Raw genomic sequence first — 72,089 nt, 5'->3', positions numbered from 1 at the left:
TCTTCCGGAATTCTTTTAACGAGTTTCAAAAGTGGACAAAAAAATGCATTCTCCATTTCTTCATGAGACGCGCCTAGCGAAGAGCAATATGACTCGAGAAAGCGCGTGTGAAGTCAAAGTGCCGTCATCTCGCACTTTGATCTTGCTGAAAACTGGAGTGTCGTGATTCAGCGCGTGGTGCAAGGACATCACTGAAAGAGCGAGATGGTTTCCATTTTTACCTGCGTGGCTACGACCAAACAGGGAACTTTAAGCTTCGGCGGAGTGAGCGACGACATCGTCCATGACTCGTCCCACGCTCTGTTTGCGCTCAATGTCGTCGAAGGGCGGATGGAGGAAGTATTGCCTATTTCCACGCAACATATTCATCTTTCAAACCGTGTACCAAGCCACTTCAAACCAGGCACCAGGTGTACGAATTCAAGAAAAAGAATGTTGTCACCAAGTGGATATTCTCCGCATCAGGGCACGGGAAACGCTCTTGTGATGGAGTGGGCGGCGTCCTCAAGCACCAGGCATCCATGTATAACTTGTCAACCACAAAATTGTACTCTATAATAAACACGCAAAGCTTCGTTGAGGCTCTCAGACCGAAAGCCAAAGGGATCCTGTACCCTCAACTGCCAAAGAGAAGCTCACGCATTTCCGGAAGCTCAAGAAAAAAGAGCTGGACAAGGTAAACCCACCAAGGGGCATCCGATCCTCACACGTGTGCAGGAGGACACTGGAGCAAGGCGCCTTGAACGTTACCTTAGAGAAGATTTGCGAATACACAGAGTAACTGCATACACGTGGTCAAGGCATGGGCGTACCGTACCGCATTGCGTCCCGAAATTTAGAAGATCATCAATGAGTGCGTGCCACCATGTTCAAACCGGCAACAGTGGACTGCGTGGCTCCTACACAGTACAAAAACTTATTCACAGTTACCTCGAACTCGTAAACAAATTTATATACTTCGGAAAAGGCGCCATTAATGTTTTTTGTGCTTTTTGCTGGTTCGGCGCGCGCGTTTCTACACTACTGAGGTGCACGAACTGAGCAGTCAACCGTCCACGATCAGCACGATGTGAGGATACAAAAAAACGCCGAAGACTGGCGTTCATTCGTGTCCCGAAGCTCAAGGACACTTGGCCCATTTGAAGAAGGGACTAGTGCCCACTTCTCCCCAACGGAGAAACTTCGCCCACTGTAGGATGTGTACACGCTGGATCCTCACTCAAAGGAGGCAACAAAATGCAGTACCCGCACTGAAGCTCATATGGTGCTCCTGTAGTTTGGTCTTTACCCGAAGAACCACCTGCTAAAGGGCAACGCAAAGGTGACGTTTTTGCGTTGCCTTTCGTCATAAAACTCAGAATATGCAGATCTTCAAAGACTCGAAGATAGTTGGAGAAACCTTAGTAATTCCCCCAACGTATTATATAAAATATAAAAAAAACAAGAAGTGTTGGGAATTAATCTAAGAACATGGTACTTGAAGTATTACTGGTTAGAAAAAATTGTAGTTTACTTGAACTACATTCTCTGAGCACGTGCTTGTACTGTATTGAAGTATTTTTTTCTGGTACTTTCCGAAGAAATGAAAACTCCCGACTTCAATTAACATTGCCAGAATTCGAAAAAAAAACAAGCAAAAATGGCGTATCGTCGTGGGAAAACGCGCTCTTTCGAGACGTCATCTGGTCATTTCTCTGAGTGAAGTAATGGCAGCTATAAGACCGACACAAATAGTGCTTAAGTTGATTGTGTCAAATAGCTCGTCAGCGAGATTAACTACTCTGTGGCAATGTGACTTTATACAATATTTGCTGCCATTTCCGTAAAAGACTGATGCACCTCCGATTACCCCATGAGCAATGCATACCAGTTAAAAAAACACTTTATAGTGAATGAAAAGGCACCATGAAAGATTGTGTTGAAAGTAGTTGCACTTTACCTTGAAATATATTGTATTCAGTGTACGTTACCTCAAGGGCATTCCGAGTGGTGTACTTACTACTTTACTGGAAGCACATAAACTCTCATTAATTTGTACTTCACGTACTTTTTAGATGTAATTAACGCAACACTGTAAAAAAGCGAACGCTGTCTAAATTATCAAGCTCAGGCACTGATAAACCTCAAATTTACCGAAAAAACAAACAAAAAATACAAAAAAATTAGACAAGCAGAAGTAGTGCCAGCTATTAAACCATATCTGCTAAGAAACAAGGCAATTCATATTTCGCTAGCAAAATTTTGCTAACGAATCAAAACCTATGTACTTTGTTGTTACCATGAAAAAACACATAAAAGTAACTTCAAATGTAATTCGCTACTTTTGTACAGTAATTAGAAATATTCTAAATTAATTTCCATTTGAGTGACTTCTACTTCACTCAAATTACTTTCGAGGTCAATACTCGGTATCTTAACTCAATTTTAAACGAGTAGATGCAGATCCTGTGTGCAGTCCTTGAGTTATTTGAATAATTCAGACAATCGCGTTTTCAAAAAACAAATTGAGTATTTATATTAGTCAGACCGCCTTTCAGTCCTGCCACTATTCTTGACATAAAATTCATCGTAGCCTCTTAGTTTTCTAGATTTCGAAAATCAATGTGTATAAGATGAACCTTGTAGCCCACAGAATGTGCGTAGAGGCATCATAACTAATTGTGAAAGAATCAAAATATCGCTAGCACATTTGCTTTCTTTACTGCAGATTTTGTCACCCTTCAGATATGCGAACTCATGTCGCACATTACGATATATGACGCGGATTGGTCACCCTCATTCGCCAGGCATCATGAAGAACGAAATTTTTATCGGAATATTCCAGGGATAAGCATTTAAGTTGCTATCTTACCTTGTTGTTCGATGTTGAAATTAATATTGCAGGTCCCCAAATTTGAGTGCACTACCAAAGCCTGTGATACTTTCTCTCCATCTGCGTTGATGTAAGTACTTTCTTACGCTAACCTCGCATGCTTACTTTTCGGGTTTTCAAAAGCCTAAAATATGGGCCTTCCATGTCTGAATTTAGTGAATATTTCAATTAGGTAGAGTGTCAGTGCATATACATGATAGAGAGTTGAACATATATAAATTGGTTATACTATTTGCAAACATTCTCTCAAGCTTATGCTTGTTAAGCTACCATAGTAGCCGTTAAACAGTTCAAGCGTTTTTTTAGTTTTTTTTTTCTTTTAATCGGCGGTTATAAATTCTTCTCATTTCTTCTTCTTTTCCTCCTGCAAGCGTGTGTTGTCAGGGCCTATGAAATATTTTAAACCTCATTTCTTACTTTCATCTAGAAATTACAGCAGCACCACAGAGATTCGCCTTCCTTGGTCCCAGTTTGAAAATTTTAGGAGCCCTAATTTTGGACTAAGGAGTTTATACTCGAAGGCGTCAGCGACTCTCAAAGTTTCCATTCCTATGATTTTTTTTTCTGGTTCTTCACATAATTCCCTTAGCGGTAAACATGAACCCACATTACCACGTATCAACCAAACATCCAGCAGTGAAGCCTATTTATAAGACTTGTGGGGAAATGTAGGCCTCGAATGCCCGGCACAACCGATCAACCTCTAGTGAAATCTTATTCTGGCATTTTCTTGTGACTGAGGCCAAAATAAACCAAATGACAACCGATTCTTCAAGCAATGAAACATAAACCTTTCACAATTAAGCGTCCTAGCATTCGGCGCTTTCCGAGATTATTTCTAGTGAAATTCGGGTAGTGTTTTTTTGCTATTTATTCTAAGCTAATATAAAAACTCAAAACTAAAACAGTGGTTTTCGTTGAAGCCCACAATTACAATGGCAGGTTGTCCTGAACAAAACTTGATGAGATAAACGGTGAGCCCCATTCTGTCAGAAATCCGAGATTTTAACGGAAACTGGAGAGTCCTTTCCTCAGAAATACTTACCCTGTGCGGATCAGGATTATACATAGAATACATCATTTTCCATTTTTTTCTTTTTTGGACATCGTGGCATTGATAAGTATAGATTCCCAGACATGTCCAAATTGACGAGAACGTTACCCGCGGCCTTTTTCGGATTTTATGCGATTTGTCTTAAAACCCGGAGCCGTAGCTTCTGCACTGGAATTTTGTCGCTTTAGAAGACACTACATTTTCAGACAAAAAATATTTTTGGCCACAAGGCTGTGCTACTTGCGAACGTTGAAGAGTGCACGATCACAATATTTTAGCAATCGCACGCTCAAAATTGCAAAGTTAGATGAAAAAATGCTATCACATACTGGTATTATTATATATCCCTGTGAGTCCCTCGGAGTTTTCAACTTTTGTGGTTGAAACGAGGATGCAATTGCTTCAATGCTGTTTCAAATGCTCCTATTTCCATTCATAAACCAGCTTCCTTATAATTTTATTTAAACAGTTCAATGCCCAGCTCACAAGGGAGAGCAAATTTAGAAATTTTAGGCGTACTTTTGTTGTGTGCATGTATGCGTACTGCCGGAAGTTAGCTCCAACAAGAGTTTAGTGTCTCATTTGTAGTAGAGCAATTGAGCAATTGTAGTATAATCATTAGTTTAGGGTCTTTAACGCGCATCACACCGTAGAGATACACGACCGCACGCCTGTAGAATGCTCATTAATATTGAAACGGGTAGGGCTGGGTATTGAAACCAGGACCCCTCGGTTCTGCAGCTAGAGATTTCGCTCCACGTGCCCCGAGAGGGAGTGGGAAGATCAAAATAGGGGGCACCTCGAGGGGGGGGGGGGGGCGGGGGGTATTGACAAGGGGCGGCGGAGGCGGGTGCAGTATTATATATAATATCTTATTTCTTCAGTGGCTTTCAGATACTGCTATAAAATTACATGCCTGAACACATTACTATAAAGTACGTGGTATCTATTTCTTTCTATGTATTGGGTTGTACTTTGCATTTTGTGAAGCCAAGTGCGAGAATATAAAGGGATGAGCGTACTGGAGTGTCATGTGGAGGTGGCTATCAACTATTTTTTTCTGCTTTGGTATATCATTTGTTTAAGCTATTTTCCTATTTTGGTTATATTACAACATCTTATTTAAGAAGACGTCACAGATTCGGAGTCACTTTTTCATCGATCTTATGGAAACAAGGTCTTACTAATTTCTGATATGAAAGCTTCAATTTTGCTGTTGCCTTCGTCATTATAATGGCATAACTTGTGGGAACACATAATGCATTGTGTAAAGCTTCGCGATAATGTTGCATAAAGTAACTTTTGAAGATACTTTATGCTTTGAGAGCAATATTGTTGTTAAATAATTTCACAAAGGTTCAAAGAAAATTATCAGAACCAGTAGCTCAGCAAAAAATAAAAAAAAAACATTCAAGGTACTCACACAACAAGAGGATCGTTGATTTGGTATGTAAAGTTGACACTTATGGACTCGTGCTGCTTTCTTTGCTGATGTTTATTACGTAAGTGCACACAATTACAGACGCGTGAAAGCCCGTGTGCAATATTGTGCATTTTATCTGTGCACTGCATTGTCTAGAAATATAATACCAATAGTTACCCCACCCATACTGGTAAAATGCATTTGCTGATTCTACGCTTTAGAGAAATATGTATGCTCACAATTTTGTATGTCAACAAATATTTTAGTGCGGATACCTTAAATGCTAAGTGGCCTCTCGGGTTAGTGCAGTCGTTTGTTTCTAGAGCCTAAAGAAAGAGGAGCAAATAATGATGGCTGTAACAACCATAAGTAATTCCATATATTAAAATTTTCGCATAATGAGACCGAGACGATTTTCTATGCTTTAGCACCTTTCAAAGCTAGAGCTTTACAAGAGCTCTGCTGGATGGCGTCTGAACAGTCAATGCCTCTCCAATATACATATATTCCTGCACGAGCAGAATAAGAATGGGTTGTAGGCAAAGAAATACCATTTGTTGCTTTTCATGCATTTTTTTTTTTCTAAAAGTTAGGTTTGCTTTTTAGCTTGATGGGATCTACTTCAATAAAAAGCTAAATTTCCTCCCACGTGCGGCCATGAATTAGAGCTGAAGGACGAGACATAAATAGCTGTAATTATATTGGCAACGAATGCTATTCCACAAAAGATATTGTGCAGCTGTGTATTTTTCAGCAATACAAAAAGCATAAAATGTGCTCCTCTTCAAATTTGAAAAAAAAAAAAAAAACATGTTTTGAAGCGGGATGAAGGCTCTCGAGCCCACATGTGTAAGGTAAATCAAAAGCGAAGGTAAAGGTTTTAACTGTTTTATTACACAGGGAAAAGCTGGCAGAAATTTGCATGAATGTTCCCGGTAGATATATGATTAAGTTATTAAAGAATCGTTTTGTAAACCTTAATAAACTGGACGTAGATAGAAATGAGTGCGCCATTCGTTGAAGATTTAAGCTTGGAAATATATTATAGGTGCCTGTATTGTTCGAAAACTAACTCAATAATTCATAGAGTATGGCAATGATCTACTTTAATTCGATAGAGTTAAAAACGTTAGTACACATACGAAGCAATAGCTATTTACCTATTGTAATAGGCGAGTTTGAACCGTCAAAACACTTGTCCGATAAGAACCAAAGTCGACAGTGTTTATAACCGAAGTTCCTTAAATATTATATTGTGTAATAATTCTACCGATGATCAGACTGGTCTCAAATATTGCAAAAATGAAGATTCAGCGTTTGAAGTAAAAAGGCCTGTAATCTCAATACAACACTTTGTGTGATCAAATGAACGCTTCGTGCGAAAAAAAAAAATGAACGTCCTCGACGTGCAGTGAGGGATATCAGCTGCAGGAGCGGCAGCGGATAACCTTCCCTACACGTGGAGGTCGTTCAATTTGTTTTAATGATTGAACCTTGTAAAGGAAAGTTAATGCCTTTTTTAAGTTGTTGGGCTGAAAAATGGGCATAAAAAGGAAAAAAAAAAGCTATCGCTTGGGTTCTAGCGCGGGTTTAATTCGCGCGTGCCGGGTATAGAGTTCGCTGTACATTTTTAAGAGGATCATAATTAGGCAGATGCTACTGTAGCGCTGTCACATCTTAGCAGTGCATTAACAACGAATATGCTGTTTATTTAGTTTTTAAATGGCTACTGTTTTATGGCGGGCTGGAAGTGCTCGTCTCCAATTCTGCTTGTCCTGTCAAACATAGGAGCGAGATCCCCTGTGTTCAGCTTAACAGCAAATATTTGAGTGCAACTTTGGTTATTATTTACAAAAAATCTTTGAATAAATTAATAATGCACCACGGATGCATATTGAGGGACAGAAAATTCCAATTATAACGTGCGTAATACACTGAAAGTTCCAACCTAGGATTCATTTTTCCGCCGCATTTTTGTTTTCTGAGTAGTCGCCTAATCGTTTTTGGAGTATCGCACTATTTTACCGCAATTCTCTAGATTAGTTAAATAAATATTTACTATTTACTGAATCAATCAGAGGCAAATATTCAATTTGCCTCTGAATGACTGCTCTTGCCTCTTATCTCAAGACACCAATTGTTCTAGTTCTGATATACTTGTTGATATGGCATTTAGCTGCAACCAACAACAAGTTGTTACAGAGTTTACACGCGTGCAGGAAAGTGCATCATTCCTGCTTGACATTATTTTTCTTTCCGAGCCGATTGCATCCTTCAAATACGACGTCCGTGTACTCAAAAGTTTTTCGGACCACCTAATTGTTGTCTTTCAAAGCATCTGGCCTAAGAAGAGAACCGCACCTGCGCCTCCTCGGGTGCATTATGTTTACAACTTTTCGAAAGCGACTGAGGAATCTGTCCTTGATGTTCTTGAACTGGCCTTTGACTCTTTCAAAATATGTGTTTTACGAATAACTATAATATTGATATATTGTTGCCCTTCGTCAAGGGCACTAGCCATCACTATCTGCATACATTTGTGCCGACTCGTAGGGTTGTGTCCGGAAAACGCAAACCGTCAATTAATCGCGAAATTTTTCACTGGACTAGACAAATTAAGCGATTTAAAAAGAAGTCGGCGCCTGTTGCGGACTTGAATGACAGACTGAAATTCATGATATCAAGCGAAAAAGAAAAATTTTTTAGCGTTACTTTGCACAACTTCCTCAAGTCATCACCAGCAAATTTCGGATATACTTATCACCAAAGAAACACTCTGTCAGCTCTTTTTCCATATCTCATAGTACAGCCAATGATCCCGGCGTAATCGCGGAATGTTTTAATGATTACTTCTAGACAGTTTTTACCATTGACAATGGTGACTCGCCCTGTATGACTGATAACATCAGCTTTGACCCCCTGCCAGATATTCAAATTTTTTACGAAGGCGTCTTATCTTATCTTATCTTATCCTATTGTCTAAACCTTGATACTAAAAAAGGTCCTGGGGTCGACAGCCTTCCCAATGAATTTTTTTGTGTCCGCTATGCTGAGTGGTGTGCAAAGGTATTTCATAAAATTTTTGAAGAATCTATGTCCTCAAGAAAGTTGCCACATGACTGGAAGTCAGCCAAGGTCATTCCCATTCATAAAGATGGACCCCGCCATCTGGTTACCATTTAGAACTCAGTTTCTATTTTATATTCGTGTTCGGACCTCGAAGCTAAGAGAACACATTATTTTTAAACACATCATAAGCCACTTGGAGCTCAACCGGTTTTTTTTTTTGTCCCAACCAACATGGCTTTCGTAAAGGTTTGTCCACCGCGACCCAGCTTAGTGGGACGATTCATGAAATTAGTGCCTCTCTTAATCGTACCGGGCAAATTGATGTAATGTTTTTTGATCTATCTAAAGCATTTGACAAGCTGTCTCGCATTAAGTTGTTTGTAAAACTACAGTCCATCTTGCGAAATGATCATATAATTAACTGGCTACGAGGCTACCTAGAATCACGATAGAATCACAATCCCAGTTTGTTGAAATTGGTGGTTCTCGATCTTCATATGCTTCGGTAATATGGGGCTCGGTAATAAAAAAAGGGGCTCAAACTTCTTAAACTTATTGCCTTGTTTGCCTGTTTTTGTCTCCAACTAAAGGGAAGTTTTGTTCCAAATGTAAAAAAGAGTAATTATAAAGTTGCACTAAATAGAATTTTAATTTCAAAAATGTATTGAAATATAATATCGTGCGTACTGAAATCGTTTTCACTATTTTTACACACACACGCACATATACATATATATATATATGTGTGTGTGTGTGTGTGTGTGTCTTTGTGTGTGTGTGTGTGTGTGTGTGTGCGTGTTAAATCAAGCTGCATTTTTGTCGTCCGAATCATCGTTCTAAGTCTACAGACTTTTTAAAAACAAGTTATGTTTTACATCGGAGATAACAAATTTTTGCTCAGTATGAGCGGTGCCATGTAAAACAAAAGTAGAACTAATAAAAAAAAAACACACAGTCGGGCTCGCGCGGGATTCGGGCCTGGTTCGGGTATGGTTCGGGTCAGGGATGGGCAAAATACGTGCAAATATATATCGAAATACAAAATACAAAATACTTCGTCAAAAATGTATTTAATTACAAATCCAATTACATTTCCAAAAAAGCTTTTAAGTACAAGATACAAATATAACCAAATGTATTTGGTCTCCTCCAAATAATTTTCCAAATACATTCCTCAAAATTTGCGTCGGCGACTTCAGGGCACCTGCAACGAATTTCTGGGTATCTCAGTTTAATTTTGCATTGCACACTCGGGAGTTAGTGTGCGAGGCTCTAGTAACGTAATAGAAATATAATCACAAAAAATGTACTCAGCTGGGACGTAATAGGTGAAGAAAGTACAGAGCTTGAAGCAACTTTTTTTGTCGATTACATGTTGGTATAAACCAACAAAGAACCGAGACGACCAAGACGCGCAGCACTAGCTAGAGAATTTTTTATTGTTGCAACTCGCACCAGTTACGAAAATCTGGACGACCCGCGCATTTAGAATATTCCAGGAAAACATATGGATGGAAATCAGGCTGGAAAGCATCACAAGTTGTCACAGGCGCTTATTTAGCCATTCTGCCCGTGAACGTCGATTTCGTCACTATTCTTGCCCTGGACTAGCACTGTAATCACAAAGTGACTAAACACTTGTACTTGATTGAGAGACACTGCATTCGGTGCAGAACGTAGTTTTCTTCCTGCTCTGGAGAGTGGCAATAAATTTGAGAGATGTATTTTCGCCCACAAAATTGTATTTATTGACAATTCTATTTGAAATACCCAAGTTTTAGTATTTAAATACACACGTCAAATACATTACCCAATTTGTAATTAAATACAAATGCAAAATGCACAAAGTGTTCGAAATACGTATTTCAATTACTTGTATTTGAAATACTGCCCATCCCTGGTTCGGGTAAACTCCCATGCCGCTCTTTTTTTCCGCTCCCATTTCACAATGTTTTTTTTTCCCTGCCTTATAGATGAGAAAGCAGTCCGCATATATGAAGGACAAGCACTGTTTTATTTTTGTACTTGACCTTTTAGTTATTAAAAGAAATTATAAAATACTATATTTTAATCATGCGACCATAACTCCCAATCGTAGGTACTGGAAGTTATGACTGACCTGAAAACGCGTGGACAGTTCAATGAACTGAGACGAGAAGGTGACAATCATTATGACGTGATGCGAGAGAGGTCCCGAAAGTTGAGAACTGTATTTTGAGGATTCGAAAGTCCAACTCTCTTCTGCCATCTGAACCTTGAGCCAAGAGTAAGTCACAGCTGATCTTTCTCACCCCGTTACATGTATTTTAAGTGTTGCTCGGTTCAGCTAGGGATAACATACGCAGATACGAGGTCGCCTGTCACCTCTTGCCTATCTAGTTACGCTGTCCCAACTCGCTTATCCTTCCTGGCAAGGGTGTGAGTCAAGCATGGGAAGCACGCCAGAAAACAAAAATGCTTCACTTGTAGCACTGATTAACAAGTGAAAGGGGAACTTATAGGAAATTGTAGAGCCCACCTACTTTACGTGAAGATGGAGGACCAGCGAACCTGGCATCTTTACAGCTATACGGCATCTATACGATTTACATATAATTCCAATGAAGACACGTACACGACATTGTTGTTTAATTGTCTTTATTTAATTCTTAGTGACTAAAGTGATCATTGTCTTATGGTCTCTGATGGGCAAGTTCTAAACTCAATTTTTCGAGGCACACCTGAGGGATAGTTTTTTTTTTTCTAATTGAGCCTAAGTCTCTTTATCAACATCGCGGATGCGAAAGAGAAGAAGGTTACTTGTGCGCGTTTTGCACTCAGCTTTGTTATACCGCACTCTTAGCTGAGATACGTCGGTGACTGTAGATGATAACAAGGGATCAGGAGCTCACAGTCTAACAATGCCAAGGAAGGAAGGCTGACTCACGAGGGTTGTCCCCTCTTTTTGTTTATACTTGCCAGTACCGATCGGAAAGAAGTAGAGCCGTTTAAACGGGAGTTTTGTGCTACCCTCTATGGACGCATTTTTACCCCAGATCCTAGCACATAAAAGCTTCGATGAAATATTTATCCTCACGACGATATTTATTAGAGCATAACCTATAAGAGGTCAACTACCCAAAACACAATTTGAGACTCAAATTTATTTTATTTTCATCCGGGGTGGACCCAGTTTCGAAATCACGGGGCTCATTCAGCGCGTGAGCGGTTAGTCGCTTTCTATGACTTTACCTCTTATTACCGTCTCGCGCGCCGCCTTTACCCTCCTGCGACTCAAACCCTTTCCCGTAAACAGAGTGTTATGTGGCGCCAGCTACATACACACTCCTTCCCCAGCCCCCACGTCCTCTCCCATATCTACCCATCCCTCTACAATCCTACCTGCATTTTCTGCAGTGCCAGGGCTACCCTCTCCCATATATCAAGGGCTTGCCCTTCTTTCCCTCCTTCTCTCTTCCCCTCGAAGGAGCGGTGGGACGCTGCGCTACGCAGCTCAGACGCGACCACCCAATGGACCTTTTCCGAGAAGCGTTCTGCGCCACGCACAAGCGCCCAATGCCAAGCGGCGGAAGTCGGTACGGAAGGAGGCTGTGGATCAGCGAGTAGAACACGTAATTGCAGCATATACGTATATAATTGTATTACACAAAAAAAGAAGGTGGACGATAAGAAAGTGGACGACGGTATGTGGAAAAGATCCATTACAGGTCGTCCGTCGTGCTGCCGAGGTAGCCGAGGCCCATGGTCTTCCGGCCACCAGGGGTGGCTAACTGCCGAAGGAGCGCGGGCATAACCGCCTCCACCTCTATAAATAAATAAAGTTATTTCCATCTATCCATTTCCATTCTACAAAAGCCGGTCGACAATTCGCCGGTTTCAGTCGCAACCACTTTGGTTTTCATAGTCACGTGGCGCTAAAACTATGTGTACCAAATATATTCAAGTTCCTTTGGTCATCTAAGGCTCACATTTAATATTAAAATAGGAAAGAACACGAACCCTATTTATGTGGCCTGCGAAAAGCTGCCAATACGTTCATCTAAAAAATAAAGTTGCACATACCACTGGAAGTACATGTACACTGCATTCTCAATATGGCGACATACCGCGAGGTGTACGACGCGATGGCGGTGTTCGACGGATTGAGGTTGCGACGGAAGTGAGCTTGCTACTAAGGAACTGTTGTTCGTGGTACCGGCCAATCGATCTTCTAGAGCAGAACATCGAGCGGAAGGGATATAATTGCGAAACAATCGCACGACAAACGGTGCATGCAACTTGGTCGTCGTCGTCAGCTTCACATGCCGAAGAAGCAGAAGAAGAATACAACGCGGTCGGGTGTAGCCATGCAGTGCTGGGCAGGAAATGCCAATACTGAGCTACTTGTGTTTTAATGCCCAAAATACAGATGCTGAAATACGTTTGTCTTTTATGCTGCGGGATATCTCTGAAATACTTCTGCAAAGAAGGCGCAAAAGTATTCCGGAATACAGATACCGACACTTATAGAGACACATTTTTTTCCCGAACGGTGCTAGGCGGTGAACGTTTAGTTCGTGGAAAATATGAATGGTAATTTATGATTTCAGCTTCTGTTTTATGTCATTTAATGCTGTTCCCCTACCTCGAACTCTTTATTTATTCATATTACCGCTAAGCAAAAACATGTCACCCCCTCTGAACCTCATAGTTACAGAACGATTAAGACTGCGTAGCATACATGACAAAAGTCGTGTGCCCGAAATGAATCCTGTTTTGCCGTGAAGGCGCATCTCAAACTGCCAGACAAGAGGACCGTACGTTTTATGCACTCAACTTCTTTACAGCGATCTCTCTGCTTAATAGCAAAGAGTGGAGGGCTTTGTGAGACGAGCTCATTTTGTTATTCTCGCCCGTATCATTTTTAAACCCCAGTTGTTTTTTAATGTCGGTGACTGAGATAGATCATGTTATAGGACTGGTTCATATTATAAATTACAAAGCAACCTGCACCAAATTGATGCTCTTAACTTCTTAAATTTATCTTAAAAAGGACAACAAATATAACGAGATGCATAAGACTGCTAAAGCATCAAGATACAAGTGACACATCTTAAATGCATTTCACTACTAAGATACAAATATATTTTTCGAATGTATCTCGACAGAGAGATACAGATACTCGAAAGTATCCCTAACATACTATTGCGATACACTTGTATCGCGATACTGCCCAGCCCCGTAGCCAGGTGGCTTCTGGTGATGTTTTCCTCCTCTATATTTCTCCCTCCTCCTCGATACACGTGATCCACGTGTCTTCGCAATGAGCTTCCGCGCTCATGTTACTTTTTCGGTTTCGGGCAGTTGCGTTTCGGGCTTTATTTAGAATATTACTGACTGTAGAAAATTTTGATTGAACGGTCAGCTAACACCTTATTAAATTGCATAACAAAATTTAAAAAAAAAAACAAAAAAAAAACATTGGGGTGTTATTTGCAATCGGCGTCATCAAAATTGTCGTGAGTGCGCAGATGCTGCTTTCCATTGTTTCTACTTCGACAGCGAATAACAAAACGATCAAAAGACACCATTAAACAGTCGAAACCCGTCACAACTAGACGTATGACAAGGCTTTTCTTCTTTCTTTTAAGTGTCCTGTCTTGCCGACATGTTCACATAGCACTCAAAAATCCTCGAGACCCATCGCCTTATACATTTTGCGAGAAAATACGCGCGCCCCCTCGCTAAATGGAGGCCGTACGCCGTTCATTCATAATAAAAGTGATTAAAATGCAGCTACGTGATGAGTTTGCCTAGTTGGTATGCATTGAACTTAGTGATAAAGTCTGGAGACGTAACTGCTTTCAATTTTTTTAAATGACCACGTGTGCGACAAACCCATCAACTTTTCTATTTCTTCTTAATCGTACGGTAACAGTTACGCACTGAAATTACGCAGAAACCCAGCGGACATTAAATAAGCATTTATGTCCAATAATCAGTGTTGAACTTCACGAAACTGTCTCTGTTCTAAACTTGTCCTTTATTGACTACAGACCGAAGGGTATACAATGCAGGACTATCTATTTAGTCTTGCCTATGAACGAGACACTGGATCTCATGAAAATGGACTTGCCACAAACAAGAAATACTTCGTCACGACTGGCGGGTTACACGCGTATAACTTGTCCATGGGCATAATACTATCTCACGACGAAAGGAGCAACCTGCTTGACTGTCCCAGGTCACGTTGGCCGACAAAAGAAAGGATGGCGAAAACAGCCTTAGAAGCAACCTGTCTTCTTGCCACTTCGATTTCGCTGGTGACCTTGTTTATGGGCTTGATCTTGTTATGTACTCTACTTGTTAAGGCTTTCTGTCAGCTATTTTCTAAATACTGAGGACTATTTCCCCTTACTCCCGGATCTCTCCACTGACCTATTGATAGAGCCCGTCTCGGGCTCTCAGGATTCACGACGTCACAGGCGTAAAATGAAGGTGCCCGTAACGCGTGTTTACCGAATATAAAAAGGTGGCTCCTCGATTTCCACCTGACGACGTTATACACCTTTCCAAAAAACGCTCCTAGGCCGCCACCATGTTGCTGATGCTGATGCGGCTGGTGCGACTCTCGCGCCCTCTATCAGCTAGAAATTTTCTGCCACTCTCTGGGACTGTGAAGACCTGGTCAGTCCGGTTCTCTACCTACTTTTTTGCGGTTTTGCATTCGACGTTCTCTCGCCCCTCTTGAAAGTTTCCACTTAATTTTTTTTATGCGTGCTGTGTACCCTTTTTGTGTTATCTTCCATTGTGAGACATAAGGCTGGTAAGTGCCTACCATTCAAGTTTTCTGCTCGACATTCACTGGAAACGAAGAAGGTGAAGGACGTCGTACGACCCTCGACGCGACTTTTGCGAACATTGTTCTCCCCCCTCCCAGAGATAATCCGCGTAGAATCCTCAGTCGTCTCCAAAAATAGTTGTCCGGATTGGGGTGATAAACGGGTCAGTCGCGTTTGTTTATTTGCCTTGTGCGGTTGTGAAAAAAGGAAGCTCTCCCCAAAAAGCGCCCCAAAACGAAGTCATCTCGGATTCCTTCCGATCGTCAAGGTGTGACTGTCGTCGACTGTGACTGTGTTATTTGAGATCTTTCTCAAATAAATTCTTTTCGGATAACGCTGCATCGTGTGGTACGTACGATATATTGTTCGAATGTTAACACTTCCTCAATTGTATGTCCGTGTCCTGTACATCGGTAAACACGTTATTTGTGAGCGTGCAAAATGCATGCCTTTCGGCCCTGTTCTGTTGCAATTTATTTTTGACAGCAAAGCTCTTTGTCGTTTCACATATGCGGCGAATCCCGCGGCGCCGTCAAAACTTATCGTAAAAAAAAAATAACTAGAACTATACATAGTCGCATTCGTTCTGTCGCGCGCGTATCCAACAAAAATAGTTTACAGTTTTTTGTTTTTTTTTTGCTTTTTTTGTTTGTTTAAATGTGGCACAATGCTTTCTCAATGTCCTCGGAAAAATGCATGTACCATGAAACGCAAAATATAGCGGGAAAAGACGAGAATTTAGCCGTCAGCAGCGTTTGAAACTGCGCCTACGCGGGCTGCGCCTATTGAAATCACAGTCCACTCGGTTAGGGTTAGGAGGGACGCCGGTGAGAGTCTAGCCTCAAACTCAGTGACTGGGCTCACAAACGGTTTGTTGCCCCTGGGGTCGAGTGTTTTTTGGAAAGGTGCATAGGAGTGTCATGTTTTCGTCGGCCGCTGTCCTAGCGGTGTTTCCGAATCAGCGGTAGTTTATGGGGTGGAGAGTTCGCAGAAGCTTTGGCAGTCTGGAGTTGCGAAGCCGCGACGACATTGACACTTGCCCTTTGTCGTCCTTTCTTTCCATAATTTCTACGTTCAACCACCATAATCGCAAATTTTTGACAGCATAACACTCCAGATTTTGCGACGTCATTGTTTGACAAGTCGGAACCAATTTGCATTCGTAAACGAAATGGGAACCTAAACACATCAAAAGGAGGGCGTTCGAGGCACTGAAGTAAAACGTCGAACGTCGGCCGATACAAGCGTTACATATCTCGCTTTACTTGCTTCTGACTGACCAACACCAGTTGCCAGAGTCTTTCCCGCTACACCGGAAACTAGTGTACGTAAAAAAAAACAAAAAAAAAGAAACTTGATTTTACTTTAGTAGAAAAGAGGAAAAAGGGGAAAGAGCTCCCTAGGTGTCTTGGAACCGCGACATAGCTACGATGCCTTAACGGCCAGACCAGCTCTGATGTTGACTTCATTAAAGAAACTAATAAACCATTAAAATTCCTTCAAAGCAATATATACAAAGTTTTCGCGAAAAACGTTTTAGATATATATACCTTTTTTTTTTCATAGCAAAATAAAATAGCCCAATCAGGGATACGAGGGATTTAAAGAAGTCTATTTTTGTTCAGTATTGAAGAAGCGGAAGATAAGCTCCCGTCTTGTCTTAGAAACATATATAGGCTATCTATAGCCCCATAACGGCCAGTTCTTCTTTCGTAGAAACTCTTCTAAAAGCTAATTCCACCGAAACCATTGTTTTTTTATTCCTAAAAAAGTGTTTCGAGGAATGTATTTTATTAATTATTAAGAAAGTAAAAAAAGGCTGTTTAGGAGTCTTTGGTTTAAAGTAAGATATATACGAAAATACTGGTATGTTTGACACGTAGTGTTCAGTATATAGAACAAAGTTTTATAAAAAATTAAAATTGGGAGCCAATATGTTTATTCTTTTTTTCAGAAGATGGACTTTACGTCAGGCATATTTCGTTGTAGACCTCGTATATTTCTCCTTCGCATAACGTCTTGTAAGTACCAAGGCACTCTTGGATAACATCATTCGTAGGGTTTTCGTACGTCCACAGCTGGCATTCTGAAAACCAGAACGGCAGACATCATATGGAGTAAATTTAATGGCAAACTCTAAAGGGGATCTTAGAAAAGTACCCTTTTCACAACACCCTCGACTAAGTGCTCCATCACCCTTAAGACGGAAAGCTCGGCCCCTTGATATTTTATAGGAGAACATTCCTAAATAGTGACTTTTCTAAAAGTTGCTTGTGGTTTTTATGTGTCCACCGGCCATTATATGGCATATTTTTAAATTGTAAAGCCGGCCTAACAGACTCACATCTTTGGCTTAAATCGTACGCAATAAAATGAGAGGTATATGTGTACATAAATTAGGTTTTAATTTGTAAACATTTACGACCAAGTTAGGTAGGTTAATCACAGAAACATCTATGAACACCACAATATCAGTGTTGAACGCTTATTTTATCTGCTGTTTAGAATATAGACATTATCATGATCTGATCAGGTATTTTGTTCATTTTTGTCTTTGTATCATCTTCCGGATTAGTGTGCAGTCAGCAGAAATATGTTTCTTATAGGTAACAGCTGTATCGTATATTTATATAGGCACTTTTGCTACCACAAACTTTTTCAAAGAAAATAATAGCATAGAAGCAGCAGATATCTTAAACTGAACATTGTAATGACAACTGGTTTACTTTATTTGCCCTATTTATATTATTGTGCCAAAAATGAATGCAGTAATAATATTTCATTGATAATCTTTAAAGTGTGAATATTTTTGCAAAGAAATACAACTTATCGTATGAAAGAACTAATAGAGGCACTGAGTTTTCCTCGTAAGGTATATAATACACATATTAATAAAAATCGTGTGACCCATTTAGATATTATTCCACAATTCAACAGCAAAAAACCATGCTGATATCATATATACATTTTTGTCACTGAAGGCGACACAGATCTGTATAATGTGTGGAGATACCTTTCTTCATACTTTGCCTGGCAGATGTCACATAGTCAGCATTCTTTGCTTGAGAAAGTAAACTTAGAGCGGGTTGGTAAAGATGATTTAGAAAACACGAAAGAATAAAGCGACAGATGTCGGTTGTCAGCTGAATTCAACGTGCTGTCTGTCTTCGTCCCTACATTTTTTTATTATTTCGCGTATTTCAAATCTTCATTGCTTCTTTTTGTTTTGTTTTATTATTTATGCAAATGTAATAACGAATATAACACGACATGGCGGACTTCAGGTGTCCAAAATCTTCCTCTATGGTTTTTATATTACCTGAATAAGATATGGTGATTGTTTAGAAGGCCTTTTAGAGGCACTAATTGCCACTCTGCAATAATCTATTCATGGTTGTAACTCAATCTATGGGTTCTAATCTTCCTAACAAACCAAACATTACATTCACGCATGGCCGATTTTTCTATTAAAATTGATATGAAAGGTCGATTACCTAGGAACTATCGCTGACACGAGATGGCGCCGCTGCGCGAAGAAGGGCTGGGCCCAGCTCTTCTGCTCCGATAGTGCCATCTGGTGTCAATCTCCTTAAACCGTTTACAACAGAAACATCGCCCACACATGAATGTAATGTTTGTTTTTAGGTTGCTTAGAGCACGTAGATTGAGTTATGCCCCTAAATAAACAATTGCGGGAAAGGCTCAGTGCCCCTTTATAATTGTAAATTTCAGAGATGAAGGCAAGACCTTTCCAGTTTCTTTGTCCTATGCCACTTCACAGTAATGTTTTGCAACACGTGTTTTTAAGGGCTTGCTTACTTCTTTTAATATATCTACCTAGGGTCAAGTAATTAGGAAGAATCAGAATACTGCAAAAGCAACAAGCTATGTTACTTTGCTTTGGTTATTGAGTAAATGCCCAAAGTTGTCATTTCCTGTTTTCATTTGGGTCAGGAAACTCGTGTCGGATTTATTATTTGACACTGATTTATTGCCCTCCTTTGAACTGCGGTATGTTAAGATATTAAAGGAAATTATTATTGGAGTTGAATCAGCCTCTCAGCCTCTTAGCCGCTCAGCTGGTTTCTTACCTTGTTGCTCTATATTAAAGAACATGGTACAGGTGTCACAATTTGAGTACAAAATCACGGCCTGTGATACCTTCTCACCCGAGGTGATGTAAAGGTTTTGTTAAAACACCAAAAACTAGGCATGATTCAATTTAAAGTTTTCGCGAGCCTCATGTAGGGGGTGTTTGATTTAAATTCGAACGCATTGATTACAAAACATCTTTAAAATATACACAAGAGATATTGGTGCAGGTGGGTTATACGACCAGGAGGACATTCTGGAGGGAGACATTGTAGAATTAATATCTTAATTATTGCGAATCAGGATACGGTTTTACTCACAAACGTGCTGAGCATCATCGAAAACTACTAAATCCGTCTATATTAGAACAAATTCAAGGACGTGAATAAAGCAGGGGTGCACCAAAGTTACTACCCGTGCAGCAGGCGGAAAGCTAGCCGTAGGGAAACGCGGATGATTGAATTGTCATCCGCGTTTCCCCAGCAATAGATTTACTGCGACACAAGTAGTAAATTAAGTTTAGTGGTTTTCCATGATGCTCAGCAGCTTCTAATTGGAACTATAAGTTATTCAATATACACAAAACGAGAAGGAGCCCGCCACCGCCGACCGTTACCGCCGACTCGATTATTATCGAATTCCTCGCGCTTTTGCGTCTTCTTTGTTCGTTGCTATGAGTGCCCCCCTCCTAGAGAAGCGGACGGCAGAGGGGCGTAGCACAGGTGACGCGTCGACAGCCACGTGTCCTGATGGCAGCTACCATTGCACAGGTTTGAGTCGGTCAAAAGACACAGTGAGTTGTAGTTTTGGCTGCACTGGGCGTACTCTGCGCAAGGCAGCTTTTAGTTTATTGTAGTAGGTTACAGGGTCCGGTTCAGCTTGCGGATCACTTGGCGGGGGGGGGGGGGGGGGGGGAATCACCTGGAAGACGTGAAGTGCTGCCATACGCGAGTTCTTCAGGGCTGCAGTTGAGCTCTTACTTGACTGCAGATCAGAGGCCAAGTAGAATGAGTGGTAGATGTCTGCACCAATAAGTGGAATCTTCTTGTGCCTTGGGTGAGGACTTGAGTGAGCGATGGAATCTTTCTACCATACTGTTGGCGATAGGATGATACGCGGTTGTGCGTATACAGTATTACCGAGCAGATGCATGAAGGAGCGAAATAAAGCTGACTCTAACTGCCGTCCGCGGTCTGTTATGCTGGATGGCACACCAAACCTTGCAACCCATTCACTCAAGAAAACCCGCGCGATGGTAGGCTTTCGTTAGCGTGTGAATCTATCGATGCACGTAAGTATCTATGTGTTCCCATCTGATGGAGGTAAAGGACCGATAATGTCAATATGGATGTTATCAAGTCGTGTGGTGGTCACGGGGAATTGTTGAAAGTCTGGGAGTTGTGGCGATGAATTTTTGATTTTTGGCAACCGATACAAGCGCGTGTCCATTCTCTCCCATCCTTATTTACGCTGTGCAAAATAAAACATTGTGTTATCAAACGCTGCCTTGCGCGTATCCGAGTGTGCGAGAGACCATGAAGCGAGTCAAAAACCTGACTGCGAAACAGTACAGGGACAACAGGTCGCAGCACTCCAGTTGAAACATCGCAGGGAGAGCGTGATCACAGTGCGGAATCGTAATCTTTAAGAGCTTCAGTTGGTTGGATAGCTGTGTGAGCAGGAGGATGTCCTTGTCACCTTGTTGCGCGGCCGCCATATCTGCGAAGTCGATGGTAGGTGATATAGCATTGCAGTCGAAGGTCGGTGATATGCGCGACAGGGCGTCCGCTGCTGGGTTGTGAGACCCCTTAACATGTCGGATGTCTGTCGTGAAATCGGCGATGTAAGATAGGTGCCGTGTTTCTCGTGGAGAGAACTTATCGCTTGATGATTTCAAAACATAAGTGAGAGGTTATTGTCCATGAGAAAAGAACTGCCGACCATCTAAAAATTGTTTGAAGTGCCTGATGGTTAAGTATACTGCCAGGAGTTCACGGCCGAAAGTGCTGTAGCTGCACTCTGCAGGATCCAATTTTTTCAAAGAAAAATGCAATCGGGTGCCAGACTGCTCCGATGTATTATTGCACAATTGCCCCAGCAGCAGTGTTGGAAGCCTCAACCATGATGTTCAGTGGGGTGATTCCACGAGAGATCGAACCTGCAGGTCCACTCAACATTTTTATTTTTTGTGGTTTTTTTATATGTAATGTACACACAAATGAATCGTACGAAACTGAACTTTTTTTTTCGAAAACGCGTTTTCACTATGAGAAAAAAAATGTTTCAAGATTGCGCGACGGCCCTGCTCCCACCGTGGACTGCATTAATTGGCAACTTTGCGGTTCTGTGGACGGCAGGCAAAGGGCGGTCGGCCAAAAATGTTTCCTGTTTCAGGTAGTACGCCAAAGTTGAAGTCAACTGCATGCAAATATTATGTCCTTTATGGATTAAAGAAAATATAAAAAATTCATAACTTTTGACCAGGCGCAACAAATACACTAAATTTCAGGCCTTCTACCTCACTATGTACGTATGGCATTAGCGACTTCGAACACTATACACAATATAGGCCAGGGCATCTAAATTATACCTGCAAAATATGAACTTCAAATAAAAATAAAAGCATAGAAAACAAATTTTGAAAAAAAAAACAAATTTTTCAAAAAATACCCATATTGAAAAAAACAAAATGAAAAAAAAACCTGTCTCGATTTAATTAAAACTCTGGGGTACAACTCTTCTTAAGCCAGGCAAAAAGAATGTTTAAAAACATGTTGCATCATTTGCTTTGTACAAAAGTTCTAAGCTGTCAAAGTGGCAGTTGCGAGGCGTCTTGTCTCCGGCGTTTTTTGCTTCACCCCGCTAAGTTTTTTCTTTTTTTTTCTTTTTTTTTTAGGAGAAGTAATTTTTTTTTTGTCACAAATAATAAATTTAGGTCTTGTAGCTTGCTGTAATAAAAACATATTTCCAGATTTTTTTTTCGTGTGGTTGTTTATGAACGTTTACGCTCCTTTATCGCGCTTCGACTTCGCATGTCTCGTTTATTAAAATTGCAGGGAATAAAAGAACGACGCCTCGGGTACAATGCTAAAGGGCGCTAATGTTATGGCGAAGCCAAGGAGGAGGTTCACTTACGTTGGCCACGCGGTATACGTGATTCGCGGTCGATGGCGGAGTCAGGAGCTAGTAAGATATTTGAGCTCACGTTTGCCGCGGGGCAAACATACACCCCCCCCCCCCCCCCCCTCCGCCCCCTTGGCTCCGCCGTAACACAAGCGCCCTGCACCCTTGTACCAGAGGCGTCGTGCCTCTATTCTCTACAGTTCTAATAAACGAAACTCGAGTAGACTTCAGCCTAACAGTTTCATGCGCTTCTTTCCTTACGTCTCAAAACGTAACAACGACCTGAAATAGAACGGCTTGTCAACGCCTCCCCTTGAAGAATATTTGGAGAATCCACAACTCTAAGTCCATGAAGGTGGATTACTGCGACAGTTCAGCTAGACTCTTTTCAAATGCACGGTGGCAGAGTTGGTGTCGACGCGTCAGTGATGTCATCTGGGCGTTTGTGTGTTTGTGCGTGTATGCCCATGGGAAGGGCACAGATGCAGAGGTTCACTGCACGTGAACTTTGACTCTGCCTGGTTCGTGGCCACTGGCGTTGGTCGTCAGCGGGGGATCTCCTCGGTTGCAACAGCATTGCGAAACCTCAGGGCTTCAGTTGGTTTGGCGGCGCAGACGAAGCAACGGTAGAGGCGACAGACGTCGCCGTTGTGCCCTCAATGCACGCAGCACATAGCTCCGACTTTTTTGCGCCGATTACCTCCGCGTTCGCAAGAAGAAGATACCTTCCAACAGAAATGTTCACAGTGTCAAGTGTTTAGATGTTAAATTACTGCGGACGCTGCATGATACAAAAATCTGGTAATTTGCAGGATTTGCAGGTCTGCCGCCACTGCTTCGGGCGCCTGAAGGTGCTCGTATACTCATCTGCCGGCACACTGGACAAAACTGACGAGACATTTTTTCAGGATGAAAAACAGTGAATGACCTCACCAGGTATGTCCAACTTTCCAATGTTTCTCCGTTGAAGCCAGCATCTTCCATTCGGAAGCGGCTCAGAAAATCTAATCGGTAGAGAAAGCAGGCAGAGATTGAACAGGAAGTGTTGACAAAAATACGCTCATGTTTAAGTACATAGGTGATACTTCAGCTTGCGCGTATTTTTGTCAACACTTTATTTTCAATCTTGGCCCCCTTTTTCTCCCTATTAGATTTTCTGAGGGGCTCCCGAATGGAATATGCTGGCTTCAACGGAAAAACTTCGTAAACAAAAATTCAGGTTATTGACTGCTTCTCCTTCCTGAAGAAATGTCTCGTAGGTTTCTTAAGGTGAGCCGGCAGAAAAGGATATTAGCTCTTTTTCTTCCCGAAGAAATGTCTCGTTGGTTTCATCAGGTTTGCCGGTCGAGAAGGATATGAGCACCTTCAGGCGCCCCAAAGCGGTGCTGTCAGACCTGCTGTTCTGTATCCTGCAAATTACCAGATTTTTGTAGCATGCAGCGTCCGCAGTAACATAACATCTAAACGCTTGACACTGTGAAAATTTATGTTGCAATGTATCTTCTTGTTGTGAACGCGGAGGTAATCGGCGCAAAAACCTCTGAGCTATGTGCTGCGTGCATTAAGTGCGCAACGGCGACGTCTGTCGCCTCTCCCGTTGCTTCGTCAGCGCCGCCAAACCAACTGAAGCCATAAGGTTTCGCAATGCTGTTGCGACCGAGGAGATCCTCCGCTGACGACCAACTCCAGTTGCCACGAACCAGGCAGAGTCAAAGTTCACGTGCAGTGAACCTCTGCATCTGTGCCATTCCCATGGGCATACGCGCACAAAACACTCAAACGTCCAGGCGACATCCCTGACGCGTCGACACCAACTCTGCCACCGCGCATTCAAAAAGAGTCTAGCTGAACCGCCGCAGTAATCCACCTTCATGCGCCCAGAGTTGTGGATTCTCCAAATATTCTTCAAGGGGAGGAGTTGACGAGTCGTCATATTTAGGTCGTTGTTACGTTTTTAAACGTAAGGAAAGAAGCGCATGAACAACTGTTCGTGCCGGAGTTAGGCTGAAGTATACCCGAGTTTCGTTTATTCGTTTATTCGAATTGTAGAGAACAGAGGCACGACGCCTCGGGTACAAGGGTACGGGGCGCTTATGTTACTGGCGGAGCCAAGGGGGTTGTGTACGTTTGCCCCGCGGCAAACGTGAGCACAAATATATCTTACTAGCTCCTGACTGCGACAGCGACTGCGAATCACGAATACCGCGTGGCGAACGTAAATGAACCTCCTCCTTGGTTTCGCCGTAACATAAGCGCCCTTTAGCATTGTACCCGAGGCGTCGTTCTTTTATTCCCTGCAGTTTTAATAAACGAGACATGCGAAGTCCAAGCGCGATGAAGGAGCGTAAACTTTCATTAGTAAACAACCACAAAAAAAAAATTAAAAAGAAAAACTGGAAATATGTTTTTATTACAGCAAGCTACAACACAATTTTTTTTTATTTGTGGAAAAAATACTTAAAAAAAAAAAAAAGAAAGACTTACCGGGGTGAAGCGAAAAACGCCGGAGTCAAGACGCCTCGCAACCGCCACTTTGACAGCTCAGAACTTTTGTACCAAGCAAATGATGCAACATGTTTTTGTACATTCTTTTTGTCTAGCCGAAGGAGAGTTGTACCCCAGAGTTTTAATACAATTGAGACCGGGTTTTTTTTATTTTGTTTTTTTCAATATGGGGGCATTTTTCTGAAAATGTGTTCTTTCAAAATATTATTTCTTTGTTTCTATTTTTATTGGAAGTTCATAATTTGCACGTATAATTTCAATTTTCTTGCCTATAATATGCATAGTTTTCAAAGTCGCTAATGCCATACATATTGAGGTAGAAGGCCTAAAAGTTAGTGTATTTGTTGCGCCTGTTCTAAAGTTATGAATTTTTTATGTATTTTTTTAATTCATAAAGGACATAATAATTGCATGCAGTTGACTTAAACTTTGGCGTACTATATGAAACAGGAACCATTTTTGGCCTTCCACCCTTTGCCTTCCTTCCACAGGACCGCAAAGGTGGCAACTAATTCAGTCCACGGTAGGAGCGGGGCCGTCGCGCAATCTCGAAACATTTTTTTTTCCTCAGAGTGACAACGCGTTTTTGAAAAAAAAACAGTTCAGTTTCGTACGATTCATTTCTGTTTAAATCACATATAAAAAACCAGAAAAAATAAAAATGTTGAGTTGACCTGCAGGTTCGATCTCTCGTGGAATCACCCAGTGGAACATTTGGTCTGGGATGGAATAGCAGGGTGGCGTCAGCTAGTGCTTGTTTGGCATAGTGAAATTCCGCTGTGGTTTGGGAGGGCCACTGCAGTGCCGTGGAAGGTGCTCGCGCACCTCTGAGAAGGTCAGTTAGCAGTTTTACTATCTCAGCGTAGTTAGGAATGAAACGCCTGTAGAAATTTATTAAACCAAGAAATTCTCGAAGTTTACGAATGGAGCTTGGCTTGGGAAAATTTTGAATGGCGTTGACTTTCATTTCGAGGAGTCGAAGTCCGTGCTGGTCTAGGCAGAGACCGAAAAAACTGATTTCGGTCACAGCGAATTCGCACTTGTTCTGACTGATTATGAGTCTATATTCATCGAGGCGGTGGAACAGAAGTTTAAGATGTTTCAGGTTTTCTTGTTGGTCTATGCTGAAAATGAGAAGGTAATCGAGGTACGCGTAACAAAAATGAAGATCTCAAGTCACTTGATCTACAAAGCATTGAAACGTGTGGGCTGGGTTACGCCAGCCGAATGGCATTCTCACATATTCGAAAAGACTGAACGGAGTAGCAATAGTTCTCTTGGGGATGTCAGGAGGGGGTGTGTCGGTATCTGGTGATATGCTTTAACTATATAAGTTTTGGAGAAGATTTTGGAGCCTGAAGAGACGAGGTCAAATCGTCGATGCAAGTAAGCGGGTAACAATCCGGTACCCTTGCTTGGGAGAAGAGTGTGTTGGTTCAAGGATGAATGAAGAACGAATAAACAATTAACACTGGGACAACACAACCAGATCTTTTGAAAGAGCTGGTTGTGTTGTCCCAGTGTTAATTGTTTATTCTTTCTTCATTCATCATAATCTGGTACTGTGAGTACCAGATTGTGTCGCCAGTCTCCGGTTTTCTTCTTTCGGACCATGTGTAGGGACGAGGCCCAAGAACTTGACGATGGACGTACGATTTTCATTTCAAGCATATGTGCCGATTATTGTTCTGCAACCTTCATGCGGTCGGGGTTCATGCAACGTGGGCGGGCAGAAACAGGTTGTCTGGTTGTTACGATGCGATGGATTACATCATGTTTGATTGGATGTTGGGAATTGTGCAGCCATATCAACGCCGGAAAATCTTGAAGTAATGTTTCGTATACAGACTGCACGTAGGCACTCTCTAGGGAGCGCGTCGAATGCTGTGAGAGCGATGCCTTGGACCATGATGTCCGTTGTAGAGTCTACTAGACGTTTGGTTAGCATGTCAACGAGCAGGTTGAAATGCCGAGGAAAGTCAACGCCCAATATTGGTATGTAACATCAGCAACTAGGAACATCCAAACGAACATCCCTCGTAGTCCGATGTTGATGGTCAACACTCGCTCACCGTAAGTCGCGATGGGTGTTTTATTTGCAGCTTGTAGCGACAAATCTGGTTGCTTGGGCCGGAGTGGAAATGCAGATACTGGCAAAACGCTGATTTCAGCCCCGGTGTCTACTAAAAAACGCTTACCGGGATCCCGATTTGTGACAAAAAATAAGCGGCCCGCATTCGTTCCAACACTACTTGCGGCTTCTAGTGGTGGCGGTTGGAATTTTCCGCCGCGGCGCTGGGTAGAGAGAAGTTTCGGCTTGATTGGCGAATGTTCGGCGGTACCAGCACACTCTAGGATGCGGTGAATATGATCGTTGACGAAGATTGGTGCTGTGAATGCGTCTTCGCGACGGCGAGCAAGAGCGCAGCGAGATTGCTGATATATCGTTTCTCAGGTCCACCACCTGTCTACAGAATATGTCTCGAAGTTCGTTGAGCTCCGAGGAGTGACTGGAAGCTGCTGACTCCATAACCGGTATTCAGGGTTCTTCCGTCTTGGAGCTGTGCTACCGTTGGTGTAGACCACACCCACGACGGAATCGAGCCAGAGACTGCACTCTACCCTGACGTTCCCAAGTCCAATATCTTGGAAGACGCAGGTACACCGTTGAGAGATCGGCTGAGGCGGAGATTCCGTAGTTGGCCATGATGGTCGGTTGAAGGTGAAACGATTCTACTGGGGTCACCACATATAAGTTATTTAATACACACAAAACGGGAAGGAGCCCGCCACCGTCGACCGTTAGCACCGACCCGATTAGCATCGAATTCCTTGCGCTTTTTTGTCTTTGTTGGTTGCTATAAAACCATATATGTTTATTTTCACTAACTAAAAAGGTGATTAATAATGTGTAGTTATTTATTCCACTTATCGCCAGGATTATCACCCCCCCCCTTTTTTTTTCTGACCGTATAACGCACCTGAAAGACTGCATTAGGGCATATTTTACGGAATTTCGTAATAAATCTTCACGAATTAAAATCGAACAACCTGTATATTCCTGCCAAGTTGAAATTCTAAAACTTCACTTATCGATTTGAATTTCCTATGGCGTATACACCCACCAATGCAAATTCCGTAATTGGTGACGCAAATGTCCCAGAACGTTTTACCCTCACTGTTTGCGAACATTACAACAACCGAGGCAGCACGCCGACACTTGGCCAGCGTCGGGGGAATATTGCGCACAATATTGGCCCCGTTTCATGTTTCGCATCACGGTCCAGTATTTGGCCAACATCGGTTAATGATCGTTCTTAAATGGGCCAGAATCGGCGATATCATTCGATCAAAATAATCCCTGGAGAAGGGCAACAAGAGGGACAAGGGACAAACATAAATCTCCAAACACAGCTAGGTGACTGGTGTGCGACCGAAAAAATCCGCCTGGTCCGGGATCGAACCCGGGACCTCTCCATTACAAGTGGAGCGCTCTACCAACTGAGCTAACCAGGGGTTAGACGTCAGTAGAGCAAACGGGTTTTATCAGCTGCCACTAGTCTAACACCAACAAGGGTGAAGCTTGCAATTTAATGTTATAATTATAATGCAATTAAATGCAAAGGGGCAAGCGAGCTGGACAATAATGATGAAAATAATCCCTGGAGAAGGGGAACAAGAGGGACAAGGGACAAACATAAATCTCCAAACACAACTAGGTGACTAGTCCCTCTTGTTCCCCTTCTCCAGGGATTATTTTCATCATTTTTGTCCAGCTCGCTTGCCCCTTTGCATGTAATTGCATTATAATCATTCGATCTCTGGGCAGAGATGGGTGAACATCGGTGAACATGGCCGCGGCCGCTGCGGTTTCAGCGCTCAGCGGACTTGGGCCAAGCCAACGTTACAATAGAATTAACCGATCAGTTGGAAAACTGCCATAGAGCCTGTTCTGAAAAAGTGACACCGATCCGCACTTGTGAACCGAAAACATAGCGATCTCAACGCCGCCAGTTCTCCCGCACAGGCCACTCGAGGAGCTGCACTTGACTTCTATTTTGGCTTTAATCGGCAATGTTGGCTCCGAAACAGAAACGGTGGAAGGGGCTTCAAGGAAGCCACCCCCGACTCCCAAGCGGACGCGCCGCGAATTACTGCCGAAGTTAGGATGCACCTAGGTCGGGACCCGCAACCTGAAATCCCCGCAGACATATGGTTATCTAAAAACAATATTAATTGTGCCGCGAACATTGTAAACTATTCATTTTATAAAACATCACGCGCCCCCCGTTTTTTACTAATCTCCAATGAAAGATAGTACAAAAAGAGTTTTTTTCCGTTTGTTTGTACGGAAAAACCCAGTTCCAGCCGTTGATTGCCCGGCGGCCCGTGGCAACAGCGGCGGCCGCCGCGATTGGCCGCCGCGATTGACCGCGTGTCAGTATTGTTTTAGAAACGGTCAAGAATTTCTAGTACCGGCCGATATAGCCGGTTCAGACCCGACAAATTACCGGAAAACGGCGCTCGATTCTGTATATCAGCGTGGCGTTGGCCGACCCAAGTGATGTTCCCCTGACATCGGCCACATCATGGTAATACTTGGCCCATCATTACGATCCGGCGGCAATACCGGCAGTATCAGAATGATATTGGCCCGATTTCTCCGACTCGACGCCAATATTGGCGCACTACTGTGTGCTGCCTGGGAACTTCTTTAAAGAAAAAAAAGAGGAAACTAACAATAACGTGCTTTTTGTGAGAAAGCGGCTCCTCCTAGTTCCAAAAATAAACTTGATATTGAATTGTATTGAAACGCAATCGAACGGTATTAGCCTCTAATGTGTTCATCGTTTTCCCAAGCCCTCGTATTATTTTACAGATGGCTCTATCCTGAGAGAGAACCACATGGCTTTAAAATTGTTATTGCCTAATTATATCCGCGCGTCGTTATTGGTCAATATCATTTTATTAACGTTGATTTTTCCTGTCGACCAAAAATCAAAAGCCACATTTAAATATACGTTCATGAAAAAAGTGTAAGGTTTCACGCAAGATCTTTTCACTCACTTGTATCATTATAAACCCCTATGAGGCCTTCGCAGTTTTCAACTTTCCTGGTAGTAGGATCATTGTAACTAAAATACAAAAAAAGAAGCAATTATGACTGGTTCAATTAAGTAAACTGCATTTATTCGATCTAGATCAAGTTCATTTTATTTAAACCAAATCAATATGATTTAAATCATAGTAGCTAGAATATATTAAATATTTATCAGTACTTTAGATGTATGTTAAAATGTACCAGCTTGAATCATCAAACTGTCTGATCGCTTGCAACAAGACGGAAGAAAACTTGCTGGGTAATTTCTTCGCGAATCGTGCAAAAAATAAATAACTCTGTTCTCAAAATTTCTTACTGGTAGAGAATGGGTGACTACAGTTACATTGGACTACATTGACTACATTGGAGCTGTGGAAATGGCTCGTTCTCGAGTTTTGGGCTTATTTTCGAAGCCCAAAACTCAAGAAAGAGCCATTTCCACAGCTCTAATTTCCAGTATTGCTGTCCAATCAAAATTTGATTTGACAGCAACACAGGGAATCGGAGCTGTGGGAATGGCTCGTTCTTGAGTTTTGGGCTTCGAAAGTAAGGAAGGTAGAGGTCTTGCGATTTTTGAAGCTTTCACGAGTCACCCACTTTGAAGTTTCGCGCTTAGGTCCTTTTTTTAAAACAATTATGATATTTACGCTGTCTAAATCTACTTATGAAAGGGTTAAAGCTATTTAAAAGTGCGATTTGTATTTAATTTTATGAAATACACATGTTTCAATTGTATTCCTTTGACAATAACGGGCAAGTTTAATTCGAGCTAGTTTTCGATGTTCAATTATATGAGGCATAAGAAATATATCAAATGAAAACATATATCTACGTTTATTTCCGTATTATGATATTTTAATGTAAGTATAGTTTATACATTATTGACAACACTGTAAACTTGAGAAAAAACTACAAGTGCAAAATTTAACGCACTGTAAATATATATATTGTCACGGGTGGTGACCAAAAAACAATAATATAAACAGGAAGAAATAAACGTTTAACGTGGCGAACTTGTGCCAAAAATAAAAATGTACAAAAGATAATAGCAGAGCGTCACGGGCGTCGAAGTCGGCGTAGCAGCAGAGTCGAACGCTGGTGCGAAACTGACTCCGCTCGCCTTGCGGAATCCCTTATGTACCCTCGTGGGTTTCTGGATCGTTCGGCGTAGAAGGTTCGGCGCGTAGAACATTCAACCTCGAATCAGCAAGACGGTTCTCGAATTCACCAAAACATTAAATTACACTGTCAACAAAAATGTGCAGTCGCGGCCAGGAATCGAACCCTGGCCTTCTGCGTGAGAGGCAAGCGCGATAACCGTTAAGCCACGCGCGCGCTGCCTACTTGGCCAGCTGCGCGCGCGGCATTATTCCCCCCTTTAAAAAGTGCATCGTCCCGATGCAACCCAAAAACAAAACGAAGCAAATAAAATAGACCGGTAAACTAAAGAGTCGTTTGTAACACATAAGGTACACAGTCCTATCGAGCGTAGTACGGCTTCAGTCGCACGACGTGGACGACTTCCGGTCGTGGAGGGCGGCGTGACGAAGTCCGTGTTCCGTCGGGCATTACCTCGTAGTTAAGATCCCCGAGTCGACGAAGCACTTTGTAAGGTCCAAAGTAACGTTTCAGGAGTTTCTCGCTGAGACCGCGGCGGCGAATCGGTGTCCACACCCACACCCTGTCTCCGGGCTTGAAGTGGACGTCCCGACGACGAAGGTTGTAGCGGCCAGTGTCGACGCGTTGTTGAGCCTTAATCCGGAGTCTGGCGAGCTGACGGACTTCTTCTGCCCTTTGGGCAACCACCTGGACGTCGTCGCTTGCGTCGACAGCCGGTTCGTGGGGTAACATAGCGTCCAGCATTGTCGTTACCTTGCGCCCATGCACCAGTTGAAAGGGTGTCACTCCGGTGGTCTCTTGTGCGGCCGTGTTGTAGGCAAATGTGACGTACGGCAGCACCTCGTCCCATGTCTTGTGTTCCACATCGACGTACATGGAGATCATGTCGGCGATGGTCTTGTTGAGTCTCTCCGTTAGTCCGTTGGTCTGCGGGTGGTACGGCGTGGTGCGGCGATGGCTGGTGTAGCTGAGACGAAGGGCCTCTTGCGTCAGCTGGGCTATGAATGATGTTCCACGGTCTGAGATCAGGACTTCGGGAGCGCCGTGCCGGAGGACGATGGACTCGATGAAAAACTTCGCGACTTCAACAGCCGTTCCTGATGGAAGGGTTTTTGTCTCGGCGTACCGCGTGAAATAATCGGTTGCGACGATGATCCATCGGTTCCCTTGCGTCGACGGTGGGAAAAATCCGAGTAAATTCATACCGATTTGCTGGAATGGGGCAGATGGCGGCGCAATAGGCTGAAGAAGTCCTGCCGGTCTCGTCGGCGGCTTCTTCCGTCGTTGACACTCGTGGCAAGATCGGGTGTAGTGGTGCACTGTCTTCGCAAGCTTGGGCCAGTAGTACTTTTCGCGTATCCTGGCAAGAGTCCTGCTGTAACCAAAGTGTCCGGCCGTCGGGTCATCGTGGCAGGCTTGAAAAATTTATTCTTGAAGACTGGAAGGGACCACCAACAGCCACGCCGTGCTGTTGTCGCTGAAGTTCTCCTTGTAGAGCACACCTTGTCGGAGGAAGAAGGTTGGCAGTGTTTGTACAAAACCATGGGGAACGGCGCTTCCTTGTCCCTCTAGGTGCTCAATGAGCGCTCGCAGCTCAGGGTCGTCTCGTTGGAGTGCTACCACGTCGCTGACATCCAGAGCGCCGAGGAAACACTCATCGTCGTCCTCTTTGGTGCAGGAAGGACCGGCCTCGACTGGGGCCCTCGACAGGCAGTCGGCGTCATTGTGCTTCCGGCCGGACTTGTACACCACGGTCATGTCGAACTGCTGCAGACGTAGGCTCCACCGGGCGAGGCGTCCGGAGGGGTCCTTCAGATTCGCCAGCCAGCAGAGCGAGTGGTGGTCTGTGACCACGCGAAAAGGACTTCCATAAAATATGGGCGAAACTTTGTTAGTGCCCAGACGACAGCGAGGTACTCCTTTCCAGTAGTTGAATAGTTCCTCTCCGCGTTAGACAGCGTCCGACTTGCTTCTGCGATGACGCGCTCTGCGCCGTCCTGCATTTGGACTAGTACCGCACCCAGTCCGGTGTTACTGGCGTCGGTGTGGATTTCGGTTTCCGCATCTTGATCGAAATGTCCTAGAACAGGAGGAGTCTGCAGTCGTCGTGTCGGCTCGTCGAATGCCTTCTGCTGCTCCTCGCCCATCCGAACTTCTCGGCGTCCTTTGAGAGGTTTGTGAGCGGTGTGGAAATCCCTGCGAAATCCCGGATGAAGCGCCGATAGTACGCACATAATCAAAGGAACTATGTCCGAGAAGAAGTGCATCGAACGCTCCAACTAGAGGTTCCCGTCACCACGGCGGCACCGTATACGGGTGAGCAGGGGGTGGTGGTCGTCGGGTAGCTGAGGCGTAGCTCAGCTTCCGTGGTTCAGGAGCGGCGCTGGTGAGAACTTCTGGCTGCAGCGCCTGCTGAAGTTCTTGCCGGACAATCTCGGCGACTGAGGGCGTAGCCGGGCTTGTGGCAGCAGGTAGCAGCTTCCTGATTTCCTCCCGCACGACGTCCCGGATAATCTCGCGGAGGTCCGGGCTGTTGCAGCTGGAAGTCGAGAGGGCCGCGACGCCGGGATGTCACTGGTAATGGGAGGCCCGTGCTTGAAGGGCACGTGCAATGTTTGTTGCCTCCGTGATGAATCCTTCGACTGTGGTCGGCGGGGCTCCCACAAGGCCGCTGAAGATGTTTTTCTTTGACGCCTCGCATCAGGATTCTCAGCTTCTTCGCTTCGGAGGTTTGAGGGTCGGCGCGGTTGCTGAGTCGCAGGACATCCTCTATGAATCTGACGACGCTCTCGTTAGGGCCTTCGATCCTCGCTTGAAGAAGCTCTTCCGCGCGTTCTCTTCGTTGTTGGTTCGTGAATGTTCTGTGCAACTCAGCCTTGAGTTGCTCCCAGGAAGTGATCGAAGCTTTGTGGTTCTCGAACCAGTTTCGGGCGGTTGCTTCCAAGGCAAAGTACGCATTCTGTAGACACTGTTCCGGTGTCCACCCGTTATGACGGGCCACTCGTTCGTACTGTTGGACCCAGTCGTAGATGTCTTCGTGGCTTTCGCCGTGGAAGGGAGCCGGTGTCCGAGGAGCGACGGGTGGGTAGACGACGGCAGGAGCGGCGGGGGTCTGCGACTGCTTGGCCATCGTCGTCTTCTTCGGCTTGGGCTTGTCCAGCAGCAAACCGTACTCACGATCCTCTCCCTTGGTGCGGCGGCAACTCGAACGCTCCACTTTCTTGAGAGCACCGCTTCTTCTTTCTGTTCAGTTTGTTGCATGACGATTATTTGTTTTATGCGGATGGTAAACATACATCTAGAAAGCATTATATAAGATAGACGATCGGTAACTAAAAAAAAAGAACAGATTCGAGTTCAGTTTTCGGGAAATGTTTCTTTTAAATTATATAAGAAAACCGTCTGATTTAAATCGCGCCTTTAATCATAAGTCAAATCACGATTCAATTATATACTGAATTTTATTTCCCAGCTTTCGCGAATATGGAAATATGCTTTCTGTAAGTTATCCAAAATAATTATATTTTATATGGCCATTATTTTAATGTATCAGGTTATAACACCCGCTTAGACAGGAAGGCCGTTTAAGTAATTTGCTATCAGCTAAAATAAGAAAGAGGAGTGAAGGAAAATAATGCACTGTATATATGACTTTATTAAATTTGGCATTCATATATTCAAATTACCTTACTCGCCTGTGTATATTCCTCTAAAATATGACATTGTGTACTTTGCGCGTATCGGCATGCCACCACATCAAGTAGGAATTTAAAAAAAATTATAAGAAAGTAGGGCGGTTTCAGGTAAGATTGAAGAACCTTGTCCGGTAACCGCTTTTAATTTTGATGAAAAAAAATTTTGCTGGCTCCATGCTCCAAAAAATAAAAACCAATGCTTGTTTAAGAAAACAGAAATTTATCTGCCAAAAACTTTTTAAGCACCCTCTCAGTCACGTGCGCGTTTTGCGTAACGCGCGATGTTGGCATTTCTGGCGGCTTCCACAAAAACATTGTTCCGGCTACGGGTCTAGAAATATTTACTAACAAATTAGGCATAAGAAGGATTGACAAAAAGTATTATTTACCGAATATTACGTCGTTATTTTCAGAAACAAAAACGCAAATACGGCACATTGCGCAATAACGCCCCAGATTACAGATTTCTTCTTCTCCGTATTCATTAAAGCTAAGGTTTTCAAACTTTGCTAGTGTGTTACCCTGTACACAGTTCATCTTTGCATGAAATTTGTTTGTCCTGGTTAGCGGGAGACATTTACAAGAATTGCTCAAATTTTTCTGTAAAGCTTCTTTCTTCTTCAGTAGGCCTTCCAGTAACATTAAAATGCCCACCTAGCGAGTTCCAGCTGGTAGTTTTAAAGTGGTCTGGTTTCCACATAGCACTCGTCTTTCCTCTTAGCAAAGTTTGACGCAACCACGTGAGAGTTTCTGACATACTTGATTACAGCCTTGGACCTCTGGCAAACTTCTTGCAATGTCCCCAGTTTGAGCACGTCCAACAGCAAGTTTAGTATATGAGTGCAGCATCTAAGAGTGTGATGCTAGGATAGCGTATACTGGCAGTTTCCCACGCGGCCTTCATGTTACTTGCATTGTCGATAACGAGAGCGAAAACCTTGTCGGTCCCAATTTTCTCAAATACCTTCAAAATCTGTACCGCGATGTAGTCTCCTGTGTTCCTATGATCTTCCGTTTATACGGCGGTTTAGAAAATACGCTTTGCTGTAGCCACCTCAAATTTCAAGATGCTCTCGCCCGCACATTGGTTCAGCTGTCTTTGAGTACAGTGACTCAAATTGCGGCGTTGACTTTCTCTTCCACCTGCATCATCAATCGGGCATACTCGGCCTCCAAGAGTCGTCCCGCTTTCCAAGAGTCATGTCGCCTTCCATACACCTAAAGAATGCCTGGAAGGCGGCATGAATGCGGTCCTGAGGAGCTAGAGCGCTTCTCGCCAGTATCTGTTTTATGTAACTGATAAAGACGTTCCACTGTTACATATCGCTCGAGCCAGCGCCTCATCAAGCTTGCTTTGACACTCTTCCGTAAATTTGTCAATGCATGTTTCTTTAGATGTTCGCGGCTTGACATACCTGTCGGCCTCGTTTTGAGAGCTTGGAGTTTTATTTTCCCCAGGTGCACGCTCCTATTGTAAAACTTCCACATATTGGCTCCTGGACCGACATGCCCTGGCTTTGATTTTGAGGGTCGTCCGGCGCTGCAGGCCTGATGTCCGGGAGGCACTTCCGACACCTTGCAATGTGCTGCCACAAGCGGGTTGCGTTGGGAAATTCATATATACAAAATCTGCACACCGCTGGCTTCTTACCCCTGTTTAGCACGTCGAGGTTCCCCCAAACGTTGGCGCGCAGCCTCACAACGGCGCACTGCGCACAGTTTTGACGCATCCAAGCCGAAAGTCCATACCCGAGAACGAAGCGCGCGAGGTTTCGAAAACGGCACGGGAAAAGCTAAAGCGATTTTTCTGCCTTGGCTGGGCGTCTCCACGGCTTACAGCACACAGTCTTGATGGATCCACGGTCCACGGCAAATGTCCACACCCGAGTACGATTCTCGCGACTTTCATTAAAGGGGTGGGAAAGCTAAAGTGCAAATGGCCACTCCGGCTGCCCGTCCAGAGCGTGAACAGCACTAAGGCGGGAACGAAGAACTGCGTAGGTGCTATCGATTGTTGCCAGATGAGTAGTCAAAGCTAGCTAAATTGACAAATGTTGTCGTAAACGTTAAAAAGTTTATATAATATAATAGTCCACCGTAAAATTGGAAGAAATACCTTTGCGGTTCTTGACCTCTGTTGATATATTTCGAATCAGTACTGAATTACAGCTGTTCACAGAATTTTTCAAGTGTTTCCAGAATTTCCTGAAAAAAGTTTCTTTTTATTCGTCGGTTTTTTTCCGGCCTTCAAAATTTTCAAAACTTTTACATCTCTGGGTTCAGGTTCTGCCGCGCCCAACCTCCTATATCATGTTACCGCTGATCTGTTCGAAAAGCCACTCCGGTTGCTTACTTACCGTCGCATGCTACATGCTACATGCCGGCTTTGAAACAGGCACCGCGAAGCATGTTACAGGGTGGAGCCTCTCCATCGATCCGGCCCAATGGGCATTTTTGGGTCGGTTCTACGAAAAGTGTATTCGGAATTTTCCCTTCGAAACTACCGTCGTGCTCTGTGCTGTCAGTTTGTCTTTTTCTGACCACCGTGTAGCATTTTTACGCTTTTTAATAATAAGTAAATTGTGAAGAATATGTATGTGTACGCCCCATTTATGGCATCCGCGTAAGCGTCAATTTGGCCATATTTCCAGCTTTATAACTTCAGAGTTACAGAAATATTGCATTATGCTTTTGCAGATTATGTTAGTACAAATTATAAACGTTACTTTCGGAAAGTTCAAAGAATATTAAAGCTGACATTTTTTTAAAACAGTTTTCAAAATAATACATATTTATTTCAATGCCCCTGTGTAAGCAATTTTGTAAATTTTTCCCGCTAACCAGGACAACGATATTTCATGCAAAGATGAAGTATATACAGGGCACCACACTATCAAAAATTGAAGACCTTAGCTTTTATAGGTACGGAAATGAAAAATGAAAGACGTTTACAATCCCCTGTTGCGAGTGCATCTCTTGAGGAGGAGGAGGGGAAGGTACGTAGAGGAGGGTATACCCCTCCTCCTCATCTGTACCGTCCCCTCCTTCTCTCCTGCTCGCCTCTCATTTAGCGGGAAATGTTCGCTGAATTTCCAGCTAATTTTCGCGGAATGATTTTGCCGCTAAATTTAGAGCGGAACTGTTTCTCTAAATTTAGCGGGGAAACCTTTCTGCTAAATTTAGCGGGGAAATATTTTCCGCTAAATTCAGCAGAGCATTTTCCATGCTACATTTAGTGGAAAAAGTTTCCCGCTATATTTAGCGGAGAAACTTTTTCCGCTGAATTTAGCGAGGAATGTTTCCGCTAAATTTAGCACGAAAATTTTCCCGCTAAATTTATCGGAGAAAATGTTCCGCTAAATTTAGCGCGAAATATTTTTCGCTAAAATTAGCGCGGAATATTTTTTGCTCAATTTAGCGGGAAAGTTTTCTCGCTAAACTTAGCAGAAAAAATGTACCGCTATATATTCAGCGGGAAAAGTTTCCGCTATATTTAGGGGGAAAGTTTTCCACTTAATTTAGCGGGGCACTTTTTCCCCTAAATAAAGCTTCACTCTTTCCCCGCTAAATTTAGCGGTGACGTTTTACCGTTATATTTAGCGGGAGAAATTTTCCCCTAAATTCAGTGGGGAAAGTTTTCCGCTAAACTTAGCGGGGAATTTTTTTCGATAAATTTAGAGGGTAAAATTTTCTGCTGAACTTAGCGGGGAAGTTTACCTATAGTGCAACGCTCGGTGCCGTCACGAGTGACGTCACTCACGACGTCACACGTGACATCACGTGACGTCATCATGGGGAACATCCCATAACGCACCGCACGGTTACGCCGACGCCGACGCCGCCCAAGCCGATGAAGAAGCAACCCCACCATGAATGACGTTTTGGCGCTTTTTTGAATGCTTATAACTTTCTTTCTATGTATCTTACAATTATATAATTAATATCAAATAAAATATCTGTTTTTTGAACGATACTTAAGTGTCTTGATATTACGATTATTTTTAGTGGTTAGTTAATTAATAAGCTTTCAATAGACACAGAGTCTCTAATATTGAAAACTTTATTTCTCCAGTTATAACGTCCTCCACGATAGTTTGATTGAGCGTTGGGTTGAATGTTATGAATTAAAAAAGTCAGCAACAAACTGTAATAGCGATATAAAAACGGAATCAAGTCAGCTAATCAAAATAACGAGACATTAAATTATTAAGCACCCTTCGATATTACATTTTCCAGAACTTCAATATTGATATATTACACGTTAAGAATGTTATAAGACCTCAAATGTTTCCCATTCGGTTACGGCAAATTGTAGTTCCTTAGTATAAAGTACAGATGGCGACACGTGTTCAAGAACAGCTTGATTTGCATTTTCCGTCGTGTGCCGCTTGGAACGCTGCAAGAAAGACAGAAAAAGCGCCAGATGTCCGGGTGTCAGATGCCTGAATGCCCGCAATGAGCGAGCTAGAGATGTCAGAACAACAAGCGCGTGGCTGCGGGTGCACCATAGCTAATTTTGCGCGCGTTCTACTGTGCGTCGGTAACATGCCCGATGCGATCCAAATAAGATGGGCACCATGAAATGCATTTTGCCATTTAAGATTCCGCCACGTATGCGATAACATTTTAATGTTTTTATCACTTGCAAAAATCATTTTCGCAGTCAAGCTATGCTTGTTGGAATGGTTTGACTATATTTTGTTTCAAAAACCACCTGGGTGACTCTTAAGTGGCAATGATGTTAAAACAAAACACAAAACAATAAATCGTCTCAGTGTCTCTGAGACAACGCCCTGGCCAATGAATCCATATTTGTCGGGTTTAAATATTGGCCGAGGTGCCGGCAATCCAACGGAGGCAAATCTGAGATTTCGGTTGCACGTCAATATAAACCCTCAATTTTTTTTAATTTTTTTATTGGGGAGTGTTAACGGATTTTTGTTGGTTTATCTTGTGAAACCCTAAGATCTAAATATTTGCTTTGCTTTACCTTAGTTCGGAGCGCAACCAACGCTACGGGCTGATGAAGCCATTGAAGCAGCGCCAAGAGCGCGAAGTTAAGCTGTTCGTTCTCTTTCTGTGCCTATGCGGTCTGGCTAAACTAGAGCAACTAAATAAGCTACACATTATACACATGTTGGTGCTTAAAATGATAGTTGTCAGTTATCTGACGCATTCTCTGAAATCCTAGGAAACGCTTTTCCGTCCTCCACAAATGTTTAAATAGTTCGCGACAAAGCAAAGCAACATTACGTGAGCTTCCTGACACTGAAACTAACGCTGAGGAAGTCTCACTTTTGAATCATGACGATCGGCAGTTGCGTTTGATTTGTTACTAAAAACCGAGATGGCGGCGCCCATAACAGTATCGGGGTAAAAAATGCCGATACTCTAAGCGTAGCTCATTTGCTTTAGCTCACAGGCTAAACCAAGTGCAATGGGGGTCGTTGGCTGAGTGTGTTGTGGCACCGCAGATCAGAGCATGTGGAGAAACGCTCGAGCGCGAGCTCCGTTCAAAGCACGGAGCTCACGCTGCAGAACTTGTAGGGATTAATGCCCCTGGATATGTTTGCGTTGGTCTTTCAAATAACCTCAAAGGTGCCAGTGCACGAGGCCCGCTTCTCGAGTGGCCCTTGGAGGCAAAGGGCGGCGCATCACTAAAATGACTGGTTCTTTAAAGCGAATGGGGCGGAGCACCCGCTCGTGGCGCGTGTCTTGCGCGTTTCCACAACAATGGTTGGCGGTACTTGTAAAAAACGCCTTTATCAAGGAGCTTTAGCAGAGACCCTGGGTTGAGCCGCCCATCTGCATCCTACCGTCGTGCTGTCGTGTACCACATATACTGCGTAATGCACGTTAAATACCCCGATCGAGCCAACAGTTGTACTGCACTTTTTATAATCTTCAATGGGTAACAATGTCGCCCTACGAAACTGCTGCTCTCTGAAAAGCTAACGACTAATTTCGAATGCGCTATTACATTGCATTTTTAATCTGTGTTGGCGTGTTCGCGTTATTATTATTATTTTTTTTTTTACATTTTTGATTATGCGGCTTTTACTTATAGTGAAACAGACTGTTGTCGAACTTCTGGAAAAAATATTATATAACTAAGAAAATGGCACGTGAACGCAAAAGACAAAAAAGAAAACACACACAGGCGCTCTTAATAACAATAATTGAAATAATAGAATTGATTATAATTGTGTTTTCGAAGGTTTGAGCGCACCGAAAGCTATAAAAGCGAGCTCGATGCTTTGGATGGTGCGCTTGTTCACTGGAAGTGTAGTTCAGGACGATATGCTCGCACTTGCATGTTCCGCTTCGCTCGCACGATAAAACCGAATACTTTACTGGTAATGTATTTAGTGAAACAAAGCTTACCTTTTGTACGTCTGCATTGTCCTCAGTTTTCGCGGGATTACACGCTTGTTTGTCATTATTGTTTTCGTTTCCCACTGCGATTCAGTTCGTGTTCTTTTGTGTGCTACATGTATTAGAAACCAAGATAATTCAGGATCATTCTATTTCGCGGATTGTAAAAAAACAAACAAAAAAACTATGCATTTTCCCACGTGTGCCACAATTAATACAAAATATTCTAAGCTTAACATGTGATCGCTTGTTTTGTTGCGATTGTGTAAAATCACTTGGGGAAAAACTCGTTCTAAGCACGCGACCGTTGGCATGCAGTGAATACTCATAATCAGCGCCGAGATGATTGGTAGCTGTCAGCAGGTGGAGTTTTTCCATCAACCCAGATTTAGAATGTTTCATTCATTGTGTTGTAAGCAATCAGGAGACAACTTACGCCAAATCTGAGGGTAATAAAGTACTATGAGCATTCAAACATAATGACCTGAGCAGTATATGTGTATAAGCTTTAGCTTTTGATCCACCCTTCCCTCTCGATATGCTCAACGCTAGCGTAAAATGTAGGGCTTTCATTCTTAATAAGCTTACCATGTGCGTGCTTACACTATATTTTGTATGTGGCGGTCCACCGGCCTACCAAGCAGCAGATAAAAGACGACGACGTTACTCGTCGATACGAGCCCGGTGGTGGCACGAGAGAATAAACAGAACGTTTTCACCTAAGCTCGGAGTCGGTCGCACCATCTATTCCGTCCTCAAGATCGAACGCGCTACAAAAATGGTGACCCGGACGTGATGATCGGCTCCGAGCACTTGCCATCCAGGGGAACGTTCTCCGCGGCACGGGACACGGCAGCGGCTTGGGATTTGGACGATTATGCAAGAACACATCTCCCTCGGCCCCCGCATCCGGATCCTCCGACACTGCCTCCGCCCCGTCGCGTCTGCCGCCGGCATCTCCCAGCAACGGGCTGCGACCACCTCGCTCACCCCGCCGGCACGGCAAGTCTACGTTCTTTGGCATTTCCACCACTGCCGCAGCCCCTGGTGTCACCCCGGCAGTCGTGCCCATATGTGTGGTGTGGTGCTGGCCTGGCACGGTCGCGTGCTGCCACAACATGTGGGGCGTGCCGCACCGCGCCACGCTGGGGCATGGCAAGTCACGGCGGATCATACTGTTCTTGACAAGACACTTCGCTAACCGACCAGGGCCTTTTTATCGCTGGTCATGCATTTCCCTCCGCTCGGTGCGTCACCTCCAGGGATGACGCTGTATCGGTCCCACAGCTGACCGCCATGTCCCTTGGAGCCCAAGCTGCGACGGAGCCCACTCCACATTGGCTGCACAGCACGAACGCATCGCTGTGCCCTTTCTCTGCTGCCGCATTGCTCCAATAAGCCTGACTTCAGCTCCAGTGTCAACAAGGAAACGGTGCCCTGCGATTCGATCGACGACAAAGAACAAGCGGCTTGTTGTGTGGCCTTGGTCACGCGCCGCTGCTAGTGCTGGGCCTCGGCGTTTCCCGACCACGAGCAAGGTCTCGTGCACCGTGTGGCTCGTATCGACGAGTAACGTCGTCGTCTTTTATCTGCTGCTTGGTAGGCCGGTGGACCGCCACATTGTACAACGTCAAGCTGTACCCGTTTGCATCTTTTTAATTGTTGCACCCCACTACTTGCGCGCAAAAACCACAAAATTAAGATTGGTACAGAATGTAAAAAAAAAAATTAGTTTTTTTTTATTGCAAAAATAAATTACGCATTGCATTACGCTCATTCTCCGCCCAAACGAAGCGCCAGGTCACAACCAGATGTTAAAGTTTCATCCCTAACTGGCACCTTATTCAAAAGTATAAGTGATTTTCTGAACATTTCAATGGGAAAATGGAGACCATTTTTGCCCGTTTTCGGTTTCTGGTGCCTTAGAACCCCATGTATTCGGAAACTCCGTCGGACGCCATTTTCTCGCTCAACGTTTCAGAAAATCACATGTAATATTTGAATAAGGTGTCGGATCGGGCTGAAACTTTGACATATGGTTGTGACCTCTAGCCCTACCTTTGGGCGCAGAATTAGCGTTCGGTGATGCCTAATTTATTCTTGCGGTAAAAAAACATTTTAATTTTTTGTTTTGTGACACCCTGTACATTGCTCAAACTACGTACAAAAGCTATCCAAGACCCAAAATCTTTGCCGGGCCAGTCATTTCATTTACCACTGAATTCGTATTAAAATTAACTCTTCTCATTCATTGCTGTGAGTTAATTTTTAACCTAGGCATTTTTTTATTATGACTCCCACACCAGTCCTCTTCGGGTTTACCAAACTCAACACCCAAACCTGAGTGTCATTTTTTGTGTTTTCCAGTCTCGCAGTTTTGGTCAAAATGAACAACCAACTACCTAAATGCGGCACCTGACCGCCCCAAAAATAATTTATTTCTTTTGATTTCACGGGTACCTGATTCCTCTACCTAGAATTTTGGAAACCCAAGTCTATCACGTCTTCACGTTTTCCTGGAAATCCACAAAGAGGTAGGCACATGCACGACAAAAAGGCCAGCCCGTCATATTGCCGCCCTCAGAGCCCAGAAAGCAACACTCGGTCACGAACTTCTAGAAGATTCGCGTTCATTCTGGCACCAGACGTAACTTTCGCCCTGCTTTCTTGTTCTCGAAAGTGCCAGCTCATCCTCGCCCCGAACGCGCGACGCTCAAACCTTTTTTGCCCCACTTTCGAGACGGTGACGCACGCACTGTAGATAAGTAGCTGCCAGCGACTTTGTTGAGTCAGTCTCGCTCTCGCTCTCTGTTACGCTGCCGAATCGCCGCCTTCATTTCTGCTGCCTCGATGCTCTTTCCTTACTTTTTGTAGCGTTAGCTACATTGGCCGAGGTTGAGCAGTTTCGCGTGGCTCCCAAAGAGCCGTGCTGCGCACGCGCGATGAGCAGTGACGTCACACGGCGCACAGCTGGCGCGCCGGAGCTGCCGCTGCCGCGCGCTCCGCCTGGAATAAGGACTCCACCTATGTAAAGGGCCAGTTTGGCCTGCAAACTCTCCCTGTATTGAATAAAAGTTTTTCGCCACCACCACCACCGCCACTGCACGCGCCTCGCCGGTCTGCACACACCAGAGGAGTGACGTCATAGCCGCGGCAGACGCACTGGCGCTGCCGCGTGCCCGGCTGTCCGCCTCCCTTGCGCAGTAGCCATGTCTGACGCTACACCGGAGCCGTTTGATAGCGCCTCTCATTTTGTGTGCATAACCTCACGCAACGCATATTCTGGCATAGCCGAGCTAAGCCACCGCAATTTTTCGTTGGGCACAAGTTCGCCGATTAAACCTTTATTTTTCAGCTCACTGTTCATCCTCTCGTCACCTTCATTCGTGTCAGTATAAATCTAATCACATTGAAATATGTGTAATTGGCCTCTGAAATCTCCGATAACGGCGCACAGGCAATTTTATATATTTCAACGCGTCGGTGTTTTTGTTGTGCATGTGTCTCGCCATTTGGCTCAGGACGATTTTCGCGTTTTGTTCTGCACACATTTGCTGGAGACGTGAGTTCGGAGCGTGGGCAACTGGCCCCCTTGCACTAAAACTGGCGCAGCCGTGCGCGTTCCAAAGAAAGCTCGTGCAGAGACAAACAAGCGAGGGACCAGGGATGTCAAATGCAGAATACAGAAAAATACCCGACTATAACGAAGCGCCACCACACACGATTTCTCGCTTTGATGTAAAGGCCTGGAAGGCGATCCAGCCGCCATCAGTTGGTTCAGAATCACACTAACCAAGGGTGAAGTTGCACCTTAAAGACCAACGACCAGTTCGCGCTTTCCAGTTTGCCCTCGCTCCCTTCTCTCCCTCCTCATACACTGTCCACCGTTACCTGTTTCCTCCTCTCCCATGGTGAGCAGGATCTTCCGCCTTGCAGAATCCCGAATCCAGTCGTCGGCCTTTAATATTCAACGCTGTCAAAGCTACTGGCGGGAGCGCGTGAATTCGTTCCGGCGAGCACACGTGCAAATAATGAACGAGATCAAGCCTCATGCTCGCGCCAGTAGCTTTGACAGCGTTGTACGCTAAGTGTGAAACAGAGTATATAGATGTGCTCTAAATGAAATATTTAATGCAGAGCGTTATTGCGCATTGTTGCGTATTAGCGCTTTGTGTTTTTCAAAATAAGGGACCCTAATAGTCGATGATTGATACTTCTTGTCAATCCTTCCTATGCCTAGTATGTCAGTAAATATTTCTAGACCCGTGGCCAGAATAGTTTTTGGGGAACCCGCCCCAAATGCCAACGTCTCGCGATACGCAAACGCGCACGTTTCTGAGAGGGTGCTTTAAAAATAATGTTCGCAAAGACAATTTGTTTTTTTTTCAAAAACAAGGATTTTTTTTTTTGGTGGCATGGAGGCCAGCAAAATAATTTTTTTTATAAAAATTAAATATAGTCACTGGACATGTTTTTTTTATATTATATGAAAACGCTGAAAACCATATTACGATGTCATATCGAGACGGCTATAAGTCATTTTAAACCATGAATCAATTCTTTACCGAACCCTCCATTCCCAAAATGTTATGCGTCCGTCCGTCTGTTCATTTCCCGCTAAATGTAAGGGGAAATCGACGTCACGTAACCTGAAGACCAATCCAGTCTTCCCGCTAAATTTAGCTTAAAGTTTATGTCACGTGCCTTGACGTCACGTGATTTACAGAAAAGTTCAGTTTCCCAGTTAAATTTAGTAGTACAACTGTCGTCACGTGATCTATACACCAATTCAATAAACCATATGCGAAATGCAAAGTGTTATCCAGCGGGGTTGCGGAAGAACACGCTCCGTCTCACCAGTTAGCTTCGGCGCAGGCAAAAGCCAGGGCGCGGAAGAGTAGTTCTGAAGAATCATTCGCTTGCACAAGCAATCGCGCAAAAAAACCGCATTCAAAAACCACGCGCCCCGACCCTGCCTTTGCCGGGCACTCAAAGCCAAATTTCGAGCTGAAGTGTAAGTTTGTAAGTGTAAGTGTAAGATTACGGCGAGAAGCCAGTGACCGGCAGGGTGACGAGCGCGTACATGCGCAAAAAGAGCGAAAAACAATGCTAACCCATAGCACGCAGGTGTGGGCGAGGATCGATGACGGAGAGCAGTAGGCCTCGATTGCCACCGACAACGCTACGAAATTGACCAACAGCACGCAATCTCAACGCAACAAGGATAGCAGCGGGCAGATTGATGCCAGGCTATCGAACAATTTGGCATATGGTATATCCCCCCCCCCCAAATTAGCAGGTAAAACTAATGCAACGTGACCTCACGTCATTAGACATATACACCAATTCAGTTTCTCCGCTTAACTTCGCGAAAAAATGGTCACGTGATCTGACGTCACGTGATCTATACACATCACCTCCAGCTGAGTGAATACCCGCTTTACAGAGATTAATTAAAGACGACAATTGCAGCCGCACGCAAACAGCACAAATAGAAAAACAAATACGACAATAGAAAAACTGGCTACGACGGGCCGTTCAGGGAAGCAAACACATAGCTTCGAACCGCATTGGAGCGGGTTATTTTATTGGCTTTCAAAGAATTATGGCATCAACGTTTACTTTTTGCTGAGAGATTCACCCCCTGAGCCGTTCAAAATTCTCTCAGAGGTATAATATTACTGAACAAAACATGACCATGCTGGGAATATTATTTATGTTGTAAGGTCACCGAAAAAATTCGTACCTTCGATACAAGTATAAAAGACGGAAACGCAAGCTCAGATGTAGTAATCGGGTCAGTGTACTGTTGCATTGATGTTTTTATGTGCCGTGTGTGTCTATGCGCTTAGTGTTTATGTTCAGCTAGTGCTTCGAGTATGCATAATGTACTTACCTGCATCCATGTATAATTTTTCGTAGAACATGAATTGGGCGGTACATAGCGCCACCTAGCTTAGCTAGTTGCAATACTCTGCTTGACCCTGCTATCCGGTGGCAAGCGATTTAACCTCCTTTCACGCGACGCGGTAATTTCTGATTACCGTGCAACCGCTGCTTCGAATTTGCTCTTTCTAGAGCTGCCTCTAATTTTGCGAATGGTTAACCACTCCTCCGTGATGTGTGGTTGATGAAGGATTTGTGGTTCGAGGAATAGCAGGTAAGACTGAAAGTGCGCGAAGTAACTGGCTATCGGTTGTCTCCGCTTAACATCGCTGTGCTGACGACGAGAAGACTGAGTATCTGCTTTCGAAACGCAAGGTTCTTCACCTGCGGGGTAGTGGGCGCCTTTCCTAAAATATATCCCGCCACCCTAAGCTGAAACGGCATTGTATACAAATAAATGCCTACGGCGTCGGCTTGAGGACTCCGTGTAAGCAGCCTCCAGCTTTTAGAGTGCTCGTACCGTTTATCTTTCTTTTATTAGCTTCCCGCCAGGAGAAGTCGTACCGCAGGCAGTATGAAGCCCATTAGAGGAAACATCTCCCCCTTCTGGCGCTCGTCGGCTTCTTTCTGTATTCTGCGCTGTGGCGGATGGAGGCGAGGACGAAAGCGGGCTTATGTTTAAGCCAAAGTCGTGGGGAAGTCCGCAGCGTCTTCAGAAGAAGCTCAGACCCAGACTACACTGTACCCGGAGCGTTTGCTTCCTCTCTCAGTTGAGAAGAAAAGCAATTGGTCACCTGGTTGTACAAGCTGCATCCCCCCCCCCCCCCGCCCCCTCCCCCCTTCCCCCCTGGAACGTCTCCTCCTGGAACGTCCCCACCGCTCTTCCCTTGGCAATGAGCACACCGTGCCAATAAGATACCTTTAGTGAGCCCGTGGGCGACAGCATCTCAAAGAAAGCCAAAAAGGCATGCCAAAAGACAAGCCCAGAACCACGAAGAAACCATCAAACGAAAGGTGATGAAAAGGCGGCCGCTAGAGTGGAAGGATAATCCGCTGTGTATAGGATCGTACCCTTGAGGAAGGCTGCTTGGCGTATGCGTTTGGGAGCTTTCAGGGCACACATTTTTCGCAGACAACCTCCAAAGAGAGAGAGGGAGACAGAGAAAGAGAGAGAGAATGGGGACTAGATATGTTGAAGGTATTTTCCCCCAGTGCTCGACGTGCTGGCCTTGTTTGGAAGTGTGCCTGCAGTCGAGGACCCTGATATTTGGTGCGCCTCCCCACTGTCTCTCCACTTCGAAACTCCTGGCGCCGTCCCTGTCGGGAAGACGTCCCGTGACCTTGACGGAGATAAACCCCACTTTGGAAGCGCCCAGCAGGCGCGTACACCCCCCGCTGTTTTACTCTTTTGTCCCTCGCGTCGATTGCTTACGTTTTTTCTTCGAGCTGACGAAGAACCCCGGGGGGGGGGGGGATTGCCTGGCGAGGCGTTTGGGGGGGACGGGCAATCGCCCCCACCGCCCCCCCCCCCCTTGAATCAGCCACTGGTCTATGCGGGGAAGCGAGAACATAGCTGCCGGGAGCCTATGGGGACGCTGTTTCATTGACTGTCGCAAATAATTACAGTGTGTACCGTTACATCTAAGTAAGAGATACACTCCTTGGAAAGTTTAGCAACAATATTGGAGAACAATATTGGTGCGAAAGGAGCACCATATTTGTAACCTCGTTCACGGTTGAGATGGTCACTGAGAAAACGACTCCTCTCTATGATCAGTATAAAACGCGCATGGGTAGGCTTGGGTGGCGATTGGAATAGCGTGTCGTCGCGTGTGTGTTGGGCGTGTGTTGTGTGTGACATCTGTGTTCTAATTCCTTGTCTATGTTGAAATGTGTATAACGTGCGCAAATGTGAAATAAGTGTTCTTCGTATGTGAATGTAATGAGCGCGGAAAAGATCTACCCCAGAGATACCATATTTTTTACCAACTTTGAATTTGACGTTGACTAGCACCACCTGGGTGTGTAAGGACGCAATTCGCCACAAAACAAGGTAAGGGCGCAACATTTAGTCCCAGGGGCCTAAATGCAAGGGTGCGAAAGTTACTCCCGGGTGTTCAACTTTGAGGGACTAACGGAAGGGGAGCAAGGGTTGCTCCCGTTACCGTTGCTCCCCTAGGGGACCAGTGGCTGTGTCAGCGCATTTGCTTCCTTGGGGGAGCACGTCACGCTCCCTTTTTTTCTTAAAGTGTCGCTCTTGCACTCGATCGTGCTACCCTGCCGACCCTCGACGGCTGCGACGCTACACCTTTCTATTTTTGTTTTGAGTACAAGTTCGCCCCCATGAAACGTTTAGTTTCCTATAGCACTAACCGCCTTTCCGCCTGTCATTCGTGGCAATATATTGATTATTCGACCGGCTGCTGGGGAGATGGTCGGGTTTGTTTCAATCGGAGACGCACAAACATTACGATTAATGAACTCAGCGAATAGGCGCCACCCAGCATCCTTCGCTTGCATCCGGTGCGAAATGTGTATTCGCGTTCCTGTACTTTGAAATCTGCACTCGTTGGGCTGCACTTCACTTGCATCATGTATCCCACAGAATAAAGAACGGGTTCAGACACGTGGAGGTTTGAAGTTAAGAAGCAAAGTTCAATTCTAACTGCGAATCATTCGGCTTTCAAATCCTGCGAAGTAAATCGGAAGTTTTGCAGCTTTCGGTCCGTTACTGTGTGGTTGTTTCAAATTAAAATTTCTAAGAGGTAGGAAGCAAAAAATCATTCTCCGCTCCGCCCCCCCCCCCCCCTTTCCTCTCATCATCTGTAGTTCCGACGGGTATGGCGTACTAGCAACGGGTCGAACATTGTGAATCGTCGTTGCCACAAAGGCCGAACCGACGAACTTAACTGTATCTAGTTTTACCCTTCAAACATGTTTTACGCATAGAAACAAAAACGACAGGCAGTAAAAAGCAGCGAAAATCCGATGCGACGTGGTGTTCATTAACGACGTGATACGGAAGCTTGGCGTCACAGTAATCATTGGCATGTATTCTCAGTGTAGGGGCTCTTTCTTAATGTGTGTTTGTGTGTGTGTGAGCGCGTGCGCGCACGCGTGCATGTCTGCTTACGTTTCTGCTTGTGCGTGCGCGTGTCAGTGGATTGCTCTAGAATCGTACTAAATAGACCGACCCCGCAGCCAGTTTCATTATGCCACCTCTGCCGCCATGCATGATGGGAACTGTATGTCTTTCTGTACCAGGGATAACCCCGCTGAGGATCTGCGCGAGCAGAGCTCGAAGCGGCACGAGCTGTCCCGTGAACGGGCGCCTGCGTACTCTGGACCACAGTTATGACTGCGTCACGGATGCCGGGAACGCTTAGTGAGATGAGTCTATTAGGTTAACGAATCCAAAAAGAGGTAGCAAAAATGGAGGAAGCAAAAGAGAAAGCCAAAAGAGGAAAGTGAAGGGTCAAGCGTTAGCGTTTCTGAAGGAGGGACGTGTGTGGAGTTCCTGAAAGGTCATGCTAAAGCATTCCCTAAGGATCTAGCAATAGATATTCCTTGAATTTTAGTTTTGCTTCTTCGTGGACTGTTCTAACGTTTCTGGAGGACGGAAACTCTTTTTTCAACAATGCCAGATAAGGCGTCGGATACCTGGCAACCATGACTTTGAGTACCATAATGGTTGGATTCACGTAACCCTAAAGCTTAGCTTAGTGGCCCTAGCTAGACTCAAAAACCGTTGGGTGGTCATGGTCTGGATGATCTCAGACAAAAAAAAAATTATTTTAGTTTTTTTTTGTTTTTTTACATCTTTCTTGGAAGTTTGGGAATGCAATGCCCCGCGTCCTGTTTTCTCCAAAATCAACTCAGATAATCATTTCTTTTTTTTTCTCCGCACAAAATAATGTACACCAAAAAACATCGAATCTCCGTGGAAAAACTAAATTCCGATATCACAATTTCGAATTACTTTTTTCTGCATTTAATTAATCGCAGCTACTGCAGCTGCATTTAAACGGAAATGGAGCATCCGGCGATGCGCGGTTTATTTTGAATCAGAGAAAAGCACGGCTCTTTTTGTAGTGAACACATGGCAGGTTCAGACATTTTGCACATACTGTGTGACTTAAGGAGCGGCCAGGCTGTTTAAATAGACCGCGAAATTCGGTTTCTTAACCTATCGCGCTACGACTTTGTGCAGCGTTGCCCACAGATGGTGCTTTTTTTTTTTTTTGTAAAATTGGTCAAAATCGAACTTGCCTGAGGAAAAAATAAAGAAAGAAAAGGGTTTAGCTCCTATAGAAACGCGCGAAGCCACCGGTCTTCGGGCAATACGGCGCCGTTTCGCACGGGAGACAAGAGATGGCGCAAGCGGTCGCGACGCCAACTGCCGCCAACGAACCAGCATACGGCGCCGACAGCCGGAGTCTTTAGCAGACGATCTTTTCGTCTCCAAAGCGGCGCGAGCTTTTCTGATATTAGTGTCCAATACCTTATTTTATCATCCTTTCTAATGAAACATATTGAATGGACACATAATGGGTTAAAAAAATGGTCCGTCGGGTTATTTTTACTCTTTTTGTTTTCGTGGTAATTATGTCGTCTACTTTGCAGTTCCTTGTTGTTACCGCGCCTGTTTTTGCTTCTGCGACTGTCGCCGCTGCGGAACGCGCGCCGCTTTTGAGTCGAAACAATCGTCTGTTAAAGACGCCGGCTCTTGGCGCCGTATGCTCGTTCGTTGGCGGCAGTTGGCGGCAGTTTCTTAACCCACTGCGCTTGCGCCATCTCGTCTCCCGTGCGAAACGGTGCAGTATTGTTTAAAGACCGGTGGCTTCGCTGCGTTTCCATAGGAGCTATGCCTTTTTCGTTCTTTACTTTTTCCTCAGGTAAGTTCGCTCTTTGCAAATTTTACAAAAACAAAAAGTACCATCTGTGGGCAACGGTGCACGAAGTCGTAGCGCGATAGGTTAAGAAACCTAATTTTGCGGTCGATTCAAAGAGCCTCGCCGCTCCTTGGGTCACCCAGTAGTTCTGGGATAGCTTCACAGAATACACCATCTTATATTAAACTCATCTTTATTCTGCAATCCCCGAATCAAACGAAATCTTCTTACCTTTTCCAAGATGTCGATTATCAAGAGTTTATGTTCGAATAAATAACAGATGTTGTTAAAGACAATATGGTATTCCCAAAAACCTCATATAAAAAAAGCGATAATCGGGTTTCTCGTTTCAAATTTAATTTTGTAGATAATTTATATGTACAATATTTTGGCGATTATACGGCGTGCAAGTTTGTCTGCTCTTCACGGACGCGTCTTGGATCCCGCACACTCGCATCGCTGCCGCAGTGGCGAGAACCGAAGACGGTTGAAACCGGCAGCAGGCTTACTACCTGGATGATGCACCTATCCACCACTGAAGTAGAGTTCCGGGCCCTTGTTAGAATAAGTTGGATCCTCACAGACTCTCAAATGGTGACTACGTACACAAACAAGATTACACTGATCTACACTGAAAGCTCCACAGCCATCTGCATACTGCTGGCCCACCCAGGGTGTGAACCACTCAGTACACGATCAAGAACGGGTGTCTCATGATCAAAGACCAGAAGGATACTGCAGTCCAAATCTAGTGGGTGCCGAGGCACTACAGTCAGGCAGACAATGAGGCCGCACACGACCTGGCGAGCGAGGCTTCCACTCCTCGCCACTTGCAGGGTGTGCCGATCTTACGTGCGGCCCTCGACCACAGCCCGGAGGAAGAGAGGAGAAGACCAAAGCAACTACGAGTAAGAGAACTCCACGATCGTTTGTTCCCCTTCGAGAATCCACTAGCGAGGGGACTAAAGCACGAACGGTCTTCGTCATTACAGAAGGCGTGGTGGCAAAGTAGCGCTACAACCAAATACGCAGGCAAAGAGAAAAACACCCACCTCCACCGATCACACGTTACACCAGGTGCTCCGCCTATCAAGCTCTCACCATCAAGCATCTCATCTGGGAGTGTGAAGGACACAAAGAAGCCACACAAAAACACCTCCCACCCGTAGTATCTTCATACGAAGACTGGATCAATCCGACACAGGACCAAAAGAAGACCTTGCTCGCACTGTGGAGCCTCGCATGTGAAACCTCATTCGTGCGAAGAACTTAATTTCCAATACCCTTACCCTCCCTTCCTCAAGGAGGACCAAGGCCAACCTTTCCGAAATAAATGTATTCCGCCTTCCTTTTTGTTTGAAGCATTTTGCATAACATTTTATACATTTAGTTGTTAGCTATTGATGTATTCATTAACTTATAAAATCTTCTTAATTCTTCTAAACGAACACCATGTTTTTTTAAGTTTTTTTTTGTCGCAACAAACACTTTTTATCATTTATTTCACACATATATTTATTATTTAGATACAAAGAAATCACACAAGGCAGAATTCCGCGGTGTTCTGCGGATGCACCAAGAATAATTTACACTAATTGGGTGACAGTTGGCGGGCTCTAATTCTTCATCTAGATGTAAACACAGATATATACTGTCCAGAATTCGATGAACAAATTACAGATTACGACGCGGAAGCTGCAATAGTATTGCTTTGATAGCGGTGTTAGTCATCATCCTCTGACTGTGAAGTAGTTTCAGTTTGACAACTTTTTTCACACTCAGTCTTATTATACATTAGTGTTTCCGGGTCTCCACAGCTCAACAAAAATGCTACACGACAGTTTCTGGGAAGTTTTCTAAATAATTTAAGATTCAATTTATCTTCAGCATTATTTTCTGTTATGCAGTCCTCCGTGTTCTTGTCTTTGTCACTCTCCTCTTCTGGTTGAGCCTCCAACTCTGTTAAAGTTTTATTCAACAAGATTTCATTCAACCAGAACTCGCAAACTGCAAAGAAATTGAGCACTATTTTAAGACCACAGTTAGAGCAAAAATTTTATTGACTAAATATTCAGTCAGGAAATATTTGAAGAGTTGAAGCATATATGTATCCTTTTGGGGAGAACACACTGGCTAACGTGTATAGAGCGAGACGGAACACAAACGCTCACGAGCTCGTTTCGTGGTTACTCAGAGGCAAAATGAAAATGCGGAAATGTGCTTGGTTACTTCAAACACCGTTTAAATTGTAAAATAATATTATTTCCAGCATTTAAGACTGATCTCGCCTGTATATACTCTTTTCCGCTAACGTTACTTTCACGGTGATCCGAAGTTGAGTGCATTGGGGGTTTCCCCAACCTTGATTACGCGTTTCCGTCAGGAGTGTGCCGGTTGCTGCGACGAAGGCGTCAAATTAAAAGCTCTATAATTCTACGAATAATTCGGCGTGCATTAAAAAGTAAATAAAAATTAAGATATAATCGCATGTTTAACTAAGCGAAACGTTTCTAGAAAGATATACGTATGTCCCAAAGGGTAATTAGCATCGCAGCAGCTCCATTCAAATAAGTTTCTTTGAAGAACAGGTCAATGGTTGAGCGGATTACGTTGTGCGACAAAAATAAGTTTTATTTCAAGCGCAGCTCTTAGGCGCCCGTTTCCGGCTTGAGTGGCGTCGCCGTCGCCGTCGGCGTAACCGGAACGCTTCGGCGTAACGTTTTTTCGTGACACGTCGGCGTCGGCGTAGCCGTAACGCATCGGCGCAACGCTTTTTCGTACCGCCTCGGCGTCGCCGTAACGCATCTGTGTAACGCTTTTTCGTGACGCGTTGGCGTCGTTGCTTGCGTAGCCGTAAGGCATCGGTGTAACGTTTTTTTGTGACGCGTCGGCGTCGCCGTCGGCGTAGCAGTAACGCATCGGCGTAACGCTTTTTTGTGATGCGTCGCGGACGCCGTCACCGTCAGCATAGCCGTAACTCCTCGGCGAAACGCGTCGGCGTGACGCGTCACCGTCAGCGGAACCGCGCGATGCATTATGGGAAACGTTGCATAACTTACCGGGGTGACCCGCGCGTTGCATTATGGAACATTTCCTATAATGCACTTCGCGGGAGAAAGGAGGAGGAGGAGGGAGGAGGAGAGAGCACGGCAGGAGTAGATGAGGAGAGAGGAGGAGAGGGTACAGATGAGGATGAGGGGCATACCATCCCCCTCCGTATCCTCCTGTTCTCTTACTCAAGAGCTGCGCTCTAATTCGGCACTACAGGGAGTTGTAAACGTCTTTGACTTTTTAGAGCGCAGCTCTTAGGGGCCCGTTTCCAGCCTGAGCGGCGTCGGCGTCGTCGTCGCCGTCGCCGTCGGCGTAACCGCGCGTTGCATGCAACAGGTTGCATGCAACTGGTTGATGCAACTGGTTGCATGCAGGATGCAACAGGTTCCATGCAACAGGTTGCATGCAACCTGTTGCATCCTGTGCAATTTGTTGCGTCCTGTGCAGCCTGTTGCATGCAGCTAAGAGAAAATGCATCAAGATGCCTGCAACAGGTTGCATGCAACCTGTTGCATTCTGTGCAACCTGTTGCATGCAACCTGTTGCATCTTACAAAAAACACCGCAACGTCGGCGTCGGCGTAACCAAGGTCACCCCAAGGTCACGTGACCCCCAAGATCACCACAAGGTCATGTGACCCCCAAAATCGCCCAAAGGTCACGTGACCTTTGGGTGTCACGTGACCCCCAAGGTCACGTGACCCCCAAAGTTATGTGACTCCCCAAGTCACGTGACCCCCCGATGACGGCATCAGTGACGTCACTGATGACGTCATCGGCATCCGCATCGTCATCGTCATCATCACTGATGACGATGCGATGACGCCATCATCACTGATGACGTCACCGGCATCCGCATCGTCATCATCACTGATGACGTCACCGGCATCCGCATCGTCATCGTCATCATCACTGATGACGTCATCAGTGACGTCACTGATAACATCATCGGTACCCACATCGTCATCGTTACTGATGACTTCATCGTAATTGTCATCGTCCCGTGACCCCCAAATCACGTGACCCCCCCCCCCCCCCCCCCCGAGGTCACTTGACTCCCTCAGTACCCTTCCCTCCTCCTCCTCAAGAGCTGCGCTCTAATTCGGCGTTGTAGGGAGTTGTAAGCGGCTTTCACTTTTTTATTCCTAGCTAATTGTCTTGGTACGCTCAAGCACTGTAAGGTTCAAACGAATAAACATAATATTCACAAACACAAAACCCCATTAACATATGTGTCTTTTAGCCAAACCTGTTTTAATCATTAATTGGGGGCGTCGCAAATTGTTCTGATCTGTACACTGCGTCTCAGATTATATGCCACAAGCTACACAAAGACAAACTTTTTCCCTTCAAGGCATAGAAAATCCAAACCTTAAAATGTTTTTATCTAACTCTTCAAACCACTGTAGTTTCTGAACTTATCACAGTCTATCCACAGTCCTTAAATTATGTTTTCCAGATTTAGTCGCAAAAAATCAGAATTCGAAATTATTCGACCTATATTGCTTATTTTACTTGAAGCATGCTTCGACTTCGACGCAACAAAATATTAAAAAATACACAAAGGAAGTCTTATATGTCCCGCTAGGATATAAAATCACTATACTTTTACCGTATTTGGAAGACAAGAATTCTGCGAAACGCACTGAAAAAACAACCATGAGCCCTTCGAATGTGTGGAGGTGGAGGACCAGCGTAGCTGTTTAGCACACGCAGAGACCCGCTCCAAGGAGCTGGAGGAAACTAGACTCGCGCGACGTGACCGCCAGCCCGGGAGAGCGGAAGGAAACTAGGCACTCAAGCGCTGGGAACGACGACGAAGAGAGAGCGGTGCGAGCGTAGACATGGCCGGCGCGGGTCGCACAGCGGAAAATCCTTGAAAAATTTCTATTATCTACCTGAGAGTCTACGGATCCTGAAAATGGTGCCTATTCGTAACTAATCTACTGCATAGGCCTATTGCTAAATTACCCAAACATCAAGGAGAATGCAGGGAACGGTGTTCCACGCGCCGCTCGTGCCGGCGTCTGCATGCAGGAACTGTTCTAAAGGAAAAGCCTAAAATAAATGGCATCTTGCACGCAGGTTCGTCAACCCTTTATTTTGGGTATTTACCTCGAATATATTATACGCGAAGACGTGCGCGTGCGGCGCGTGCGGCGGTGCGAGCATGGAGTGTTTGGTTCCGCACACAAAAAATCCACGGAACCCTAGCTTAGCTGTAAAACGAGAAATCACGTGAAGTGTCAGTCCTAAGTTGCCTCTTGGCTTTGCCACTGTTTTCGATAAATGTCTTTGCGTACGGGGCCAACAAGGTCCACTTTTCTGCTACTTAAAATTGTTTTTGGGCATGTACCGAAGATAAATTAATAATTTAAATGTACTCACCTCCGCTACGCTCTAGCGTCCTCAAAATATAGCACGACGGCTCACTGAATACGACGTATGAATCATAATATTCCTCATCATGGGAAAAATATGTAGGATCTCGGAGTCCTGAGTCACATTGGTAATTAGTGTAATCAACTAAGTTGTAGGATCCATCTGCAGTTCTGCTTCCGCAATCTGGTGCGTCTTTTGTATAGAAAACAAAACGTTTACGAGTATGGTTAGTTGTGCCCCAGAAAAAAAATTATGAATAATATTTATTAATAATATTACTGTGATCTACTGTATACTAAAATTCCAACATAAGGTAACGTATCTCGCAATATATTTTTTATCTAGAAATTATTCATTTATTAGTGCAAATATTACACCAAAGAGAGTAAAAATTCACTAAAATATTTCCTGACTACAGCGACCTTCCCCTTCAATTTGTAATCTTACATATGCCTACCTTAATACGAATATAGCCAATAATCATATTTTGGACGTAAATAAATACTGATTAATTTTAAGAATTTTCATTCTGTTAATGTCTCGCACTGTGTCCGTGTCCCAAGCCCGTAACAATTAAACAGCTTAGACGTTTGTATTTTCTAACGCAAAATGTGTCTATATGCTTAGTTCTATGAGAACTTTATAGTAGCCTGATACAAGCTGACAAAAACCGGTGAACCCAGATTCTGTTGAGCTACCGTGCTCATTAATTAGTTATGTATGTTGCGCATACGGTCTGTGCCTGATGGGGGTAGGGCTGAATGTGGGGGGCTCGCGCAAACAATGAGTATGTTAGCTCAAAAAATGTTGTGTCCCCCGGACTTCGCCAGCATGATCAAGCTAATGTTGTTTTTCTTTTTATTATTTCAGGCAATGGCAGCCGTTTTGTTTCCTTACTGAATGCGTACACAAGTATGACTAGTAAACAAACAAAAAAAAGACGAGTCTTAAATTGATACATTCGTTGCCCTACTACTTTTTACTCAATAGTGATGTTCAGCTGCAGTCGCATGCCTGTATACATTCATGCTATACAAGTCCCTTAGCGAAAACTAAGACCTTTGAAATATACCACATTATAATTCGAGTGTTTCAATTACAGTTTATAATGGCAAGTACAGGATGAATATACCGAAAATGTACAGGTTTTTTTTTTTGCTTGATAATAATATATATTTCTGAGAATCTTTTTAAAATACCTTTAATTAAACAACATCTGAAGTACACTTCGTGCGTTCTGAAATATGTAAATACTTAATCAGTAGGCACAAAATGCCTTTCACATAGATTTCTTAAAATATTATTTTTGTTTCATGCAAAACATACTCCAACCCTAATAAAAACGCCGCGATGAACAATATGTGCACAATACTCTAAGAATACCTGGAAATCGTAATTACTCTTTTGATATATATACTCTAAGTAGCTTTTGACTGCAATACTTTGGTAGTTTGACTTTAACTACCAAAGTATTGAAAAGCTCGCATATCAGAAGTTCACTTCAAGCAGATGTGGAGTACACTGAAGTGACTAATACATTTGATTAGTTGGTCAATTGAGTTGTGCAGCATCGCACTGATAAATCAACCCAGTTTATGTTTTTCTTTTTTTCTATCAAGAACACACCTGATGAGTCTCTTGCACACCAATCACAAACAAGGTTCGGGAGCTACAACCACAACACTCGCTGATGCTGCAAAGCTTCAGAAGGTGCTGTGAGTAGATATGTTTGGCGTGGTTGTGTTAGCACAATGTTAGTTCACTGAATGTGTATACTCACCATTGTATATGATGTGAGTAGTGACTTTAATATAGTGGCGTTAATGACCATATTAAAAAGTCAACTAGTAAAGAAAAGCAAAATAATTATTTTAAAGTGAAGAAACTGCCTTGACTCGCTTTGTCCTGAGTGGTGCTATGCAGAGAAGCAATAACATTTCTTCTAGGAGCCGTTTATGTGGATATTAGCGACTGCACCGAATTATTATTAGTTGTACCAATGTTTTGTAGTAAGAGATATCATCCACAAACTTAAAAACACTGTTTTCCTTTTGACAGACTCCCGAGGTGAAGATCAAATACTTGGAACCTTAATAAGTGCAGAGGTGGTCACCGGCCAAATGATTGCCTTCAATATGTAGGCTGTATAAGGCTCTGGAGCAGTCGACGGGACTGTGATTCACGTGTTCAGTGCGTTATGGCGTTCGTGTTTGTGCTCGTTTCTAGTGTGTAGTTGTGGGATGTATGTAGTACCATCAAATACGGGACACCGTTTACTAACATAATTACCAATAAAGAAAGTAAAAGAAAAACATTTGTGTAGCCGGTTTTTAATAGACAAATGGCATCTTGAGGGGAAGGAAGTATGTTTTTGGTATATCTAAAATCTTTTCTGATCAACATTTAAGATATATTTTGAACATCTTACGCGTGTATTTCGAACGTGGACGAAATAATACAGATTGAATACAAAATTAACATCCAAGTTCAATATATTTCAACTATGTTTTAAGTACAGCCTCTTTTTGATAAGGGGTGCCTGAACAAATTAATCGCATGTTTGTGATTTTATTTGCTTTTTATTTCCGTTCCGACTACCACTAGAACAAGCACAACACTTTCCAATTTTTAAATGAGATCCATTACAGGAGCCCTGCAAGCACATTTTTGTTGGTTTTTACTTTGCACCAAACCTGAGCGCACTTCAGTGCGCTCAGGTTTGGTGCAAAGTAGTAACTTAATAGTAACTTAATGAAACCTTTCTCGAATTTCGCTTTATATTAAAAGTTATAGGCAAATTGGAATTACAAAAAGCAGCAAAAAATAACCTCCTTCATGGCGTCCTTGGTTGCTTGAGTGGGCGTGAACTAGAGGAGGGGCAGTGAGCTCAGCGAGCGGTCATGGTTGCCGCACTTCGTGTCCACAGCTCGAGAGGGCGCCACTAAAGCACGTTCTGGCTAGGCTGTATGAAGCGGGCAGCCACGGCGGCTCGCATTGCATTTGCTGCGCGATTAAACAATAATTCGGCATGACACTTCATTGGACACAAACGACAGCAAACACGGGGGAAAGATCAGTTCAGAACGGGAGCCACTTTGCGCTGCCAAACCGCCAAAAGGCCAAGCCGTAAGCCAAAGCTGCTCGCCAAAGGCGTTGCGAACGCTCGGAACCGGTCGGATCCTCCAGTCCATACGACCGCAGCGCCGCCGCGTACAACCGGGACCTTTCTACGCTCGCCGTTCGTTGGTGTCTGATCACACTACACCTTTCTAATATGCGCCGCCTTTTCCACCGCTTGGTGGCGGGTATGTCGAGGGATCATTTCTTGCTCCCCCACTTTCTAAACTACATTTGTTTTTGTTTTTTCTGATCTAGAATGGTGAACAGAAACTACTTTTATAAATAGTTGAAATGGCTCACGCTACTTATATTTTGTATTCCGACTAAATTAAGATTTTAGCGGCTCTGACCAGTAGCAAGCCCAGGACCAAAGACGTCACATATCGTGCGCTTTCGGCACCGCGGGTCGCCCCCGCAGGTGGAGGAGGTTTCCGCGTCGTCCGGTTAAAACATTACGCACTGATATTTACTTACTTTCTCCCTGCCTGCTGGCTTGCCCGAACCCCAAATGCCATGGAAACCGCAATAAGGGTAGACGCACAAATATAATTGCAGGGCCCCTTTAAGGTTTCAAATTGAATATGCAAATTTGAGAATACATTTACTTACCGGGGTACCAGAATCGGAGGATATTTTCTTGACAATAATTATTTTGTTTTATTGCTGCAACCTGACTGATCCATGTAACCCTGCGCGCAAAAGATAATTTTTTTGTTAACTCTTTTTTGTTTCTGACAGTCTGCGTCAAGTTACGAAATGCTAAGGACATCTGTATCGCTTTTTTTTATTTTAATTCAAAATAAATGATTGTGTAAATCATTTTTATGCATGATGAATAATAAAAGCAGCAACCAGTTTGTTCACTGTCAAAGAAGCCAACTTGGCGTCATCATTACATTTAAGAGTTCATTTGCTCTGTTTGCGGATAGGCAAGGGGAGAGATCTGTTTTTGAAGTATCCATACAAACCCTCGCATACTCGACCTTTCTGATTTTCCTACTTCATTTTTCATACCCAAAACATTTTTTTTACCGGTTTACAGGAAGTTCATGGGTGAAGGAAAGTCCAGGGCAGCTTTGGTCAAAGCCGCGCATGGCTACTTCTAAACACCCATCACTCCTCTCGTCTACTTCAGAGACTTTTACCATTATAATTATTATCAATAAAGACAGGAGTATATATTTGTTAAAATTGCTTTGAAAACCATGTGCTACAATCAGAATATATACTCGTTGCGTGCAGTACAGGCGAAGGCAACGCCCGGCGAGGGGAGAAAGGGCTGGTGAGTAGGAGAGAATTAAACCTCCTCTCCTCTCTAACGTTCCTAGAGCTCTCTCTTTTTCCCTTCGCTCTCCACTGCCCTTCTCTCCCGTCCAGCCTTGCTAGTGTCAACCCTTTCTCTCTTCGCCTGGCGTTGCCTTCGCCTGCACCGCACGCCACTAGTGACATGGAGTATAACTAGTCGTGGTCACTGTAAGCAATTCTTGAAAATATGACGTTCTTTTGTCTTTATAAAAGGGTCCTTTTAGCAGAAACATCACGTTTTGTGGACAATCCAAAGATGATATATTTTGTATCTCCTTTTTAGCTTACTTTTTACAATTTAGCCGGCTCGTTTTTTGATGTTGCCAAATACTTCTTGCCTCTCCAAAAAAAACGTTTTTTTTTTTTTACAAAGCGGCGACGTTTTATGCTACGCCACAAGAGGTGAAGTTTTATTATTTTCAATGCATAAACTTTATTACTGCAATCTATGGGTTTGCTGGATATATATTATACGTTGTATAATATAAGCTCCGGTGTTGTAATCCCGTGACAGCGACGTCTGTCAAATATACACCTACGCGGAGGATGTTGTACTTATTTCTGCTCCAAGACTAAATGCAGGTCTCGAATTGATGGGTAATATAATCTCAACTCTTTTATAATGCCTTAGTATACAATATTACTGTCCACAGTCAAACTCAAAGGCGTGTATTACGTACGTTATAGAGACGCAAGTAAATTGTGACAGAAAACAAGACTTTCTCACGATTTGAAGAACACGAAAGAATGAAACACGTAGGATGACGGCAGACAGTACAGTTCTTTGAATTAGCAACCGACATTTAATGATGCCACCTTCAATGATTCAGTTCTTTCTTTCCCCGACCCGAAAATCTCCCGGGATAGAAAAAAAAACCTCAGAAGAAAAGGACCCCGGGAGAAGGAAACGTCCATTAAGAAACAATAAAAAGATACCATAAAGAAATTTTAAAGAAAATAGAAGGAAACGGAAGAACGAAAGGAATTTACAAAGTGGGGAAAAAAACATGATTATCATGGAATCGAACCGAAGAGGCTACTTTAGCTCCTGCTTCAAGAGCTAAGGGAGGTAGAGGAAAAGTTCAAAACATCACCGGCCATCCGATAGGACTCAATTATCGCTATGCCAAGTATGTCCATATGTTTCCCGATAACTGGGGTCGCATGGAAGTGCGCCTCACATTTCAAACAAACGCGGTTATTCTCCACAATAGGTTGAAGGGCGTCACAAGTCGCTCCGGTTGCATTTTTATTCCTTTGTTGTTTTAGTATTCTTTCGTGTTCATTTGTATATTTTTTTTTAATTTATTCCTTCGTGTTTTTTTAATTATATTTACCAAACTGCTTTCATTTTATTTTATTTCTCACAAACTGTTGCTTGTTCTAAAAGAGAATTTAGTGTGGTACTATCGCAGACTTATATCAACTTACTGTTCTTCCATCCTTTTACTCCAACGGTCGTACTTGTTCCAGGTCAAGTTGTAAACCGCAGTCTTCAAAGTTTGGTTCAGGTCACTTGTCCTTAATTGAATACATCTCTTACTGCTGTAGTTATAATTGTACTCATTAACATACACCATATAGTATGCCACATTCTCAGTATTTCTAATTACCTGGAAAAAATATACGTTTTATTATGCATTATATAATCTCAGGTCTTGCTCCACATTGCTACTATCTCTTAAGTCAAAACAATCGTTCTTGCATTCTGGTGTAAAACCATCCAATAGGCACTAAAATATTAGCAACGAGTAAGGTAAATTGGAGCTAAATTATCTTAAGTTTATATTTAGCCCATCAAGCCCATAAAAGGGGTGTATTTCGAAAGGCAATATTCGCTCTCGCCCTTTCTCATTTCGCCCCATATTTTTATTCGGACCTCCTCGTTTCAACTTTCTCAAAACATTCAACCCGTTTCTTTTCTTTTTTTTTTTTTTTTTTTTGCATTTGGGCTTATTTTTTGTTCACATTCCCTCCCGTTCGCACTACTACCGAACTCCACGTTGTACTCAACCCTGCGCTGGCTCCGACGGCTCGTTGCGTGCGCTGCAGTCCACTTTAACCTTTTTGTGCTCAAAGTACTTTTTCTACAAAAGAGATAGATGCAACTTTCTGTGTTAATTAAAAGCAGGTAAAGAAACAATCTAAAAAAAAATGTATCCGTGCTGGTTTCGCCACAGTGAAATGTTGCTCCTGAGCAACATTGGGCATTGATGCCCACTATTTAGTACGAAATTCCTTGAAGCAGTTCCTTCATGGGACCAGGCAAAGATGCATGCTGCAGTTGCTGCAATACGGAAATCTCACGGAGGAAATCTCATGGGACCAGGCAAAAAAAAAATTGTTCGTGAATTTCTTTATTCTAGAGAATCCTCGAGTCCGTCTGCTACACGCTATCTAGAAAGTGTTAAAAGCATAACTTTGCAAATTACGCTTTATTTGCAATAAGGAATGTTATAATTGTCAAAACGAATATAACCAAATGCCACGACAAGCCACAGCCCTGAGAGAACGCAATCGATATGAGAAAAATGAAGAAACAAATGTGTAAGTGGTTTAGGATTTAGCTACCTCGCTCATGGGAGTGCCTACGGTTGCTAGAAAACGTGCTGCCGCATTTCTACGCCAGCGTCCCCTCCCCCCTCCCCCCCCCCCCCCCCCCCAAAAAAAAGCAATACATATATGTGTCCAAATTAAGAACGAACGTAGAGAGGTGAACTGCGGTAAATATGCCCGTGCTATGTCGCAACAAAAAAGCAGGCTCAGAATTAAGGCTGAACCACGAAGTTCTGAGCCAGCATGACGCGAACGACCAATTTTGGCCCAAAGCTACAACAGGTCGCTTTCCATCTCTCGGTTAGAATGACATTCAAAATATATATCAGTGCAATGATTCGCTTTCTTTTTGATTCCGGAACACATTCAGATGTAAAGTTGTCTTCAAGGAACACTACAGTTTGTGTTATTTTGAATGTTATCCACCTTAGTGGTGTATCCAGAAACAAGTTGCTTCCGACCCAGACAAACGTTGTGTAGGATGTAAACATTACGCGTGCTGCCATCTATGTTACCAGTGATGAACAGTCATTAGTTTATTGAGATCTACATCGGGCATTGGTGCCTACTCGCACTACTTGTATGAAGAAAAAAAATGTTTCAGACTGTTGCTCTTTGGCAACTCTGGGCATAAAAGGGATACCAGCTCCGCTCAATTCTGAAACATTTGAGATAGTGAGTTTACGTTCAATATAACTAATAAAAGGAACAACGTCATTGGCTTCGCGTAAAATGGGATATATTTTATGAAGTTTTATTTTAAACCAGTGTTGTGTCAATACTCAACAAACGTATTTAAGATAACGTACTAAATACCGATTTGAAAATGTGTTTAAACTCGTTTTATAACTACAGGGTGTCACAAAAGAAAATTTACACGGTCCTTTTTACCGCAAAAATAAACTAGGCATCGCCGAACGCTCATTCTCCGCCGAAAGGTAGCGCTAGAGGTCACAACCAGATGGCAAAGTTTCAGCCCGATTCGATAACTTAATCAAAAGTTATGAATGATTTTCTGAACATTTCAATGGGAAAATGGCGGCCGACGGAGTTTTCGAACACACGGGGCTCTATGACACCAGAAACCGAAAACGGACGAAAATGGGATCCATTTTCCCATTGAAAATTTAAGAAAATCACTTATGAACTACGCATTACCGTCTGATCAGGCGTCGCTCAAATATAGCCCTTGTGATTTTGGAGAAACTGAAATGCTTAGAACGTTACACTCTTTTGATTTAGAACAACAAAGATGCTTATTGTGGTTTTCAAATACAAAGGGTCTTCTCCTTCCAGCTGCAGCCACTTTTAATCTCCAAGTTTCCGAGATCTTCATTCGTATTCATTTTCTCATAGAATCTGTTTACGAATGCATTTCGATGCAAACATTTATTCTAGTAGAACTGAAAATCGATACGTAACGGCGCAAAGTTTACAAATGCATGTGCTTTGATCTTTCAATGTCGGGCGCATTTTGAAAGGTGGTTAAGAAATTAAAATCATACCTTCCACGCGTCTTGCATGATGCCGAGGTCCGGCCTGTTCAGATCAGGATTGTTGTCGGAAGATCTTTCCTTCAAATCAAATGTTATGGCGAACGACGTGGCAACGCTTACACACAAAACAAAATTCCTCAATGCCATGATACGCTCCGTCCGGTTCCTTCGAATGCAGTCGTAAGATCAGCAGGCGTATCGCCTTTTTTGTGGGGGAAATATCGTAAAAAAGAACAAAATTACTAAAACCTTTTCTGTATATGTGCGTGTTTTTTTTTTTCTTTTCTTTACAAGATGTATTTTATTGTTTTCGGTTGTCGAAATTCAACCTCTCCCTTCTTTGACTGCCAGATATGGGTGCGATTTTTCTGTTATCCTTCCGATAGAAGAACTAGCCTTGTGAAATATTCCTTCGCCGTTAATGTTCGCTTCCTATTTAAAGCAAATAACGAGGAACAGTCAAACAAACCTGGTGTGCACTTGATAAAAATGTTCCTTCCTTTCCAAAGTCAGCTAAGCTTAGTCTTAACAGTAACTCAGAGTGGCTGTATCGGTATATTTGTTATTTTTATTATATTGTTTTGGTGTATTCTTTTCGATCTCTCGCTACGCTCAGTGCTGGAGCGACACCAACATTGAGCATACGCGTTGGTAGCACAGAAATTGAGGAGTTTTATAAGCGGGCGGAGGCGCGCTATTTTTTCAAAATACCGAGAAGCGTAGCGTGAGTCTCGCGAGCACGAATCTTCGCAAAGTTAGGAAAAGCAAGGGACGAGAACGCAACTCAAGGTGTGTGCCACGCCGCATGTACCCGCTTCGCGACCGCGACTGTTCTTGGAAAACGATCCTTGCTGCTGTGACGAGTAGTCGCGACCAATCAGATCCTTCCAGGATTGGGACAAATGACAAACTATTACTTGAAGGTATTCTGCCGCATTATGAAAGGTGTCCCACAACAGTGAATTACACTGCACCAATGATTTGGGAATATTCTTTTGGGGCTCTCAAATAAAACGAACAGCGCTCGCACGTTGCTTGTAGTTGTGTCGGCAACTGAAGGAACACTCGGGAATGGATTTACGAAAATGGCACGAGAACATTTGTCGAATAGAGTCTCAGATGTCTCGCACTGACCGAACTTTCACGGGATGCATTCCGTTCACCCTTAAGCCGGGGTCACACTGCTTATACATCACACAAAATACAGTGTGCTAACATATTCGAACGGAGGTCAGCACGAGATAAGTGCTTCGAATGTTGCGTGGCAACGAGTTCAAAGAGAAAACTTGGCGCGTGGCATTCGAACCACGGATAATGCTGCGAGTACTGTTTACAAACTCTCTTTTCTTTAATGTAGGAGCAGTTTGGCCTCGGCTTTAGACTTGCAAAGAAGCGAAATCTACAGACAGTCAATGGCGGCATTAAAATTCCCTTCTGCAACGCGAGCGCTGAAGCTTAAAAGGCATGTGCTAGGGCACCAACCTCGTGCCAGTTTGCGCTATCAGCGTATGCTACACCGTTAGCATAAAGTGTGTCATTTGCTTTTATATGTGACACAACTACTTGCTCAGAAAAATAGGGTATTTGAGTAATGCAAACCGATTGCTTTCTTCGATCACATGATTATAAGAATTATTTCAATTTCATTTTTCTCAAAGCTCTCAAAGGCAATACATATGGAAAGGGTAAAACGTAAGACGTGAAGGGGCCTGATTATAAGCAGGAATATACGAAGTAAAAGTAGAGTACACAACCCCATGTAAAAAAATACGAATACCCTAGGTCTACATTACTATTATCATCCATAAAGCCACACTTTGTACGTGCATCTAAAATAGTATAATAAAAACAGAATTTCCGACCGGTATGGGATGTAAAGGCCTAAAGTCTTTATCTTACAAGCACACAACTCGCTCACACACAGCTGACAAATCAATAACCATCATGAGCTAACATGATCATTCTAGGAATTTTACGCAGCCTCCTTTGTTTCTGTCGTAATGCACTTTTTTCAGATCATATACGAATTCTTTGGGTTTTCTACAAGATCCCAAGAAAGCGAAGCAGCAAGTCTGGGTAAGATGTTCATACACTTCGATTTTGAACTTTTTTCATATTGCTATAACTTCCTAACGTTATAATCCTTCAATTTTGGTGCTCATTCTACTGTTACTTTCCTTTCTGCTATCGTGTTTCCTTCTGCTGTGGCGTTCCCTCCAGCTGTTGCTTTCCACTTTGCTGTCGATCCCTCTGCGTCCCCCTCCTGGCTTCCACATGAAGCTTTCTATCCACATCAGTTTGGCGACGTGCAGGACAATTTCTAATTCTTTGTTTCACAGTCAAAAGACGCATCTTTTGAAAAGCCATTGAGGTTCAGTAAATTGCAAATATTTTACAGAGAGTCGGCGACTCTTGAGAAGGCGTGATATTTTACCTAAAACTAAAGCAGTACATAAAGAGAGTTGTTCAAAACTATTATTCTGGTATGCTCTCATCGACCGTGGCGAACATCACAAAATTAAAATTGAGTTATAATTAGCGACAATATTTTATAAATCTACAAACTAACGTTCTAAACATTCACCTTACGATGCTTTATGCAGGCAAACATGTGTGGCGCGTCTTTAAGGCAGTCCATAGCATTTGACAGAATTTAGTTAACTACAGTTTTCTCCGCGCTATTCAATAGCTCATCCTGATGTAAATTTATTTCCAGCTATCACTAAAGTAAAGAGGCATTTTTTAAATATTTGATATGTGGTGAGAATCGATTCTTTATTTTTTTTTATATCTTTTACTTGAGGCAGAACATATATTTTTATAACTTTCGAACTTTAGAGAAACGAACTCGTGTGCGAACGTTCCTTCTGTGACCCTTGTAGGTGACGAGGCATATAGTATTAGAAAGTGTGGCAGGTTCGTGTGACTGTTTCTAGGCGAGGCTGATGCCGGACGTTATCGGTTTGCGTTTTTTGTTATCTTACCATCACCCGCCCCCCCCCCCCCCCTCTTTTTTATCGCTTATTTTTGTTTGACAGAAAAGCTGTATATGTCTCACGTGTCAGATTACGGGAATTGTTTCCTGTCGTCGTCCTCGTGGAAAAACACCGGCAGTGATTGAAGCGAAAAGTGTATGGCCTCCTTTACATGAAAGCGACTTCAGCGCATCGACTCCACTCGTTCTTAGAACGAAGTCGAGGCGGCAACGTCTACATGAATGCGCACCAAGCCCTACATGAAGGTGGCGCCACGCCGTGTCTAAGCTCAAAGTAATGCAGTTCCGGCGCCAGCCGCACCACTTTTTCCGGTGCATCTCATGTGGAGGCCTTTCGGCGCATTCAGTCCATTCAGTGAACGTAAAGATCGTTCCCGCTGTCTTCGGTGCTGTGGAAGAAGTATACGACGGTTACGAGACGGAAGAAACATCAAAACCCAAGCGTTTAGGGCTCCAGGCCGGGCCGCCGGGTCACTCTGGACCAGAGGCGACGTGTGTGCGCACGCTTTGAGGACGCCTCCGCGCTTCGCCGCGCCAGACCTCGCCCATCGCGACCGGACCCCGAGTCGGAAAGGCTCCTGCGGAGCCAGGAGCGGCACCGGAGTAGGAGCTGCTCGTTCTGTGCTACCATGCAGTGCTCTACAGTGCTCGGAGCTCTCGGTGTCGTTCGTGTTTGCGCCGAAGCCCTTGGGACCCCTTCGGACCCGCAAGTCGTACTTCGCAAGGCTTGGACGGGGGCCGCCGTCACCGAGCAGCTTACTTATGATGGCAATAAAAGCTCGTGCTTGTTTGCAAAAAAAAATTTCGGGCAACCATACGGGCTTGAATGGAACAGCGCGGATGAACAGTCACACTCACATGCACACAAGCATCCACATTATCAAGACCATACGGGAGCGCTCTCTGCGCCGCCGCCATGTTCTCAGCTGTTCACTCGCTCCCGCAGCGAGCGCCTTCCCATAATCCTCCCCGTTACAAAATGCGATGCGACCTCCGTTTACACGGGCAGAATGAATGCGCACTCGCCATCTCGATCCACCTCTGTCTGGCGGCTTGAATGCGATGCGCTTTCTTTGCGCATTATGCCGTTTACATGACCGCATTGAATGCGACAACTGGATTCGATGCGACTAAGTCGCATTCATGTAAACGCGGCTTATGTCAAGTTTACGACATGCAACAAAGCATTCGTTTCAATAAAAAAACACGCACAAAAGAAGCATCCGAACGAGGTAATTGATGGTAAGTCGCTCCTGATAACAATGTGAAGCACGCAGGAAGCTGCTCAGGCGACGGCAGCTTGCGACGTGGGGAGTTACGTCATATCCTTTCATACATAAAAGAGTTTTGGTACAGTGCATTTACTTTTCTTTCCTCAATCATTTGGTATAAACCCTTTTGCTGTTTACAAACATGAACTGTCGCTTCCGTCCCAAGCGACTTCCGGTCGCGCCGTCTTTGCAAGCCTGCTTATGTCACCGGTGCTAGAAAGCATAAATGCTACACAGACAACAACCTTGGAGATGTAACGGGGGCCTTCGGCTGTACACTATGGCATCTTGGAGGAGGCAAGTTGGTTTACAAGAATACCCTAAACATTTTAACAGATTTCGCACTCCTTCGTTCTTTGGGCGTTTACCTGGAGGATCGGGGGTTAAACGGCTCACCTACGTTTCAAGCAGCGGTGCTAAGGTGGCCTTTGTTTCTTATTTTTATAAACCGGAAGCTATTTGGTTCGTCAAACACTGGAGCTCCACCTGGGGGCGTTTGCCATAAAAAGGATCTCTAGAACCTTTTGCTGTTTACAAACATGACCTGCCGCTTGCGTCCCAAGGCAACTTCCGGTCGGACCGTCTTTGCAAGACTATTGAGCTTGCTTATGTCATCAGCACTAGAAAGCATAATTGCTACGCGGACAACTAAGTTGAGCTAAGGCCTATCAAAGAGAAAATCAACATGTGATGCTGTTGTTCGCATTGCGCTCTTCTCTCTAACGTGTCACCAGAAAAAAAATATAGTAAAATATACTTAACGAAAATAAAATATTAATTTAATGTACATGTATAGAACATGCATTTGAAAGCGAATTTTACCCGAAAAGAAGTAGTTAAATATTTACGTCACCACACTAATTTTCAGTTAGAAGTGATATCGAAAGTCCCTTGGATTCATTTCGGAGTGGACGTTAAAAAAGAGGTAGTTCCAGAATGGCGTCTCACGCAAGATGTATTCCAGGCCGTCAACCCTGTGGCAATTTTTTCTTCTTCAACGAAAGTTCATTTTGTGACAACTTAATCCATCAAGGAATTTTTTTTTTTTTAGAAGGGTGGGGGAGTTTAGAGTTTCTTAAGTTGAAGCGTCTAGGCCAGGAGTGGCCAAGCTGTAACTCGTGAGCCGCATGCGGCTCTTCGCGTGTTAAAGTGCGGCTCGCGGCTACCTTCCCCCCCCCCCCCCCCCCCCCCCCGCCTTCCTCCCGGCCACACGAGCGCTTCCCTAAAAAGAGAAATGAAACGTATTTTAAATCGAGACAGGTTGCGGGTTGGTAGTCTTCTGCTACTGCTACCTTAAGTACAGTTGAACTGCTTTTGACTCGGATAGATTGAAAGTAGTTCGCGTTTCGTTTATTGCTCTTGACAAAAGTTTGACCCCCCCCCCCCCCCCCCCCCCCGCGGCTCTTAGAGGTTCTTAGAGAAGCCTGGCCAACCCTGGTCTAGGCTATTGAACGAAGACCTTAATATTGATAAAGTCAGATATAAAAATAGGGGCATCTTTCGCCTTTCCTTTGAAATTTATATGTATATATATATATATATATATATATTAAATCTTCAAAACCGATACCATCGACGTAAAGGCATGTCGCTGTTTTAATATATATGGAGAAACAAAAAGAACGGAGACCGAACGGTGCACAACAAAATAAAAGGGCGCGTGATGGGGATTGTCCCAGGCCGAGAAAGAAATGAGCATCGACGCTGAACAGGTAACAATCGGACGAAGCCCGAGGGAAAGTCATGCCTGGGCCCTAACCAGTCAATAGACCGTCTTTTTCAAAATGTGTACGCCATCTAGTCGCTACTGTTGCAATTATCCGTGCCTTCCATTGTTTGGGGTCATGGAGGTAGGAAGATTGGCCTGGAGGCGACACGAGGCCACCA

At 43.9% G+C, this 72,089-nt stretch overlaps 2 protein-coding genes and 1 pseudogene across 2 annotated transcripts; all 3 read right to left on the bottom strand.

The window, feature by feature from the left end:
* Window positions 1-2,834: 2,834 nt before the first annotated feature.
* On the bottom strand, window positions 2,835-10,588 carry LOC120843089 (annotated as a pseudogene).
* A 6,615-nt stretch (window positions 10,589-17,203) lies between these two features.
* On the bottom strand, window positions 17,204-50,071 carry LOC115323632. Its single transcript, XM_040214316.1, has 5 exons — window positions 50,061-50,071; window positions 46,364-46,411; window positions 30,027-30,094; window positions 19,331-19,411; window positions 17,204-17,325 (listed from the first exon to the last, which is right to left on the bottom strand). Exons 1-5 carry the CDS (start codon window positions 50,069-50,071, stop codon window positions 17,204-17,206), a joined length of 330 nt encoding a protein of 109 aa, XP_040070250.1.
* A 3,452-nt stretch (window positions 50,072-53,523) lies between these two features.
* On the bottom strand, window positions 53,524-66,113 carry LOC8042054. Its single transcript, XM_029978777.3, has 5 exons — window positions 65,946-66,113; window positions 63,316-63,497; window positions 61,189-61,268; window positions 57,466-57,651; window positions 53,524-54,034 (listed from the first exon to the last, which is right to left on the bottom strand). The coding sequence occupies exons 1-5, from the start codon at window positions 66,081-66,083 to the stop codon at window positions 53,751-53,753; spliced, it is 870 nt and encodes a 289-aa protein (XP_029834637.2). The 5' UTR covers window positions 66,084-66,113; the 3' UTR covers window positions 53,524-53,750.
* Between the last annotated feature and the right edge of the window lie 5,976 nt (window positions 66,114-72,089).

This window comes from Ixodes scapularis, unplaced genomic scaffold (assembly GCF_016920785.2).
Source record: "Ixodes scapularis isolate PalLabHiFi unplaced genomic scaffold, ASM1692078v2 PGA_scaffold5__190_contigs__length_132052651, whole genome shotgun sequence".
Classification (NCBI taxonomy): Eukaryota; Metazoa; Arthropoda; class Arachnida; order Ixodida; family Ixodidae; genus Ixodes; species Ixodes scapularis.
Note: the sequence above shows the minus strand (reverse complement) of the source record. Positions and strands in the feature narration are given on the sequence as shown.

Bases quoted from the DNA above. Each gene is read 5' to 3' on its own strand.
- LOC115323632 (XM_040214316.1), bottom strand. The intron at 19,412-30,026 runs GTGAGTGAAAAG...TTTACATCACCT, and splicing joins AGGGGTTTATAATGATACAA to CGGGTGAGAAGGTATCACAG. The intron at 17,326-19,330 runs GTAAGAAACCAG...TCTGGTTTTCAG, and splicing joins CTTTAATATAGAGCAACAAG to AATGCCAGCTGTGGACGTAC.
- LOC8042054 (XM_029978777.3), bottom strand. From the start codon at position 66,083: ATGGCATTGAGGAATTTTGTTTTGTGTGTAAGCGTTGCCACGTCGTTC. The intron at 63,498-65,945 runs GTATGATTTTAA...TATTTTTTCCAG, and splicing joins TCATGCAAGACGCGTGGAAG to GTAATTAGAAATACTGAGAA. The intron at 61,269-63,315 runs GTAAGTTGATAT...TTTTGCGCGCAG, and splicing joins AGTAAAAGGATGGAAGAACA to GGTTACATGGATCAGTCAGG.